Source organism: Oncorhynchus clarkii, chromosome 23, assembly GCF_045791955.1.
Source record: "Oncorhynchus clarkii lewisi isolate Uvic-CL-2024 chromosome 23, UVic_Ocla_1.0, whole genome shotgun sequence".
Taxonomy (NCBI): domain Eukaryota; kingdom Metazoa; phylum Chordata; class Actinopteri; order Salmoniformes; family Salmonidae; genus Oncorhynchus; species Oncorhynchus clarkii.
In genome coordinates, this window is record NC_092169.1 from 11924177 (window position 1) to 11996265 (window position 72089).

The following is a 72089-nucleotide window of genomic DNA, read 5'->3' on the forward strand; positions in this document are numbered from 1 at the left end:
ATTTTGTCATGGCTTTAGAAGCTTCTGATAGGCTAATTGACATAATTTGAGTCAATTGAAGGTGTACCTGTGGATGTATTTCAAGGCCTACCTTCAAACACAGTGCCTCTTTGCTTGACATCATGGGAGAATCAAAAGAAATCAGCCAAGACCTCAGAAAAAAAATAGCAGACCTCCACAAGACTGGTTAATCCTTGGGAGCAATTTCCAAATGCCACGTTCATCTGTACAAACAGTAGTACGCAAGTAGAAACACCATGGGACCACTCAGCCGTCATACTGCTCAGGAATAAGAGGCGTTCTGTCTCCTTTGGTGCAAAAAGTGCAAATCAATCTCAGAACAACAGCAAAGGACCTTGTGAAGATGCTGGTTGGAAACAGGTACAAAAGTATCGATATCCACAGTAAAACGAGTCCTATATCGACATAACCTGAAAGGCCACTCAGTAAGGAAGAAGCCACTGGTTCAAAACCGCCATAAAAAAGCCAGACTACAGTTTGCAACTGCACATGGGGACAAATATCATACTTTTAGGAGAAATGTCCTCTGGTCTGATGAAAAAAAAACAGAACTGTTTGGCCATAATGACCATCATTATGTTTGGAGGAAAAAAGGGGATGCTTGCAAGCTGAAGAACACCATTCCAACCGTGAAGCACCATGTTGTGGGCGTTATTTTCTGCAGGAGGCACTGGTACACTGGTACACTTCCCAAAATTGATGGCATCATGAGGTAGGACAATTATGAAGCAACTATGAAGCAATTATTGAAGCAACATCTCAAGACATTAGTCAGGAAGTTAAAGCTTGGTCGCAAATGGGTCTTCCAAATGGACAATGACCCAAAGCATACTTACAAAGTTGTGGCAAAATGGCTTAAGGACAACAAAGTCAAGGTATTGGAGTGGCCATCACAAAGACCTGACCTCAATCCCATAGAAAATGTGTAGGCAGAACTGAAAAAGTGTGTGCGGGCAAGGAGGCCTACAAACCTGACTCAGTTACAACAGTCAGGAGGAATGGGCCAAAATTCACCCAACTTATTGTGGGGAGCTTGTGGAAGGCTACCCGAAACGTTTGACCCAAGTTAAACAATTTAAAGGCAATGCTACCAAATGCTAATTGAGTGTATGTAAACTTCCGACCCACTGGGAATGTGATGAAAGAAATAAACTATTATTCTGACATTTCACATTCTTAAAATAAAGTGGTGAACCTAACTGACCTAAGACAGGGAATCTTTACTAGGATTAAATGTCAGGAATTGTGAAAACCTGAGTTTAAATGTATTTGGCTAATGTGTATGTAAACTTCCGACTTCAACTGTAAGTATTTAAATAACAAATGCTAAAATACACATGAATTTGAACCCAGGTCTGGTTAGAATGGAGTTACAGTACACAATGCAACTTTTTAGCATTTTTTTTTGCAGTTTCAGGTTGCAAGTAACATAACTTCAGCTCAGCTCAGCTCAAATAAGCAAAGAGAAAGGACAGTCCATCATTACTTTAAGACATGAAGGTCAGTCAATCCGGAAAATTTCAACAACTTTGAAAGAAGTGCAGTCGCAAAAATCATCAAGCGCTATGATGAAACTAGCTCTAATGAGGACCGCAACAGGAAAGGAAGACCCATAGTTACCTCTGCTGCAGAGGACAAGTTCAATAGAGTTACCTGCACCTCAGATTGCAGCCCAAATAAATGCTTCACAGAATTCAAGAAACACACATCTCAAATCAACTGTTCAGAGGAGACTTCGTAAATCAGGCCTTCATGATCTAATTGCTGCAAAGAAACCACTACTAAAGGACATCAATAAGAAGAAGAGGCTTGTTTGGGCTAAGAAACACAAGCAATGGACATTAGACCGGTGTCCAATTTGAGATTTTTGGTTCCAAGCGCTGTGACTTTGTTAGACAAAGTGTAGGTGAACGGGCAATCAAGAAGCAACTAAAGTGGTGTGAAAGTTGCTTTGTGTAACTCCAGCCTTAGGGCTCCATTCCAAACCAAATAACTTGTTCCCTTCTGCAATATTTTGTCCATCATGACCTGCTTTCTCTGACCACCATTTCTATAGGGAGTCATTTTTACCTGTTTTACCTCTGAGTCATTATATAAAAAACAACGGAAAACAAATAGTTGGACTCTCTTGTAAGTCAATGACTTTGATTGGATAACTGGTCCCAATATTGTACAACATACTTGAGTAATGCATGTTTAAAGGCTAAAGGCTTTGTCCCATAGCCTTTGCTGTAGTGTTGCTAAGATATTAATATGGTGCTGTAGGCTGTGAAATGGGTGATTCATTTCACAAGGCAAAACCTTTCAAGTTTGACGATACAGGAATTATCAGGCTTATATAAAACACTGTACCAACGTACGTAACTCACACACCTTTAAGAGGGAGAGAGAGAGCGAAAGATAGAAAGAAAGATAAATAAATGATGAATGTCATTGAGTAGTTCCTCCTCAGGATAAGTCCAGCCCCTGAAATGGTTTAATCAATAGAGGAATGTTCTTGGTAATGGAGTGTGTCAGCTTTTTAACCGGACTAAACCTTCATCAAGTCAATGAGGAGAGTTCAAACTGATCTGAATAATCTCACAACATATCGACTGGCCACTGAGGAGGAATACCAAACACACACACACACACACACACACACACGCACACACGCACACACTCACACACTCACACACTCACACACTCTGTGTTTGATTATGTGCCTCTAGTAAATACACTTATCTCTCTCCACCTTCTTGGTCTCATATCTCTGTGTTCTCTTTAAGAACCACATAATGAAAATCACATTAAAGCACTCAATCTGTTTATACATCTCTTATACACACTACAGACCTGATCTTCGAACATCTCCTTTGCTGCTAATACAGTTGCCAATCTTCTAGGAAGGCTTTCCATTAGATGTTGGAACATTGCTGCAGGGACTTGCTTCAATTCGGCCACAAGAGCATAAGTGAGGTCGGGAACTGATGTTGGGTGATTAGACCTGGCTCGCAGTCTGCGTTCCAATTCATCCCAAAGGTGTTCAATGGGTTTGAGGTCAGGGCTTTGTGCAGGCCAGTCAAGTTCTTCCACACCGTTCTCGACAAACCATTTCTGTATGGACCTCGCTTTGTACACAGGGGCATTGTCATACTGAAACAGGAAAGGGTCTTCCTCAAACATTTGCCTTCCTCAAACTTTTTCATATAGAATATCATTGTAGACCGAACCATGAAAAAAAGCCGATCTTTTCCTGCATGGAACTCAAAGAGGTAAGGATGATTTTTTTAAGGCGAGAGGCCCGTGGTGCACAGGGGCATGCATATTGCACAAGGGACAGAGGATACAAGTTAGAAGCTTATTATGCATAACCCATCATGAATTAGCTAAATATAAGCATATCACTGCATTTAACTTATTACCTGAAGAGGTAGGCTAGGACATCTATAAAGCACATTCGGAAAGTATTCAGACCCCTTGAATATTTCCACATTTTGTTACAGCGTTATTCTAAAATGAATTTGAAAACTCTGAAATGTACACACAATACCCAATAATGACAAAGCAAAAACATTTTTTTTTAAAAATATTTTTGCTAATTTCTTAAAAGTACTAGAAATTGAGCTCAGGTGCATCCCGTTTCCATTGATCATCCTTGATTTTTCTACAAACTGATTGGAGTCAACCTGTGGTAGATTCAATTGATTGGACATGAAAGGTCTATATAAGGTCCCACAGATGACAGTGTATGTCAGAGGACAAACCAAGCCATGAGGTCGAAGGAATTGTCCGTAGAGGTCCGAGACAGGATTGTGTCGAGGCACAGATCTGGGGAAGGGTACTAAAATATTTCTGCAACATTTAAGGTCCCCAAGACACCAGTGATCTCCACCATTCTTAAATGAAAGAAGTTTGGAACCACCAAGACTCTTCCTAGATCTGGTCGCCCGGCCAAGTTGAGAAATCGGAGGAGAAGGTTCTTGGTCAGCGAGGTGACCAAGAACCCGATGGTCACTCTGACAGAGCTTTAGAGTTCCTCTGTGGAGATGGGAGAACCTTCCATAAGGATAACCATCTCTGCAGTACTTCACCAATCAGGCCTTCATAGTAGAACGGTCAGACATAAGCCACTCCTTAGTTAAAAGCACATGACAGCCCGCTTGGAGCTTGCCAAAGGGCACCCAAAGACTCTCAGACTATGAGAAACAAGGTTCTCTGGGCTGATGAAACAAAGATCGAACTCTTTGGCCTCAATGCCAAGTGTCATGGCTGGAGGAAACCTGGCACCATCCCTACGGTGAAGCATGGTGGTGGATGTTTATCAGCTGCAGATGACATTAATGCTACGCTACAGGACTGTTTTGCTAGCACAGACTGGTATATGTTCTGTGGTAGATTCGATTGATTGGACATGATTTGGAAAGGTACACACCTGTCTATATAAGGTCCCACAGTTGACAGTGTATGTCAGTGCAAAAACCAAGCCATAAGGTCGAAGGAATTGTCCGTAGAGGTCCGAGACAGGATTGTGTCGAGGCACAGATCTGGGGAAGGGTACTAAAATATTTCTGCAGCATTGAAGGTCCCCAAGAACACAGTGGCCTCCACCATTCTTAAATTAAAGAAGTTTGGAACAACCAAGACTCTTCCTAGATCTGGCCGCCCGGCCAAGCTGAGAAATCAGAGGAGAAGGTTCTTGGTCAGCGAGGTGAACAAGATCCACAGAGGACGCATTCTCAATCACACTCCACATTACCCTTTCCTAAGACAGTCTTGAAGAGGTAATGAATGACAAAACGTTTTCCGCCTCAAGAGACTGGAAAGATTTGTCATGGGTCCCCAGATTTTCAAAAAGTTATACCGCTGCAACATTGAGAGCATCCTGCCTGACCGGTTGAATCACCGCCTGGTATGGCAACAGCTCGCCATTCATTATAGAGGGTACTGCGTACATCACTGGGGCCAAGTTTCCTACTTGGCCCCAGTGATGTACATTAATTGCCAGAAAATACACTGCCAGTCAAATGTTTGGACACGCTTACTCATTCAAGGGTTTTTCTACACTGTAGAATCACAGTGAAGACATCAAAACTATGAAATAACACATTTGGAATCTTGTAGTAACCAAAAAAGTGTTAAACAACTCAAGATATATTTGGGATTTCAGATTCTTCAAAGTAACCACTCTTTGCCTTGATGTCAGCTTTGCACACTCTTGGCATTCTCTCAACCAGCTTCACCTTTTACGCTTTTCCAACAGCCTTGAAGGAGTTCCCACAAATGCTGAGCACTTGTTGGCTGATTTTCCTTCACTCTGCGGTCCAATTCATCAAAAACAATCTCAATTGGTTTGAGTTGGGTGATTGTGGAGGCCAGGTCATCTGATGCAGCACTCTCCTTCTTGGTCTAATAGCCCTTACACAGCTTGGAGGTGTGTTGGGTCATTATAGTTCCACTAAGTGCAAACCAGATGGGATGGCGTATAGCTGCAGAATGCTGTGGTAGCCATGCTGATTAGGTGTGCCTTGAATTCTAAATAAATCACAGACAGTGTCACTAGCAAAGCACCCCCACACCCTCAAACATTCTCCTCCATGCTTCAAGGTGGGAACCACACATGCGGAGGGGTAGCTCAGGACTAAGGGGTAGCTCAGGACTGAGAGGTAGCTCAGGACTGGGAGGTAGCTCAGAACTGAGAGATAGCTCAGGCTGGTTGACGGCTCTGGCAGCTTCTGGCTGACTGATGGCTCTGGCAGATCCTGGCCGACTGACGGCTCTGGCAGATCCTTGCCGAATTGCGGCTCTGGCCGAGCCTGGCCGAATGGCGGCTCTGGCCGAGCCTGGCTGACTGGCAGGTCTGGCTGATCCTGGCTGACTGGCGGATCCTGGCTGACTGGCGGCTCTGGCGGATCCTGGCTGACTGGCGGCTCTGGCGGATCCTGGCCTAACTGGCGGCTCCTTGCAGACTGGCGGCTCTGGCGGCTTTTTGCAGACTGACGGGGGGAGACTCTAGCAGCTCTGGACAGGTGGGAGACTCTAGCAGCTCTGGACAGGCGGGAGACTCTAGCAGTTCTGGACAGAAGGGAGACTCTAGCAGCTCTGGAGAGGCGGGAGACTCTAGCAGCTCTGGAGAGGCAGGAGACTAGCAGCTCTGGACAGGCGGGAAACTCTAGCAGCTCTGGACAGGCGGGAAACTCTAGCAGCTCTGGACAGGCGGAAGACTAGCAGCTCTGGACAGGCGGGAGTACCTAGCAGCTCTGGACAGGCGAGGCGCATTGTAGGCTTGGTACGTGGTGCCGGCACTGGTAGTACTGGGCCGAGGACACGCACCACAGGGCGAGTGCGGGGAGGAGAAACAGGGAGTACTGGGCTCTGGACACGCACAGGAAGTCTGGTGCGGGGGGCTGCCACCGGAGGGCTGGTACGTGTAGGTGGCACTGGATAGACCAGACCGTGCAGGTGCACTGGAGCTCTGGAGCACCAAGCCTGCCCAACCTTACCTGGCTCGATGCCCTCTCTAGCCCGGCCGATACGAGGAGCTGGTATGTACCGCACCGGGCTATGCACCCGCACTGGAGACACCGTGCACTCCACAGCATATCATGGTGCCTGCCCGGTCCCTCTCGCTCTCCGGTAAGCACAGGAAGTTGGCGCAGGTCTCCTACCTGGCTTCGCCATACTCCCTGTGTGCCCCCCCAAGACATTTTTGGGGCTGAGTCTCGGGCTTCCTACCGCGCCGCCATGCTCGTTTCTCTAACTCCATTCTCCTGTAACCCTCCTCACTGCTCCAGCGAATCCCAGGCGGGCTCCGGCACTCTCCCTGGGTCGACCGCCCACCTGTCTATCTCTTTCCAAGTTGTATAGTCCAGATTCTGCTTCCACGTCCAGAAATCCTGACATCGCTGCCTCTCCTGCTCCTGCCCGTTACCACGCTGTTTGGTCCTGTTGTGGTGGGTGGTTCTGAAAGTTTTTTCTTCTGCTGAAGGAGAGGAGGACGAAAATGCAGCGTTGTTAGTGTTCAACATCTTTAATATAGACGACAAATGAGAACACGACAAAATACAAAACAATAAATGTGAATTTCGAAACAGTCCTGTGAGGTGAAACAAACACAGACACGGAAACAATCACCCACCAACCCCAACACAAAACAAGCTACCTAAATATGGTTCTAAAACAAGGAAAACACAAAAGAACTATGGTCAGAACGTGACATTGCTCTTTTACCAAATAGGGTTATCGTCGTTTTACTACCCCTACCTTGTCACAAAACAACTGATTGGCTCAAACACATTAAGGAAAGAAATTGCACAAATTCACTTTTAACAAGGCACACCTGTTAATTGAAATGCATTCTAGGTGACTACTCGATGAAGCTGGTTGAGAGAATGCCAAGCTTGAGCAACCTGTCATCAAAGCAAATCGTGGCTACTTTGAAGAATCTCAAATATAAAATAATGTCACTGGTGTAGAGAGGAGACGGCAGGAGGCAGTCGCTGGTTTAGATCAACTGAGTTGATTTAAGCACCATCGATCAAAGAGGGACGAAACCCAAACGCTGTTGTGGTCAAAATATAAATAAAACATAAAGTACTCAGGAAATAGTAGGAGAGATTCCTCTCATGAAAACAAGTAACATCTGCAATGACCGACAAAGACAAATATCAGAGGATGTATATATACAGTGATAGAGTGGGGATTGGAACCAAGTGTGTGTAAGGATGATGAGACGAGTCCGAAGTTGATGAGTGAAGGGCGTTTGCCAGCAGTAAGTTCAGCAGAAGCTAGAAGGCCGGCGACACCAAACGCCTGAGCTGGACAGGAGGGAGAGCCAAAGCGAAGGCTGGTGTGACAGTACCCCCCCTGAGGCAATGCTCCAGCAGCGGGGAGCCGCGGACATTGGGGACAACCCCGGAGACGCGGTGCTGGTCGGTTAGGGTCCCTATCACCACCCATATTTCCCTTAAAATTAAAATAATTGTGTTGGTAAGGCTCTCTGTTAACTCTTGGTACTACCCATCCCGGAACCGGGAGAATTGTCATCAACTACACTAAATAGCATAGTGCAACGGTCAAAACATATTACTAGAAAATATTCATATTCATGAAATCACAAGTGAAATATAGCGAAACACAGCTTAGCCTTTTGTTAATCACCCTGTCATCTCAGATTTTGAAATTATGCTTTACAGCCAAAGCAAGACAAGCGTTTATGTAAGTTTATCGATAGCATAGCATAGCATTACATCCACCTAGCAGCAGGAAGCTTGGTCACGAAAATCAGAAAAGCAATCAAATTAACCATTTACCTTTGATGATCTCCGGATGTTTTCACTCACGAGACTCCCAGTTAGACAGCAAATGTTCCTTTTGTTCCATAAAGATTATTTTTTTTCCTCAAAATACCTCCGTTTGTTGGTCACGTTATGTTGAGAAATCCACCGGAAATAGCGGTCACGACAACACAGAAAAAAAATCCAAATTATATCCATAATATCGACAGAAACATGGCAAACGTTTTTTATAATCAATCCTCAAGGTGTTTTCAAGTATCTATTCGATAATATATCAACCAGGACAATTGGCTTTTCAGTAGGAGCGAGAGGAAAAATGACTACCTCTAGAATCACTTACGCAATGTAGTCGTTTACGCTCATTCTTCAACATAAAGGCGTTAAACTACGTCTAAGGCTGTAGACCCCTTAGGGAATATGTAGAAAAAGGAATCTCGTTGATATCCCTTTCAATGGCCAATAGGGATGCATAGGAACACAACGGTTTCAAAATAAGAGGCACATCCTGATTGGATTTTTCTCAGGGTTTCGCCTGCAATATCCGTTCTGTTATACTCACAGACAATATTTTGACAGTTTTGGAAACTTTAGAGTGTTTTCTATCCTAGGCTGTCAATTATATGCATATTCTAGCATCTGGTCCTGAGAAATAGGCCGTTTACTTTGTGAACAATATTTTTCCAAAAATAAAAATAGTGCCCCCTAGTTTCAAGAGGATTACTAAGCATTGTAACAGCAGAACAGAACCTAATCTAAGGCTACATTTGAAGCGGATACCAGACAAGCCGCAATATAGCCAATACATTCAGCACCATGAAGGGGCTCAGAAATTATCCCGTATAAGTTGATCAGCACCACGGAATGCACAAAGCGGTCAAAAAACGATTTTATCTGAAAAAAAATAGAACTGCCATATCGGTATTTCAAATGATCTGCCTCCCGCAGAGGCCTATAGCAAAAACACCAGTGATTCAATCAAGTTGAGCATTTAAACAGATTACTTAAATGGCAGCATGCCTTTAAACGGTATATGATGCGTATGTGCTTACTATAATTCTTATAGCCTAGTTAAACGTATAGGCTATGATGACAATGAAATGGCTCAGCGGCCGTGCACCAGAACATTGTTTCCAAAGACAGATCGAGCATAGTTGTACATTGACAAGCAATGTAAATTAACCTCAATAAATCTTGATTTATATAGGCTGTCTGAGTAGCCTGCCCTGTACAAATATACACTTACTCACTCATTTGATTGGCATTCGACGGGCCTTGCGCTCTGTGAAGCCATTGACTATGGCATTCAATTCCATGGTTCTGGCTCTGGTGTTTTCAATGTTTTCAATGGACAGCCAACCCACTCATGCTCCATGCTGCTCCTCAGGTATGATTTAATTACTTTCAGTTTGGTAAAGGAGCGCTCAGCACTGGCTACCGTTACTGGCAGAGTCATAAAAAGGAGCTTGCTGTAACTACTTCCCCAAATGTAGCAGTGACTGAATTGTAATCCACAATGAGCATCTTGGCCAGGTCTCTCACTGTAGTGCGCTTTGCCATTTCCTTCTTAAAACAGGCCCTGAAAGAGAACAATTGGCCAGGGAAGCTTGCTGATATATCTTTGCTGTAATGTTCAGCCAGCCGACTGGCGGTCTCGTAGAGCGCATCATCATCTGCGTTGGCCAGGGTAGTGGGATGGATGGAGTCAAGCAGACTTGATGTTGCCCGCAGACCTTTAAATCTGTTTGACAGCTGGTGGATACCGATGTCAAGGTTTGCATTAAAGACGTTGACTCTAAAACTACTCTCCCTATCAGACAGTCGATCATCCTCGCATAGCTGATCAAAATGATGCCTTGCCTTCCTTCTCCGAGTGACTTCAAATGCGTGACTTCAAATTCCTCATTTGTCGGCAAGGGTCTTTGCAGTGACGTTGGCCTTCTCAAAATCCTGTCTGAATCCGGACAGGATCTCTATCATGTCCTTGAGTAGGCTGATTGCCCTGTGCAGGTCTGCGTCTTTGGCCTGTAGCATTTTGGAGACGACGTTCACATTTTCTAAAACCTTAGTTGGCAGAACAACAAAAAAAATGTAACAGCATTTTGCCATTTTCTTTTTCAGTGCTGCTGCATCAACCCTCTCGTCCTTCTTGTCACTTTAAAGCACAATCTTGGTGAGAACCTTGATTACGTCCACATATCTGTATCTCAGGGCTGCAAGGGACTCATATCTAGATGTCCAGAGGGTTGGACACAGTCATTTTGGAGTTACATTTTCTTTTTCTGATACAAAATCAAATATACCACTCAACATTGACCATCTCTTTATGCTATGCCCGAAGAAGGTGTATAACAGTTCAACATTATCATAAAACTGTTCAATCTCTGGCACATTTTTGACAGATTCGTTGAGAGCCAGGCTAAGATTGTGCGCTGCACAATGCACATAAACAGCAAGCGGCTCTTTTTCGGATATTCCCCTCCTGCACACCCGAATAGACACCGCTCATGTTATCGTACCCCTGCCAACGACATGTTGTAATATCCAGCCCATTGTCCTATATGCTGCCCAGGATTTTACGTTGAAGCTCAGCTGCTGATGTGTCAGCAATCTCCAGAAATCCCAAAAACGGTCAGATCTGTGGCGACATTATTTGCCTCCCTCATCGCTCTCACATAGCGATACACTTGTGGTGTCCTTAGTAATAGAAAAAAAAATGGGGCTCCCTGCGTCTCTCCCTGAATGTCAATACTTCACTCGCTAAGATATAAATCAGCTCATTTTGGATTGGAGGACTGAGAAAGTTAATGGATCCTGTGGGGCATTCTAAAAGTTCTTTCAGAACTGGGTGGTAAAATGACAGCAGTTCAATTATACTGAGAAAATTCCCACTGTTGGCCTGCCCCAACAGAACACCAAATTACATCATGCAAGTGTGAGAGTTACATTAACTATGCGCTCCAAAACCTCTCGCCAGAAATTTGCTGCATTACGCAGGCACGCCTATCTCCATTTTTGCGTCAATAGTGCCATTGCGCTTCCGAATAGTATAGCCTTGTACGTGGTAATTTGATCCCAGCCTTGGTTGTAGTGGTGTAATACGGCTTGGGAATGGGCCAGTAGGCTTACACAAGCCTAATGCAAAAACATGTAGTTTAACTTCTGCCTCCACATTTGTTGCATAATGCCCCCTGTCAGTTGGATAGGTAAAAAGGCCGTCTGTCCCACTTCCACCTGTTTCCTCAGCCATCACGATACTAGCCTCCCCCTGCTCCTCTTCCTCCCCAACCTGCCCTGCCCAGGGATAGCTTGTCAGGCCTGGCTTGTGCTCAGGGTCGTATCCGCCATACCTGACAACCTGTATCCTCCTCTGTCAAAGTTGCTTCTTCTGGCACGATGGCACAGCTTGACCTTGGCTCACTTGACCTGGTAAAAGCTGCTGTTGGCGATGATAAACCTACATCCTCATTTGGTCCCGCTACATTGCTTGTGCTAGCAATGGCTGCACTTGAACTGCATTTGAAAAAGGAATCTAATTTAACTAATTTTGATACCTCCTTTGCTTTCTCATTTTTGCCCTTCCTCTTTTGGGCTCCACTTTTGTGTTGGTACAATGCTGATTTTTAAATTCGTAATTTTCTATTCTCGACTTTCTCTCTTAATTATTTTTTCAGCAGTTGTCTCTTGATAGCTAGCTCAACTGTTGCTTAACTTTTCGATAGTGGGCAGCATTTGGAATTCTGGATGAAAAGCATGCCCAAATTCAACTGCCTGCTACGCATCCCCAGAAGATAAGATATGCACATTATTAAAACACTCTGAAGTTTCTAAAAACAGTTTGAATCATGTCTGTGAGTATAACAGAACATTAGTAGCAGGCGAAACCCAGAGGACAAACCATTCTGTTTTTTTTTGAGGTCACTCTCTTTTCAATGAAGATTTCCAGATTTCTAAGGAACTTGCTTGCAGTTCCTACCTCTTCCACTGGATGTGACCAGTCTTTAGAAATTGGTTGAGGTTTTTCCTTTGTGTAATGAAGAAGTAGCCCTGTTCAAAACGAGTGTCACTTCATGTGTACTGTTTGATAGAGGCGCATGACAAGAAAGCTAGCGTCAGTTTGTTTTCTTCCTGTATTGAACACAGATCATCCAGTCTTCAATTTTATTGATTATTTACTTTAAAAAATATCTAAAGTTGTATTACAAAAGTAGTTGTGAAGAAAAAGTGAAATGCTTAGGCAAAGTTTACAGGTATCTTTTGAGATGTTTTGTTATCATGTTGCGCCTGTTGGAACCAGTGTTTTTCTGGATCAAACGCGCCAAATACATAGACATTTTGGATATATATGGACACAATTAATCAAACAAAAGGACTATTTGTGATGTTTATGGGACATATTGGAGTGCCAACAGAAGAAGCTTGTCAAAGGTAATGATGATTTATATATTTATTTCTGCGTTTTGTGTCACCCCTGCAGGGTTGAAGTTTTCTCTCTTTTGTTTACGGAGGTGCTATCCTCAGATAATAGCATTGTTTGCTTTCGCCGAAAAGCCTTTTTGAAATCTGACATGTTGGCTGGATTCACAACACGTGTAGCTTTAATTTGGTATCTGTGTGATTTCATGAAAGTTCGATTTTTATAGGAATTTATTTGAATTTGTCGCTCTGCATTTTCTCTGGCTTTTGGCCTAGTTGGACGCTACCGTCCCACATATCCCAGAGGTTAAAAAGATGACAGAAACAACATCGGTTTGGAGAGTAATTGCACTATTGAATAATATGATTTATTTAGAAAAATAATTAGATTTGTTGTCATCAATACACTAAAATATCAATGTGACTTATGTAATGGCAAAAAAAACATCAGTGGGATCATTTATCATATGGCCTATTTTAAAGAAACATCTCATCAAATGGTAGACGTGATGGACTTGCGTCAACAATTAATACTTGGGCATGATGGGGCGGTATTCAAATGCAATAGGGGGCCCGCAGCTCCGCAAATCAGGGCCCATCACCGGGCCCATGTACGTCGAGGGCCCTGTTGTGACCGCATCGGCTGCACTGGCTAAAGCTACACCACTGGTCAGGACGACATGTGTTGAAGTCCCGAATGAGCGAAAGATCCAGGCCTCCCGCACCGGAACCCAGCACCTCTCTTTGGAACCGTAACCCTCCAAGTCGACCTGGTACTGGAGAAGCCCCCCACGACACTGTGTGTCCAACAGGATGAGGATGGGGTACGCCAGGGCTCCCTCGACGTCCAAGGGCTGGGGAGGTGTGTCGTGGAGTCCAGCACTAGTCACGGGACCAGCTGCCACCGGCCTGAGGAGAGATACATGAAATGAGGGTGAGATACGGTAATTGACGGGTAGCTGTAATCTGTAAGTCACCTCATTGAGTCTCCTCAGGACTTTGAACCGCACCACAAAACGCGGCCTCAGCTTCCGGCAGTGCAGGCGGAGGGGCAGGTACGTGGCACGAGTCTCTTGTAGGTCCCAGTACTCCTCCGGGATAGGGACGTGGGTGGCCTGGTCCGGTGTCTCAGACTGACACAGAGAGACACTTCCCCTGACACTCCTGCGACCAACCAACCAAACAACCTCCTCTCTGTCCACGACATACTGGGGTTATTGAACTGTAGCCAGGGGAAACCTAAAACTGTGGGGTGTGCAGGAGAGTCTAAGATGAGGAAAGTGATGTGTTCATGGTGGTTGGGAGTAACTATGAGGAAAACTGACCGATCTAGGAAATTGCCTGCAGCACCTGAGTCCACTAAGATGACAGGGAGGAGGACGGGCTGGATGGACAGAGAGTAGCAAGGCATGTCCACGCCTACCTGGAAAGCTGCAGGGGTGCTCCTCGGCCTGTTGCTTGCTTGCCTGGTTCTCCAGGTGTTCCAGGGGTGGTCTGACTCCCCGTAGGAGGAGCAGAGACCCTGTTGATGGCGGCGTTGACGTTCCTCAGGGGGAAGGTGCGTCGTCCCCACCTCGTCCCAACGGCTCAGTCTCGCTGGAGGTTCCTGAGAGAGCCCCCAACCCCCGGGATGGGTGACAATGGGCACACAGGAGATTATTAGGCGGAAGTCCATGGTGATGAAACTGGTCCAGCATGAGATCCTCATCGTGACAGGCCAGCTCGGTCTGGACGTCCGCCCGTAGCCCTCTGCGGGAAACCATCAACATGGTCTGGTTGTTCCAGCCAGTGGACACAGCCACCGTTCGGAAATCCAAAGCGTACTCTGACGCTGTCCTGGATCCCTGGCGTAGACGGAGGAGATGCTCACCTCCCTCTCGGCCCTCTGTAGGGTGGTCAAAGATGGCATTGAAGAGTTGGGTGAAGCGCTCATAGGACTGCACTTCTGGTCCGTCCCTCTCCCAGATGGCGTACGCCCACTCTAGAGGCCGGCCTGTTAGCACCGAGATCACCAAGGCCACCTTGTCCATCTCGGAGGCCGTCCTGTCATTACGGGATAGGTGGAGGTCACACTGCAGGAGAAACCCCCTACAATGAGCTGGGGTGAAACCGCTCCGGGAGGGGCAAGTGGACGTTGCCAATTTGACCAGGTAATGTAGATGATGATGGGGTGGCTGGAATGACCACGGGGAGCTGGAAAGGTGGTGGTGTAGCCTGCATTTGGCATACGACCAACTCTTAGAATAAAAACCTTAGTGTAACAACAGTTTTAATAAGTAATACTGACGAGTAGACACAAAAAATAAGTATTTTTCAGGGTGTACTCTCGCAGGACAAAGGAATAGCAATTCTTACACTATTGTTCTAAATTCAATCACCTTCTTCCTCCTCATCATTCAGTTAATTGAAATTCAATTTTGAAGTCGTGCACAATTAGCAGTTTCTAATTGATTTATGTTGCCCATTCATTGTCAGTTAGAGACACATTAGCACCTTGGGACCCAAAAGCATAATCAGTGATGTAACTCCCCCATGCAGTGGTTTGGCGCAATGAAGCAGTGACGGAGGGTACCGTACTAAACCGCAAATTACCTTTAAATCCCGCAGCATAATCTCAAACCTTTTAGTTGAGCAACCACTGTATATACAGTGATAGAGTGGGGATTAGAACCAGGTGTGTGTAATGATAACGAGATAAGTCCAGGGTTGATGAGTGAAACGCATTTGCCTGCAGTAGGTTTCGGCAGCAGCTAGAAGGCCGGCGACGCCAAATGCCTGAGCTAGACAGGAGGTGGAGCCAAAGTGAAGGCTGATGTGACAATATATTTGGATTTGTTTTTGGTTACTACATTTCATATGTGTTATTTCTTAGTGTTGATGTCTTCACTATTATTCTACAATGTAGAAAATAGTAAAAATAAAGAAACACCCTGGAATGAGTAGGTGTCAAAGGAAGGCCCAAAAATTGTCAAAGACTGCAGCCACCCAAGTCATAGACTGTTCTCTCTGCTACCACACGGCAAGCCGTACCAGAGCACCAAGTCTAGAACAAAAAGGATCCTTAACAGCTACCCCAAGCCATAAGGCTGCTAAATAATTAAGCAAATGGCTACGCAGACTATTTGCATTGACCCATCTAGAGCGATCAGGACCTCAGACTTGGGCGAAGGTTCCCCTTCCAACAGGACAATGACCCTAAGCACAGAACCAAGATAACGCAGGGGTGGCTTCGGGACAAGCCTCTGAATGTCCTTGAGTGACCCAGCCAGAGCCTGGACTTGAACCCAATCGAACATCTGTGGAGAGACCTGAAAATAGCTGTGCAGCAATGCTCCACATCCAACCTGCGCTAGAGAGGATCTACAGAGAAGAATGGGAGAAACTACACAAATACAGGTGTGCCAAGTTTGTAGCGTCATACCTAAGAAGACTCAAAGCTGTAATCGCTGCCAAAGGTGCTCCAACAATGTAATGAGGAAAGTGTCTGAATATCTATGTAAATGTGATATTTCCGTTTTTTTATATTTAATAAATTAGCAACATTTTCTAAAAACTAGTTTTTTTTTGTAATTATCGGGTATTGTGTGTAGATTTATGGTGGAGAAAAAAACATTTGATACATTTTACAATAAAGCTGTAACGTAACATGAAAAAAGGGAAGGGGTTTGAGTATTTTAATCTAGAATATGTTTTTGGATGCAATTTAATAGCAGTTGTTGGAGAGAGAGAAAGAGAAAGGCAGAGAGTGCTCACGTGTGTACTGATTTAAAGCAATGATATTCAAGTGATAGGTTGTTTTAAAAAATCTGCAGCTGAAATAATGTTTTATTTATTTACAATTAAAAAAGAAGTTGACCCCTGGAAGCCAGATGGAGAGACTAAATTGGATGCACATTCTGTCTTTATATTACTGTAGCATAAACTATGCTGCAGTAAATGCAGGCCTACCTGTCACAAGAAAAAAACGTACTGTGTTGAGATGATAAGTCTACAGTATATGCATTGTGAACTGCGCTCAATACCGAGATGCCTGTCCCCACCCTGAACGTTGATGATTCATAATGCAGAGGCCGTAGAGAAGCCAGATTTAGACATCCCATAAAATGTAACAGATTCATTTCACGCCATGCTGTTCATATAAATAATGTATTATAATTTAGTGGTTTCTCGCAGTTATTTATCCCGGGAAAAGGGAGTGGCTTTGGGTGGTAAATCCCGGTAAATTCCGGTACCTGGGTTCCCAGCATTCAACCCTAATTTCAATCAAAACCAAGAGAACCCTAAACTGTAAGTAAAGCCCATCTCACCCCATGCTCCACCTCTCCTCAAATATCCATCTGTTCTCATTTGTCTCTTTCTTTTTACACCACACACACCCCTCTCTCTCTTTCTTCCCTTATTTTTTCTATCTTTCTGTTAGCCTCTCTCTTCTCTTCATGCCCCCTTTCAACTGCTCTCTCTTCTCTCCCCCTATTAATCTCTCTGCCCCCCTCGCCGCTCCTGTTTCTCTCTCTTTCTCTCTCTCTCCCCCTCCCCTCCTCCGTCTATATGTATTTCTCTCCCCCTCCTCCTCTCTGTCTCTCTCTCTCCCCTCTGTCTTTCGCTCTCCCCTGTTTCTAATTCCGTCCCTCTCCTCTCTCTCCCAAGCAACTGGTCTCGCGGGTCACTCCATATTAGCTTACTTGTTAATACTTGGGGGGCTTGAGATCAATACTTAATCAACAAGTAATGGGATTCTGCAGTCATCCCATATGATCTTTCAATAAAGAATTGAATCTATTGCCCAACCTCTTTCTAAAGGTCTCAGAGAGTGATGGAGGAAGGGGGAGCGGGAGGAGGTCTGAAGGGGAGAGAGAAATAAAATAAAGAGAGGTTGTGTGTGTGTGAGAGAAAGAGAGAAAGAGTGTGAGTGTGAGAGTGTGTGTGGTTCATGGATGGCTTTGGCTTTGCTAGTCAGCTGCATTTCTCTCTGATCTGCATCTGATTAAGGCTGAGCTGAGCTGGGCTCTGTCCTTCACCCCTGTAACCCCTTCACTCTTCCTCTAGCTGGAACACACGGCAGCACACAGTTCCATCACACACACACGCACAACCACATACACTTACAGGAACACAAAAACACACATGCACACACATTCACAAATGTATTCACAGAAACAGTGCATTCGGAAAGTATTCAGACCCCTTGACTTTTTAAGCATTTTGCTATGTTACAGCCTTATTCTAAAATTGATTACATAAAAACTATTCCTCAGAAATCTACACACAATACCCCATAATGACAAAGTAAAAACAGGTTATTAGAATTTTTTGCACATGTATAATAAAAAAAACAGAAATACCTTATTTAAAGAAGTATTCAGACCCTTTGCTTTGAGACTCAAAATGGAGCTCAAGTGCATCCTGTTTCCAAAACATTTCTGCAGCATTGAAGGTCCCCAAGAACACAGTGGCCTCCATCATTCTTAAAATCTCTACAGGATCGGTGTGTCCCCCGTGGGATGGTTGAGCTAATGTAAGCTAATGCAATTAACATGAGGTTGTAAGTAACAAGAACATTTCCCATGACATAGACATATCTGATATTGGGAGAAAGCTTCAATTCTATCCAATTTACAGTAGCTATTACAGTGAAAGTATATAATGTTGTTTGACGAGAGTGTGCAGTTATGAACTTGAAAAGTTATTAATTAACCAATTAGGCACATTTGGGCAGTCTTGATACAACATTTTGAACAGACGTGCAATTGTTCATTGGATCAGTCTAAAACGTTGCACATACACTGATGCCATCTAGGGGACAAAATCTAAATTGCGCCTGGGCTGGAATAATACATCATGGCCTTTCTGTTGCATTTCAAAGATGATGGTACAAAAAAATACAAACAAATGCATGGTTCTTTCTTTGTATTATCTTTTAGCAGATCTAATGTATTAAATTCTCCTACAGTAATTTTACATTTCCACAAACTTCAAACGGTTTCTTTCAAATGGTATCAAGAATATGCATATCCTTGCTTCAGGTCCTGAGCTACAGGCAGTTACATTTGGGTATGTGTCATTTTAGGCAAAAATGTTACAAAAAAAGGTCCGGATCCTTAAAATGTTTTAAATGGAAAAAGTTTGGAACCACCAAGACTCCTCCTTGATCTAACCGCCCAGCCAAACTGAGAAATCGGAGGAGAAGGGCCTTGGTCATGGAGGTGACCAAGAACCCGATGGTCACTCTGACAGAGCTCCAGAGTTACTCCATGGAGATGGGAGAACCTTCTAGAAGGACAACCATCTCGGCAGGAAACCGTCAGGACCTCAGACTGGGGCGAAGGTTCACCTTCCAACAGAAGAACGGTCTTAAGCACACAGTCAAGACAACGCAGGAGTTGCTTTGGGACAAGCCTATGAATGTCCTTGAGTGGCCCAGCCAGAGCCCGGACTTAAACCTGATTAAACATCTCTAAAAATAGCTGTGATCTACAGAGAAGAATGGGAGAAACTCCCCAAATACAGGTTTGCCAAGCTTGTAGCGTCATATCCAAGAAGACTCAAATCTGTAATCTCTGCCAAAGGTGCTTCAACAAAGTACTGAGTAAAGATTCTGAACTTATGTAAATGTGATATTTATTAATTTATTTTGTATTTATATTATTTTATTTAAAAAACATATTTCTACTTTGTCATTATGGGGTATTGTGTGTAGATTAACGAGGTGGAAAAAAGCTATTTAATCCATTTTAGAATAAGGCTGTAACCTAACAAAATGTGGAAAAAGTCAAGTGTACTGAATACTTTTCGAAGGCACTGTACACACAAACTGGCCAAGCCTAATGTTATTGTATTGTTTATGATACACATATGGTAGGTAGACTTGAGAAATGGAAAAAAAGAGAAAGAGGGAGGGGGTAATAAGAGAAGGAAGGAGGAGTCAAACGCAGCATGCCTATCACCCAGTGGAGGAAAACTACAAAGCGCCCAAACATGCACAAACGTACACACACTCACTCACACACACACACCAACACACACTCCTTCCATCTTCAAAATAACAAGTTCCCTTGGGACACCATATGGTATCAAAAGTCAGCTCTTTACAGTTGGTGAAATATTGAAATAAACCATATTCGGTTGTTTGGGTTCTGAAGAAATAGATTTGGTTTAAAGTACTAAACATATGGAGGGAGAACAGTGCATTTTTAAAAAATCACTGTTTCTCAGTACAACTGAAATGCTGTAGGCCTACGCTAGACGTTATGCATATAATATATTTACTTCTCATAAGATACTATATAATTACATAGAATGGATCTATAATGCTTTATAAAACATTTTTACTGCTGTTTTACTATTTTTTATTTATTTAATCAAGGCCTCCGTGACCATGGTCATGCATGGCTGAACCAATGACATACGTACACATTGTAGTGACTGACGTACTCTAGGACAAGGAACCACCAGGCTAGGGCAGATGGCACCCTTTTACCGTTTTACTGTCATACAAGTGTGACAGTGTCAAAACAAGGCTGAAATGTATATGTGTTTGTTCACAGAGATTGTGCATATGTGAAAGGGGTCAGAGGTGCAATTTCAATGTGTGTCTATGTCTGTGTGTCTCTGTGTGTGCGTGCGTGCATGCATTTGTCTAGGAGTCTTACCATGGCTGCGTATGTATGTGTATGTATGTGCACTGCTACAGTATGTCTGAGTATATCTGTATGTAAATGTAAAGCAGAGCATCCGACAGTGTTGTCTTACAGACTTGCTGGATGTGATGTGTGCTTCTAGGGATGCATGCTAAACAGTAGATCCAGTCCCTAGTATACCACACTCCCTGGTTGTAAACAGGCTTTGTGCAGACATTGTCATTTTTCAACAACATTAATATGCATGAGAATCTTAGTGGTTTAAACGCTTCAGGAGTGTAGTGGCTTCTGTCGCCTCGCTCCTTCCCTTGTCTTGGCCAGATTTGTAATTTGCATTTCATACACAACTTTACTCAACCCTGAAGTATTTTAAGCCCGGCATTAGCATTTTTCTGTGTGTGTGTGTGTGTGTGTGTGTGTGTGTGTGTGTGTGTGTGTGTGTGTGTGTGTGTGTGTGTGTGTGTGTGTGTGTGTGTGTGTGTGTGTGTGTGTGTGTGTGTGTGTGTGTGTGTGTGTGTGTGTGTGTGTTTGTGAGTAACTGAGAAAGAGAGACAGTGTGTGCGCGTGTGTGTGTACGTACGTCAGACTGTCAGTGTTCACACCTTGATTTCAGCAATTTTACATAACTTTGGATAATGCGTGGAATGGATCATACACTTTCTCTCCACTTCTCCCTGTGTCAGATAGAGCAGTAAAAAGTGTGTAGCTCTCTCCTTATTGCTCTATCCCTTCCTTTATCAGCACCCGTTGGCAGTTTGCACTGTGGTCACACACTCCAGAGGGGAAATATGGTCAGTTGCATCAGGGGTTGGGTGGTAGTGCTTTGGCAATGGTTTCCTAGGTCTCTGCCCTGCTGAGCTGCCGTCACTGGCAAACCTGTGTCCCAATATATCTTGTTTCCTGGAATCTGTCACTCCTATGAGTGATTTAGTGACAGAACACATGCCTGGTTCTCACAGTGGTTATGAAAGCTGTTTGGCCCATCTGTTGTCTTGACAGAACTGGACTTTAAGCTGTGCATTTACTGGAAGAAACGTACACTTTAATCCAATAGACATACTGTCAGAATCAGAGTCAGTCTACTGTTAGAGAGGAACACTGCCCAGGTAGCACTTACCGTTCAGAGAACAATATGCTTCTTGGTGAGAGCATGGATGTTCTATGGTTATTTTGCATACAACCATCCCACTACTTTCTGGGAATGGTGCAGGATAGTTTATTGGCTTTGGAACATTCTCAATACATACAAGGAACTTGACAAAAAAGCATTACTTTAACAGAATGTTTTCTAAAAGTTCAAGTATGGTTACACTAATTTTCTATTTTGGTAATGTTCTCTAACTGGTTTGACATTGTGAATGTTTTCAAATAGTTCATAATGTCAAGGACCAGGAGAAGACCCGGATGCAGACAGTTTCAAAGTAACAAAAGTTTATTACAAAACAGGGCAAATGACAGATCAAGGCAGATTTCAGTCGTCCAGAGCAGAGTCCGAAAGGTACAGAACGGCAGGCAGGCTCAGGGTCAGGGCAGGCAGAGGTCAGTAATCTAGGGTAGTATAACAAGGTACAGTACGACAGACAGGCTAAGGGCCAAAGCAGGCAGAATGGTCAAAAGCCGGGAAAGCTAGACAACAGGATCTAGAGACAGACAGGAGTTTGGGAAAAACCACTGGTAGGCTTGACGAAACAAAACGAAATGGCAACAGACAAACAGAGAACACAGGTATAAGTACACTGGGGATAATTTGGAAGATGGGCAACACCTGAAGGGGGGTGGAGACAAGCACAAAGACAGGTGAAAACGATCAGTGTGTGACACATAGAACGTTAAAAAAATAAAACATTTCTGTGAGAAATTCGGTACCACAGCATAACGTTTCCCACAGGTTTCCTCATGGTTGTATTTAAAGTTATAGTCTCTATTTGTTCTGAGAATGTTGAGATAACTTTCCATAAAAACCACAAGAAAATTTACAGAACATTCTAAGAGTGTCATTTAAAAACACACATTCCATTTTCAGTATAAACAAAACTCTCTCACCTCTATCTTGTTACAGTTTTTTAATCACTTTGGTACTATTTTCACACCTCACAACTGAAAACAGATAATCAAAAAGTATATATTTTTTCAAAACTTTAGGCACATTTTTAATTGACTATGTAGAACACACAGAATCACACAGTAACTTTTTCACCAAACTTAATCAGTGTTTCAACTAGAAATACATTTCATATAAAATAATAAGACTTTTCATATGATTCTCTTCTCATTTGATTAAATACATTTGACCATCACTTAATCTAACTGTGCTTAATGGTTTATCACTTAACCATTTGGTAAACCTATAGATATGTATTACTGTTACTATTTGATGCACATGCTACTTCAGAATACCATATTGTAAATGTACTGTAAAAATAACTCAGAAAAATATATGTTTAAAGGGTGATGGTGCTTGATGCTGCTATGAACCATCACAATTATATATTTGTTGATGTAGCGGCTTCAACCTAGCCAAAACTCTGCTCCGTGGGTGTAACCTCATCGGCCAAAGGGTGACCATCCAAGTGCCTGGAAAATGTGGGGGAAACATCTCCATGTGTGCAGCTATCTTCAACCTCAGGAGACTGAAGAAATGTGGCTTGTCACCTAAAACCCTCACAAACTTTTACCAATGCACAATTGAGAACATCTTGTAAGGTTTTATCATGGCCTGGTATGGCAACTGCACCACCCACAATCGCAGGGCTCTCCAGAGGGTGGTGTGGTCTGCACAACCCATCATCGGGGGCAAACTACCTGCCCTCCAGGACACCTACAGCACCTGATGTCACAGGAAGGCCAAAAAGATCATTAAGGACAACAACCACCCGAGCCACTGCCTGTTCACCCCACTACCATCCAGAAGGCGAGGCCAGAACAGGTGCATCAAGCTGGGACCAAGAGACTGAAAAACAGCTTTGTCATGGCCATCAGACAGTTAAACTGCCATCACTAGCACAGAGTGGTTGCTGCCTACATACAGACTTGAAATCATTGTCCACTTTAATAAATGGAAGACTAATCACTTTAATAATGCCACTTTAATAATGTTTACATATCTTGCATTACTCATCTCATATTTATATACTGTGTTCTATACTACGTATTGCATCTTAGCCTATGCCGCTCTAACATTGCTCATCCATATATTTATATATTCTTACTCCATTCCTTGACTTAGATTTGTGTGTATTAGGTATTTTTTTGTGGAATTGTTAGATATTACTTGTTAGTTATTGCTGAACTGTCGGAACTAGATGCATAAGTATTCCGCTACACTCGCAATAACATCTGCTAACCATGTGTATGTGACCAATACAATTTAATTTGATTTGATTTATCTCTGAAGATGGTATGGTAGGACGTAGGCCATTCCTTCGATCCTGCAATGCTGCACACATCATTGCGTTTCTCAATTAAATTGAGCAGGTCTGTCAAGGTGAAGGGGTCACCTATGTCATTGTGGTGGGACAATGTCAGGTTACACCATACAGATGTGGTTCAGGCATGGTTTTGGGCCCATCCCTGATTCAGGACCCTATACCTTCCCCTATACTCTCCTTTACTCAACCTTATTGAGGATACATTTTTTCAGCATGGAGGTGGAAGGTGTACGATCGCCATCCCCATGTGCGTGCCACCCTCCTTCTGGCCATGGATGAGGCATGCAACGACATAAATGCAGACCAATGTTAAGCTTGGATTCACAGAGCCAAAAGGTTTTACCCGCGGTGCATGAACAATGAGGTCCTTCACTGTGAATTTATGGCAAAATGCTCTAGACAGGCTTGATGCTTATGAATGTGTTCTAAACGTTGTGTTTTATTTCATTCATCTACTTTGGTTCATTTAATTTCTTACATTTGATTACAGAAATTACACTTATGTTGCAATTATATCTGAAAAATACATGTATATTATTGCATGAATGGTTGTGGAGGACGCTTTTAGTGATCACACCTTTGATTACACATTGGAGATATTTTGGAAATTATAGATTTTCCGTCAATTTCGTTGGGTAATGTAAGTGTATTGCCTAATGTGAAGTCTATATAATCCATTGTAATGTATAGTACTGTAACATATTACTTTCAGTACTTTTAAGGGTTATTTGAAATAAGTATCTTGCATTGTTTGCTATTGGATTAACTGGTAGGTAAAACGAATACAGTGAAAAGATATCATTATGTTGTGTTTTGGTGATTAAACCAATGTTCTCATTACATTTCACAATGGACATATATTTTGAATCAGTGGTTGTGAATGAAAAACTGGCAGCATTACAAGTGTGACCATTTTAGAGTATTGTACTATTGTGAAAATGTAACACATACTTGTGAATATAGTACCAAAGTGATTAAAAAAACAGTATGTGTGTTTAGGTGAGTTGGCCGCGCTCACTAATTGGCCCCACCTTTTCTTAATGAGTGCTCGTTTCCTTTGAAATTGAGTTTTTTTGAATAGACTAAAATAGTAAAACAAAAAAAAAGGGCATGCTAGTGTCATCCTGGTGGCGCAGTGGACTAATACAATGGATAGAAAAGAGAAGATTATAGGTTGAAATCTTACTGATGCCGTGTAATAATAAAAAAAAATGTATTTGCATGATTCATGCCTAAGGAACTTCCATGTGTCCTTTCAGAGCTTGAAGAAAATAAAGTTCAGCTTAAATAAGTTAGCAGTGTTATTAAAAATTGTGTTGAAACATTCAGTGAAAGTTTCAAAGGAAGTTATTCAAAAATCTCAAAACAACCTAGAATGTCCATTCTCAGTGCGTTAATAAAACCTCCCAGGAAAAACTTGAGGAACCAGAGTAAAACGTCCTCAGAACCACCCTGCAACCTAAAAATAAACGTTCCCAGAAATAATACCTTCTGTTTTCAGAACGTTAAAAAAATTATTTCGTTTTACATACATTCCCACAACTTCCAAGGAACCAAATGTACTAGCTGGGTGGTGTGTTTGTGTGTGTTTTTGTTCAGAGATACCCTGAGTGAAAGCAGTAAAGATTCCCCTTGTGTTGACGTTTCTCTCAGAGGACCTTGGCACTATTTGAGCTCAGGTACCTCCCTTTGGGCTCCTGTACGCTTCTGCTGTAACCATGACAGCTAGGCACCATGGCAATGAGTCCATTTAAGATTCTCCTTTTCCTACTCAGACATGTCTTTAGGGATGGATGGTCTCTAATGGCAGTGGGAATTTACTTCCCCGGGAGAGAGGAATAGAGGAACAGTGTGTGCCTAGAGTGTTTGTGTAGTGATGACTAGAGGGGATTCGCTTGTCTCTGGCGGGACAGTGTCCATGGACCGCTGAGGGCTCAGTTTAACCAGTAATACTCTCCAATCTTTAGACCTCTGGAAATGAATATGGATGTGTGTGTGTGGGAGAATGGTGGTTATGCAGATTACAGTTGATGCATGCCTATTGTTTGGGTACGAGTGTAGATGTGGAAGGGCAACACCTGAAGCAAAGGGATGGGGTCCACTGCTGTTTGCTTGTGTATGTGGGCATGTGTGCAATGCATAAACTAATATGTCAACAGACATATATTTGTTTGTCTGTATCTTTGTAAATGTATGTGTGCTTGCAGAAACACAATATTATTGTGATCGTGAATGTGGTCTGGGTGTGTGTGTGTGCGTGAGTGTGTGTCTATACTGTGTGTGTGTCCATAATGTATGTGTGGGAGCCAGGTTCTCTTCCCTCTGGGCCTGTGCTCTACCTCCTTCTCCCTAATGTTCTCTAATTAAGTAAATGCACTTGAAAGACCACACAGGTCACATGGGTCATATCTGAGAGAGAATGATGTCATTGAATCAGCCCCCAGCCTGTGTGACCAGGGCTGGAGGTCAGGGGTCATGTGTGAGAGAGCGGAGAGGAGGAAAGGAGTGCGGGTGTCAATATCAAACACAGTTAGACTTTTCATGTTCATTGCTGTGTGAGAGAGTGTCTTCAATGCTAGATGGTGGGCTAATTGATCAGAGTGAATGAAAGAGCAAAGAGACCATCACATGACAAATAGAAAGATAGATAGATAGATAGATAGATAGATAGATAGATAGATAGATAGATAGATAGATAGATAGATAGATATATAGATAGATAGATAGATATATAGATAGAGGTAGAAAGAGGAATGGACAGATGCTCAAAAGGGTTCTTACATACTTGCTCTCTGTGTTTGTGTGTTTTATTCCCCCGCTCTTCCTCTCCCTATATCTATATATCCTTCTCCCCTATCTTTCCCTCTCCTTATCTCTATATTTCCCACTTTCTCCCTCCCTCTCTCTCTGTAGTGTAGTATGGTGTCTATAGGGAGAGAGCAGTGTTGTATGAGCATTTAGGTGCTGTCATGCAGAAAGAGCTGTGATTGACTAACTCTGATTATACACAAAGTCATACAGGGGTCAGCACAGTCAATGATCAAATACAAGGGCTACATACTCCCCATGTCCCTTACCCTATTCAGTACATTCACAGTGCACACACACAGAGACTGAAATGTAATGCATGTGTGTGTGTCTGCGTGTGTGTGTGCGTGTGTTTCCAGAGGCAGGTGTCAGATTGCAATGACTCACAACTGTGTATGTGGTTATTTTAGTCTATAACCTGATCTTTTAGGGTCACTCCCATCCTTCCCAGAGCCCATGCTCAGAGCTCTTTGTCTTCATGTAGTAAGTTATGTAGGCCACCAGGGGCAGTGTTAATTCGCTGCCCAGTCAATGAGCTACCAAAAAAGTACTCTTCTATTTTTGCCTTTTTGTGATAAAGTGAAAAAGATGACTCAATAACAACCCCTTTTTGTCTGCCAAAATATTACACAATTCTCTCCAAATGACATTCATTGAATCAGGCCCAACATACAAACATACTTCATACTCAAGTCCATAGACGTTTACCACTCGCTGACATTCCAAATACAGTTCCCACTTTCTCAGCCGATCAACTTCTCCCACTTTCACTCCCTCTACTCTCTCTTCTCCTCTATCCCCTCTCGTTGTCCCCTCTCCCTCTCACTCTCTTTGCCCAGTTGTCCTCTACATTCACTCTCCATTTCCTCTCCTTCTCTCATCCCTCCTCTTCTCTACATTTTCCTCCTCCCCTCCTGAAGTCAGGGGCTATTGCATGACATGTTAATGTAGTCAGGGGCATGTTGAATCTAGTCCGTTGTGACAGGTAGTATTTAATAAAATGGACTCGTAATTGTGCAAGTGTTACAGTGGCTTGCAAAAGTATTCACTCCCATTGGCATTTTTCCTATTTTGTTGCCTTACAACCTGGAATTAAAATATATTTTTTGGTGGTTTGTATCATTTGATTTACACAACACGCCTACCACTTTGAAGATGCAAAATATATATTTTTTTGTGAAACAAACAAGAAATAACACAAAAAAAAACAGAAAACTTGAGAGTGCATAACTATTCACCCCCCCAAAGTCAATATTTTGTAGAGCCACCTTTTGCAGCAATTCCAGCTGCAAGTCTCTTTAGAGTGTTTTCTATCCTAAGCTGTCAATTATATGCATATTCTAGCATCTTGTCCTGACCAAATATCCCGTTTACTACGGGAACGTTATTTTTCCAAAAATGAAAATACTGCCCCCTAGTCACAAAAGGTTAAAATAGTGTCTGTGAGTATAACATAACCTGAGAGAATTCCATTCAGGAAGTTGTTTTGTTTGTTGGTTTTGTAGTTTTCTATTCAATGCCATTACAGTATCCATTGACTTATTACTCAATTACTGCCTTCCACTAGATGTCAACAGTCTTTAGAAATAGTTTCAGGCTTGTATTCTTATGAATAAGGGAGTAAGACCAGTCTGAATGAGTGGACCCTGACGTGTCACAGAGCTTTTTCATGTGCAATCCAGAGAGAGTGCATTTCGTGTTTACCTTTTATATTGACAACGTTATTGTCCGGTTGAAAAATTATAGATCAATTAGGATAAAAACAATCTGAGGATTGAATATGAACATCGTTTGACATGTTTCTATGAACTTTACGGATACAATTTGGATATTTTGTCTGCCTGTTTTGACTGCGTCTGAGCCTGTGGATTACTGAAGAAAACGCGCAAACAAAACTGAGGTTTTTGGATATAAAGAGACTTTATCAAACAAAAGGAACATTTATTGAGAAAATGAATGTCTTTTGAGTGCAACCATATGAAAATCATCAAAGGTAAGGGATTAATTTAATCTCTATTTCTGAGTTTTGTAACGCTTCTGCTTGGCTGATTACTGTTTGTAATAATTTGTCAACTGGGCTATGTTCTCAAATAATTGTAAGGTATGCTTACACCGTAAAGCATTTTTTTAATCTGACACCGTTGTTGGATTCACAAGAAGTTCATCTTTAAACCTATGTAAAATATGTTTTGTTTAATAAATTTTTATAATGAGTATTAGCGTCCCACATACCCTAGAGAGGTCAAGTCATTCCACAGATTCTCAATTGGATTGAGGTCTGGGCTTTGACTAGGCCACTCCAAGACATTTAAATGTTTCCCCTTAAACCATTTGAGTGTTGCTTTAGCAGTATGCTTAGGGTCATTGTCCTGCTGGCAGGTGAACCTTGCTCCCAGTCTCAAATCTCTGAAGACTGAAACAGGTTTCCCCCCATCCATCATTCATTCAATTTTGTACAGTTTTCCAGTCCCTGCCGATTAAAAACATCCCCACAGCATGACGCTACCACCACCATACTTCACTGTGGGGATGTGGTTCTCGGGGTGATGAGGTGTTGGGTTTGCACCAGAAATAGTGTTTTAGTCTCACCTGACCAGAGTACCTTCTTCCATGTGTTTGGGGAGGCTTCCAACAAGCCTTTTGGCGAACAGCAAACTAGTTTGCTTACTTAACTTTTTGAGGCTAGGGGGCAGTATTCGGAAGTTTGGATGACTGAGGTGCCCAAAGTAAACTGCCTGTTACTCATGTCCAGAAGCTAGGACATGCATATGCATGGAAGTATTGGATAAAAAACACTATAAGGTTTCTAAAATTGTTAACATAATGTCTGTGAGTATGACAGAACTGATTTGGCAGGCGAAACCCCGAGGACCATCCATCCGGGATTTGTTTGTTGTTGAGGTCATTGGGGTTTTCAATGCTTTTCTATGGGACGTCTAATAATTAGGACCCAGATTGCAGTCCTTATGGCTTCCACTAGATGTCAACAGTCTTTAGAAATTGTTGCATGCTTATTTTTTGAAAAATTAAGAAGTATTCATATTCTTTCGATGTGTCCCTCAGAAGGACTCTAGTCTTTTGGCGCATGAATGAATGCTCCTCGTTCTTTATCTCCGGTATTGAACACAGTATATTCCGTCTTAAATTTGATTGATTATTTACATATTAGGGTACCTGAGGTTAGATTAGAAACGTTGTTTGAATTGTTTGGACGAAGTTTACAGATAACTTTTTAGATTCCTTTGTAGGCATTTTGGGCGAGTTGGAACAGGTGGATATCTGAATCAAATGCGCCAAATAAATGGACATTCTTGGGACATAAAGGACTTTATCGAACAAAACGACCATTCATTGTGTAACTGAGACCCTTTGGATTGCAAAAAGATTAAGATCTTCAAAGGTAAGTGATTTATTTTATCGCTATTTTTAAAAAAATGACACCTGTGCAGGTTATGAATTCATGTTAATGCAGGAAGTGGGTGAGGTGCTGTCCTCAGACGATCAAATGCTATGCATTCGCCGTAAAGTCTATTGTACATCGGACAAAGCGGTTCAATTATCAAGATTCTAAGCTAAAGAATGATTTATAACACTTGTATTCTTATGAATGTTTAATATTACCACTTTTGTATTATGAATTTCGCTCACTGCAATTTCACCGGATGTTGTCGAGGTGGGACACTAGCGTCAAAATGATCTGAAAGAAGTTTAAAAAACATTCTGGCCACTCTTCCGTAAAGCCCAGCTCTGTGGAGTGTACGGCTTAAAGTGGTCCTATGGACAGATACTCCAATCTCCGCTGTTGAGCTTTGCAGCTCCTTCAGGGTTATCTTTGGTCTCTTTGTTGCCTTTCTGATTAATGCCTTCCTTGCCTGGTCCGTGAGTTTTGGTGGGAGGCCCTCTCTTGGCTGGTTTGTTGTGGAGCCATATTCTTTCCATTTTTTATTAATATATTTAATGGTGCTCTGTGGGATGTTCAAAGATTCTGATATTTTTTTATAACCCAACCTTGATCTGTACTTCTCCACAACTTTCTCCCTGACCTGTTTGGAGATCTCCTTGGTCTTCATGGTGCTGCTTGCTTGGTGGTGCCTCTTGCTTAATGGTGTTGCAGACTCTGGGGCCTTTCAGAACAGCTGTATATGTACTGAGATCATGTGACAGATCATGTGACAGTTAGATTGCACACAGGTAGACTAATTATGTGACTTCTGAAGGCAATTAGTTGCACCAGATCTTAATTAAGAGCTTCATATGAAATACTCACCACTTTTCAGTTTGACATTTTTTTTAATTTTTGAAACAAGTAATCTTTTCCATTTTACTTCACCAATTTAAACTATTTTGTGTATGTCCATTACATTAAATCCAAATAAAAATCCATGTAAATTACAGGTTGTAATGCAACAAAATAGGAAAAATGCCAAGGGGGATACATACTTTTGCAAGGCACTGAAAGTATAATTTCTAACTCGGTAGGCTGTACCCTCTCTCTCCCGCTACCCCTCTCACTCTCAATCTTGCTCCTTTCCCTCTTCTCTACCTCCCAACCTCCTCCCCCTTTTCCACCTCTTCCTGTCTCTTTCATGCAGTCCCTCTCACATTATTTTAGACGTGCAGCATATGCTGATGGTACGGTTAGGGGAGGGAAGTGTGTATGTGACCTCGCTGTTGGCTCTAATTGGTGTTCCTGCTTCTGAGCACCGGCACCAGTAGCACTCTGCCTCTACCTTCTGGGGCTGTCACTAACACACAAACAGTACATACACATACACTGAGTCTACAAAACATTAGGAGCCCCTGCCTAATATTGAGCTGCACCCCCCCGCCCCCATTTTGCCCTCAGAACAGCCTCAATTCGTCGAACCATGGACTCTACAAAGTGACCGAAAGTGTTCCACTGGGATGCTGGCCCATGTTGACCCCAAATCTTCCCACAGTTGTGTCAAGTTGGCTGGATGTCCTTTTGGTGGTGGACCATTCTTGATACACAAAGGATATTGTTGAGCGTGAAAAACCAGCAGCGTTGCAGTTCTTGACACACTCAAACCGGTGCACCTGGCACCTGCTACCCTGTTTAAAGGCACTTGAATATTTTATCTTATCCATTCAACCTCAATGGCACACATACACAATCCATATCTCAATTGTCACAAGGCTTAAAAGTACTTATTTAACAAGTAACATCAATAAGGGATCATAGTTTTCACCTGGATTCAACTGGTCAGTCATGGAAAGATCAGGGGTTCCTAATTTTCTGTGCACTCAGTGTACACATACATACATACAGAGGGGAGAACAAGTATTTGATACACTGCCAATTTTGCAGGTGTTCCTACTTACAAAGCATGTAGAGGTCTGTAATTGTTATCATAGGTACACTTCAACTGTGAGAGACGGAATCTAAAACAAATATCCAGAAAATCACATTGTATTTTATTTTTTTTTTATTTATTTTTTTTCATCTTTATTTAACCAGGTAGGCTAGTTGAGAACAAGTTCTCATTTACAACTGCGACCTGGTCAAGATAAAGCATAGAAGTGTGAACAGACAACAACACATGGAGTAAACAATAAACAAGTCAATAACACAGTAGAAAAAAAGAAAAAAAAGAGTCTATATACATTGTGTGCAAAAGGCATGCGGAGGTAGGCGAATAATTACAATTTAGCAGATTAACACTGGAGTGATAAATTATCAGATGGTCATGTGCACACACACATGTGCGCGCATGCATACACACACCTACACACACCTCATTATACTTCAAAACAATACCACTGTATTGTTTACTGTGATAAGCTTCCAAAAAAAGAGGCCACATTTTCATCTCAATTCAATCAAATGTATTTGTTACTATATCCAGTCTCTGCTTTCCAGTAGCGTTCTTGAGATTCCTTCTGAGCCATTGCTACTTTGCAGCCATTCAGTCAGACGTGTATCTGTTTCAGTCTCATTTCTCACTTCCATTAGAGTAAAACTCAAAACAAAGGTCAACTGGGCTGTTTGTCTACATATCATTATCCGGTATCGTTGCAACATGTTTTAGTTTGGTTGTGTGGCATCTGTTATAATCAGTCATTAATATTTCATAGGGTTTTGATTTAAATGGCTTTACCCTATGGATGTTGACATATATTAGAGAAGTCAAGTGTGGCAGGATGCTCTCTGTGTGCCTTTACAGTTGGCCCATTGATTTATAATTAACGGCAGGGTTACTGCTCCAGCACACACACAGCTGGCCTCTGTCTCTGGGGTCACAACAGTCACTACAGTCGGTTTAGATGTGTGTGTGTGTTTGTGTGTGCATGCGTGCATGCGTGAGTGTGTGTGCTTTGGTCTGTTTGAGTGTATGGTGACCCTGGTAAGGCAACACTAGCTTCCCTATAGACCGTACACCATCCTGTGTATTGATTAATCACAAGTCATTGGCAGTGATGACCACACAGACCTTCAACTACTGACCCTTCAAATAGTTTTCCTTTTGTACCTACTGTATTATAAATGTCCACCCTGTTAACAAGAGATTTGCCAAGAAAGTCAGATTTGATGGAATGTTTTCTGAAGGTACATTCTCGAAACATACAAAAACTGCTTGCTAGAAAGCTGAATCAAGTATCAAGGTATGGCAGAAAGGAATATGCTCTGTTGTCAGTATGTGATGCACATAACATAATTGTGAGTACAGTCTCCCTTCTCCATTCTGCCTATAATACATACAGTCTCCCTTCTCCATTCTGCCTATAATACATACAGTCTCCCTTCTCCATTCTGCCTATAATACATACAGTCTCCCTTCTCCATTCTGCCTATAATACATACAGTCTCCCTTCTCCATTCTGCCTATAATACAAACAGTCTCCCTTCTCCATTCTGCCTATAATACATACAGTCTCCCTTCTCCATTCTACCTATAAGACATACAGTATCCCTTCTCCATTCTATCTATAAGACATTCAGTATCCCTTCTCCATTCTGCCTATTTAAAAAATATATATATTTTACCTTTACTTAACTAGGCAAGTCAGAACAAATTCTTATTTTCAATGTCGGCCTAGGAACAGTGGGTTAACTGCCTTGTTCAGGGGCAGAACGACAGATACGACATACAGTATCCCTTCTCCATCCTGCCTATAAGACATATAGTATCTCCACAATTTTTTTTCTGTACAAAAACTGTTTAGGGGTCAGAGAATGTGGAATCCTCAGTGTACTAGAGGTGCAGTAGCCAGAGCTGGCAGGAAAGTTGAGCAGAGTGGAGCACTGAGGGTAATGGTATTGGACAGGCTGAGGCAGCCTTCACCTGCCTGTGACCTGTGGCTGAGCAGGGAGTCAGAGCCAAGGGAAGTAGGTTGAAGGCGGGTTAGAGAAGCGCAGGACAGGCCAGGGAAGCAGAGCGCAGGAATCCTCTGCCAGTCTAACCGAACAGGCAGGGTTCAATGCAAGCCGAGCTAGGTATGATGATTTAACCAGGCAAGTCAGTTAAGAACAAATTCTTATTTACAATGATGGCCTACCCCGGCCTAACCCGGACGACACTGGGCTAACTGTGTGCCGCCCTATGGGACTCCCAGTCACGGCCAGTTGTGATGCAGCCTGGAATCGAACCAGGGTCTGTAGTGATACCTCTAGCACTGAGATAAAGTGCTTAAGACCACATAATGCATCATTTGGAGTTGATCCAGTTTTAGTGTGGTTGCTCTTTTCATGGTGTGATACCAGGAGGCGATGGGACTGGACCATGGGGAATCTGGCCAATCAGAAGGCATGTCCAGCTGGACCACCAACACACGGCCAATTACAGTGGATAGACAATGTGTGTGTGTGTGTGTGTGTGTGTGTGTGTGTGTGTGTGTGTGTGTGTGTGTGTGTGTGTGTGTGTGTGTGTGTGTGTGTGTGCAGGTGCCCGCTACCAATGCTGTTAGTATAGAGACCCTATAATTTAATTTATATATGTTTATTAGTGTCTGTCTGTGCCTGAATTTTATGCTCCTTCAAATGTACTTAGTATTTAGTCCTGTCAGCCATCACCCCACTCTACCATACTGGTGCTTTGTGTTTATTCTGTACAATCAACACTGTCGTCTGAGGGTGGTCCAGGGCCTCCGGACAAACTTAATCAGGCTATTGTTGCTATATTTACTGTCAAAAGGGATTGTTAACCCTCCTGCTGTGTTCCGGTCGAATTGGACCGATTTATACGTTTTCTTTCTGAAAAATGTAGTTCATTTCATCTGATTGTCATAAGGTTCCATGACTTTGTCCACACAGGGTAGCTGAACGCACAAAATACATTTTGATGTTTGGGTGTTTTATTTAACTTTTGTACACCAGTGGTGTTCCCGGTCAAAAAAATATATTGAACTTGTCTCGTAGCTCTGGTATATAAAGCTTTTTTGATGATGATGTTAAAGTAGATATAAAAGGGCAAATAATAAAATGGGGATGAGATAGTACAGATGGGCTGTGTACAGGTACAGTGATCAGTAAGCTGCTGTGACAGCTGATGCTTAAAGTTCAAATCAAAATCAAATCAAATCTAATTTTATTTGTCACATACACATGGTTAGCAGATGTTAGTGCGAGTGTAGCGAAATGCTTGTGCTTCTAGTTCCGACAATGCAGTAATAACCAACAAGTAATCTAGCTAACAATTCCAAAACTACTACCTTATAGACACAAGTGTAAGGGGATAAAGAATATGTACATAAAGATATATGAATGAGTGATGGTACAGAGCGGCATAGGCAAGATACAGTAGATGGTATTGAGTGCAGTATATACAGTGCCTTGCGAAAGTATTCGGCCCCCTTGAACTTTGCGACCTTTTGCCACATTTCAGGCTTCAAACATAAAGATATAAAACTGTATTTTTTTTGTGAAGAATCAACAACAAGTGGGACACAATCATGAAGTGGAACGGCATTTATTGGATATTTCAAACTTTTTTAACAAATCAAAAACTAAAAAATTGGGCGTGCAAAATGATTCAGCCCCTTTACTTTCAGTGCAGCAAACTCTCTCCAGAAGTTCAGTGCGGATCTCTGAATGATCCAATGTTGACCTAAATGACTAATGATGATAAATACAATCCACCTGTGTGTAATCAAGTCTCCGTATAAATGCACCTGCACTGTGATAGTCTCAGAGGTCTGTTAAAAGCGCAGAGAGCATCATGAAGAACAAGGAACACACCAGGCAGGTCCGAGATACTGTTGTGAAGAAGTTTAAAGCCGGACTTGGATACAAAAAGATTTCCCAAGCTTTAAACATCCCAAGGAGCACTGTGCAAGCGATAATATTGAAATGGAAGGAGTATCAGACCACTGCAAATCTACCAAGACCTGGCCGTCCCTCTAAACTTTCAGCTCATACAAGGAGAAGACTGATCAGAGATGCAGCCAAGAGGCCCATGATCACTCTGGATGAACTGCAGAGATCTACAGCTGAGGTGGGAGACTCTGTCCATAGGACAACAATCAGTCGTATAGGCGGGGCTTTACCTAGTTAAGATTTATAGATGACGAATATGTAGCGAGGGCCAGCCAACCAGAGCATAAAGGTCACAGTGGTGGGTAGTATATTGGTGACAAAACGGATGGCACTGTGATAGACTACATCAAATTTGATGAGTAGAGTGTTGGAGGCTATTTTGTAAATAACATTGCCAAAGTCAAGGATCGGTGGGATAGTCAGTATTACGAGGGTATGTTTGGCAGCATGAGTGAAGGAGGCTTTGTTACGAAATAGGAAGCCAATTGTAGATTTAATTTTCGATTGGAGATGCTTAATGTGAGTCTGGAAGGAGAGTACAGTCTATACAGACACCTAGGTATTTGTAGTTGTTCACATATTCTAAGTTGAACCGTTCAGAGTAGTGATGCTAGACGGGCGGGCAGGTGTGGGCAGCAATCGGTTAAAGAGCATGCATTACGTTTTACTAGCGTTTAAGAGCAGAAGCCACGGAAGGAGTGTTGTGTGGCCTTGAAGCTCATTTGGAGGTTTGTTAACACAGTGTCCAAAAAAGGGCCAGATGTATACAGAATGGTGTCGTCTGCGTAGAGGTATATCAGAGAATCACCAGCAGCAAGAGTGACATCATTGATATATACAGAGAAAAGAGTCGGCCTGAGAATTGAACCATGTGGCACCCCCATAGAGACTACCAGAGGTAAGCACAATAGACCCTCCGATTTGACACAGTGAACTCTGTCTGAGAAGTAGTTGGTGAACCAGACGAGGCAGTCATTTGAGAAACCAAGGCTATTGTGTCTGCCGATAAGAATGCGGTGATTGACAGAGTCGAAAGCATTGGCCAGGTCGATGAAAACGGCTGCACAGTACTGTCTTTTATCTATGGTGTTTATGATACCGTTTAGGACCTCAGCATGGCTAAGGTGCACCCATGACCAGCTCGGAAACCAGATTGCATAGTGGAGAAGGTATGTTGCGATTCAAAATGGTCGGTGATCTGTTTGTTAACTTGGCTTTTGAAGACTTTAGAAAGGCAGGGCAGGATGGATATAGGACTGTAACAGTTTGGGTCTGGAGTGTCTCCCCCTTTAAAGAGGGGGATGACTGTGGCAGCTGTACAATCTTTAGTGTTCTCAGACTATACAAAAGAGAGGTTGAATAGGCTAGTAATAGGGGTTGCAACAATTTCGGCTGATAATTCTAGAAAGAGAGGGTCCAGGTTGTCTAGCCCATCTGATTTTTAGGGATCCAGATTTTGCAGCTCTTTCAGAACATCAGCTATCTGGATATTAGTGAATGAGATGCGGGGGGAGGGGGGGGGGGGCGCTTTTGCAAGTTGCTGCGGGGGTTGCAGTGCTGTTGGCCGGGGTAGGGGTAGCCAAGTGGAAAGCATGGCCAGCCGTAGCAAAGTGCTCTCTGAAATTGTTGATTACAGTAGATTTATCGGTGGTGGCAGTGTTTCCCAGCCTCAGTGCAGTGGGCAGCTGGGAGGACGTGCCCTTATTCTTCATGGACTTTACGGTGTCCCCAAACTTTTTGGAATTAGTGCTACAGTTTGCTAGCCTTAGATTCCCTAACTGACCGTGTATGTTGGTTCTTGACTTCCATGATAAGTTGCATATCGCGGGGGCTATTCGATGCTAATGCAGTACGCCACAGGATGTTTTTGTGGTGTTCAAGAATGGGGCATGCATTGAATGGGGCATGCATATTTAAGATGGTGAGGAAAGCACTTTTAAAAGAACAACCAGGCATCCTCTACTGATGGGATGAGGTCAATATCCATCCATAATACCCGGGCCAGGTCGTTTAGAAAGGCCTGCTCGCTGAAGTGTTTTAGGGAGTGTTTGACTGTGATGAGGGGTGGTCGTTTGACCGCGGGCCCATTACGGATGCAGGCAATGAGGCAGTGATGGCTGAGATCCTGGTTGAAGACAGCAAAGGTGTATTTAGAGGGCAAGTTGGTCAGGATGATATCTATGAGGGTGCCCGTGTTTACGGATTTAGGGTTGTACCCTGTAGGCTCCTTGATCATTTGTGTGAGACCGAGGGCATCATGAAAATAGCAGATCCGTACCACATTGGATGAGGCGGGTTGCAGGAAAGTATATTTAGATCATAGGTGGAAAGTGAGATTAAAATATAGACCAAAAAAAACGATGAAACGGACTACTTACATAGGACAAGACAAACACACGTCCGACTGCAACGCCATCTTGGATTGAAAATGTTTCATTCAATATGTTGAATCTGAGTATTTGTTATAGTCAAAATAATCCATACATTATGCTTTTTTTACTCATAAACAAGTTCTATGAGCTCAGGTCAATGAGGCCCACAGGCCATAAATAGCAAATAGAAGTTCAAAACTTGTAACTTTCACAAGAACTTAAGTTGATAAAAAGATCTAACACATCATTCATTGATAATTAATCAACTATAATCGGGCGGTCATTTTGGACCGTGAACACAGAATTAATTCACATGAAACGAACACAGCAGGAGGGTTAAATACATAATAAATACTCGCACAGCCAAGTAAAAGGGTTGCAAAATGTGACTAAAATGGCATGCTCTGTGTCTGCAATAAAGCAAAGCCCAGTGCTCTATCTAAAATAAAGCAACCCCTATCTGACCTCTCTTCGGACCTCTTCTTTCTCACACAGGAAGTGGCGCAGGTCCTAATCCAGGCCTTCTCCTCTCCCGTCTGGACTACTGCAACTCGCTGTTGGCTGGGCTCCCTGCTTGTGCCAACAAACCCCTGCAATTTATCCAGAACGCAGCAGCCCGCCTGGTTTTCAACCTTCCCAAGTTTTCTCATGTGACCCCACTCTTCCTAACACTCCACTGGCTTCCAGTCGAACTCGCATCCACTACAAGGCCATGGTGCTAACCTACTGAACTGCAAGATGAACTGCCTACCTTCAGGCTATGCTCAAACCCTACATCCCAACCCGAGCACTCCGCCATCCCAGGTCTCTTGGCACTCCCACCCCTATGAGAGAGCAGCTCCCGCTCAGCCCAGTCCAAGCTCTTCTCTGTCCGGGCACCCCAATTAGTGGAACCAGCTTCCCCCTGAAGCTAGGACAGCAGAGTTTCTGCCAATCTTCCAAAAACATCTGAAAACCTACCTCTTCAAACAGTAGCTTAAATAATCCTCCTCTTCACCTTCAGAAATAAATAGCTATCTTAAGATGAATGCACAAACTGTGAGTTGCTCTGGATAAGAGCTTCTGCTAAATGACAAAAATGTAAATGTATTTTCCCCTTCTTGACACAGGAGAGGCCTGACCACGTATTCCTACTCAGAAACCTTTCTCTCTCTATATTTTAAACCTGCAATATTTTACCCTGAAACCTGCCCCTCTTTTTCCTCTCTCTTTGCTCTCTCTTTTGTCTTTTACTTGCTTTCTCTTCACTTCTCTGACCTGTCATTTCATCAGCTGATCCGATCTGCCCCCTCTTATAAGGTCACCCACTTCCTCCCTGTCTTCTCTTGAACGAGTGAGAGGCCCTGTTCTCCTCCTCTCCCCTTTTCATCTGTCCATTCGGAGGTAAGGAGTCCTGTGGTGTGTAGGTGGCAGAGTGAATTAAGGGATGAATTCAGACTCTGTCTGGGGAAGTCCCATGGAGGGAGGTCTCAAGGGTTCTTTAAACTGAACACACCCATTCTCCACTTGGCTACCAACCTCTCACCTCAGCCATATTTCCATTCTTTCACGTTGAGGCTGATTCCTGTTACAGTGCCTTGCAAAAGTATTCATTCCCCTTGGTGTTTTTCCTATTTCGTTGCATTACAACCTGTAATTTAAACAGATTTTTATTTAGATTTCATGTAACGGACATACACAAAATAGTTTAAATTGGTGAAGTGAAATGGAAAAAAAATCTAATTCAAATAAAACATTTAAATGGAAAAGGTATATGTATTCACCCCTTTCCTATGAAGCCCCTAAATAATATCTGGTGCAACCAAATACCTTCAGAAGTCACATAATTAGTTAAATTAGTCTACCTGTGTGCAATCTAACTGTCACATGATCTGTCACATGATCCAAGTATATATCCACCTGTTCTGAAAGGCCCCTACGTCTGCAACACCACTAAGCAAGGGGCACTACTAAAGCAAGCGGCACCATGAAGACCAAGAAGATCTCAAAACAGGTCAGGGACAAAGTTGTGGGGAAGTACAGAACAGGGTTGGGTTATAAAAATAAATCCTAAACGTTGAACATCCCACAGAGCACCTTTAAATCCATTATTAAAAAATGCAAAGAACATGGCACCACAACAAACCTGCCAAGAGATGGACGCCCACCAAAACTCACGAACCAGGCAAGCAGGGCATTAATCAGAGAGGCAAGTTAGAGACCAAAGATAACCCTGAAGGAGCTGCAAAGAGTATCTGTCCAATGGACCACTTTAAGCCGTACACTCCACAGAGCTGGGCTTTACGGAAGAGATGGCCAGAAAAAAAGCCATTGCTTAAAGAAAAAAGAAGCAAACATGTTTGGTGTTCGCCAAAAGGCATGTGGGATACTCCCCAAATATATGGAAGGAGGTACTATGGTCTGATGAGACTAAAATGTAGCTTTTTGGCCATCAAGGAATTCCAGGTTGTAAGGCAAAAAAATATGAAAAATGCCATGGGGCGTGAAAACTTTCGCAAGCCACTGTAGGAGGGTTGGGACCCTCTGGTGGGTCATAGTTCCTCTTGGGTTGCAGCTTATTACTTCAGATAGGTCAAAGCTAGGGCTGGGAGATCAATTGTATTTTAAGGTATAACGGTATGGATCCACATGCCGGTATGGATTTTTAAAATAATGTATATAACGATATTTGGATAAAGTGCTAAATAAATGAAAAGTTGGATTTTTCCACTGTCAGTTTTGTCCTAGTTTTGTTCATTTTAAAACAACCAGAGAAAGCTCATTAAAACCACTTATTGTCACGTCCTGGCCATAGAGAGGCTTTTATTCTCTATTTTGGGAAGGGATCCTACACATGGGAGGAGATCCTGGCTGGAAGGGATCGCCTCCCATGGGAACAGGTGGAGGCAGCCAGGAGAGTGGAGGCAGCAGGAGAAGGGAACCAGCGGTACGAGGGAACAGGGCTGGCAAGGAAGCCCGAGAGGCAGCCCCAAAACATTTTGGGGTGGCACACGGGGAATGTGGCGGAGTCAGGTTGGAGACCCCGTGCTATGGGGTGATGCGCACTGTGTCTCGGCCGAGTATTCACAAGCCGGTGTGCTCGGTGCCAGCGTCCCGCATTTGCCGGGTGGAAGCTGGCATCCAGCCAGAACGGGGGGGGGGGCAGCTATGCAGTCGAGACCGCCAGTGCCCCTCCACGGCAACCTGTATGTCTCCCCAGGCTGGTGAGTCCTGTGCCTGTTCCCAGAACCAAGTCACTCTCCAGTCCGGATCTGCCAGAGCCGCCCTCCTGTCCAGAGCTGCCAGAGCCGCCCTCCTGTCCGGAGCTGCCAGAGCCAGTCCTCCTGTCCGGAGCTGACAGCCTCCCTCCTGTCCAGGGCTGCCAGAGCCGCCCTTCACTCCGGAGCTGCCAGAGTCGCCCTTCACTCCGGAGCTGCCAGAATTGCAGCACCTCAGCCCAGAGGCGCCCCTCAGTCCAGAGGTGCCCATCAGTCCAGTGGCGCCGTCTACGAGGGTCTTCAGCCCACTGCGAGGGTCCCAGCTCCAGGACTGAGGTGGAGCGGGGTCCACGTCCCGCACCCGAGCCGGGTGAGACTGAGGTGACTGAGGTGACTGCCAAGACTGAGGTGGGGCGGGGTCCACGTCCCGCACCCGAGCCGCCGCCGTAAAGAAGGCCCACCCGGACCCTCCCCTTTAGAGTCAGGTTTTGCAACCGGAGTCCGCACCTTTGGGGGGGGGTACTGTCACGCCCTGGCCATAGAGAGGCTTTTATTCTCTATTTTGGTTAGGCCAGGGTGTGACTAGGGTGGGCATTCTATGTTCCTTTTTCTATGTTTTTGTATTTCATTGTTTCTGGCCGGGTATGGTTCTCAACAAATCCTTTTATTAGAACTAGATGACATGAGTACTGTAGTCAACGAGTAATTTTTTGTTTTGTGCGGATGAAGGGATCGCGACAGAATGAACTGACACCCAGGTCTATCGTTGTCTCTGATTGAGAACCATACTTATGTAGCTCTTGCCCATATGGGTTTTGTGGGTAGTTATTTTCTGTTTAGTGTTTGTTGCTCTTGTCAGAACTGTTCCGGCTATTCTTTTGGTTATTTTGTATTCAGTGTTCAGTTAGAATAAATAATATGAACACGTACCACGCTGTACCTTGGTCTTCATCTTTTTCCTCTGAATGCCGTGACACTTAGATTTCATTTGTTGCTATCATAGGGTCATGTACTACTCATAAAACATGTTTGGAACTTTTATTCTTCAGAAACATAAAATACAGTCAAACAACACCATATTGTCAAAGATGAGAACATTATTGTGATATTATATTTTAGCCATATCTCCCAGCTGTAGTCACAGCTATATAGACTTTGGTAGCCAGCCACTTCACTACACAACCACTCTGCCTATCTCCATCAGCTCAGTCCTTTTCAACTAAATAGCTAGCCTTTCTCCACTCCCGTATCCAAGTATATTCTGGTGAGCATCTATCCAAGCTATCAGCAATCCCAATTAAAATCCCATTAAATGTGAGGGCTAAAAGGATGTGTTTAGATTATATACAGGGCCACTGACAATGTGATGTACTGAATACCTCCTCAAGACGTCATGGTAACCAAGGAGATAAACGCCTTCTCTAAACTTTCCAGGGTCACTTCCCTCTCTCCACTTTATTTTTTGTTGTCTCTTTTTTTTACTCCCCAATCCTGTTCCATTTGAATGAGAGTGCAGAAAAAGTGCACACCCTTCTCCACCTCTCCACACTCCCTCCTTCACTCCATTCTCTCTACCTCTTCATCCTTCCATCCCTGAATCATTGCGTGCTCTGGAAGCCGGTGTCCAGGCAAGTGAGGGACAGAGGGAGATGTTCAAAAGGTTTGGCATTATATTTAGCCTTCTGAGAGGGCTCTCTGTGTGTGTGTGTCTGTGTCTATCTCTGTGTGTAGACGTGACCCCGCTCTGGCTTAAAAGGCCCTGCGTACTTAAAGGTGCATTACAGGTCTCACACTAATCCGCAGTGATAGCTAAAGTGCTCTGTGCCGACCAGAGGCCCTGGAGGAGACAGCAAAGGGAGCGCAGGAGGACGTGGCCAGTTCGCATTATTCAGCATCAATTTTGTATTGGGCCACAACCCTCAAGTCTTTGCATGAGCGAGAGATGGATAAAGGGAGAGAGGGCAGGAGGGATGGAGGGAGGAAGGGGGAGGTAACTATTTGCATATCGTATTAAGTGCTAAAAAAAATCTATTTGCCGGGGTTTGTATACTGCATTTATTTTGTAGATTCCTCTTTCTTGCTTCTCAACCCTTGTTCATTTCGGTGTGTGCCCTAACTGCAGGCAGTAATCAAAGTTACGGTTTGGGTAAACAGCCGTGTGTGTGTGTGTGTGTGTGTGTGTGTGTGTTTGTGTGTCTGCTTGTGTGCATGTGTGCATGCGTGCATGAGTGTGTATGCTTTTTGTGCAGAGGAACAGTGGTCTAGGGCAGACCAGGCAGCAGTGGTAGAGACCTATTTTAATTCTTAACTAGATGGCCATGATTTATTAATCTGCATTTGAAATAACAATTATGTCAAGAGGGATCAGACCAGAACCTTAATTGCAATGGAAAACATACTTCTTATGGAACCTGCCCCAGACCAAAGTACAAGCACAGTATCCCACAGTGTCTCATCAGAACAGCAGACTACCAGTATGTGTGTGTGTGTGGGGCATGGAAGGGAGTAGTGCTGTCCCTCTCTTACGGAAACACTGTGTGATGTTTCACAAGTGATGACCTGTACAGACAAATGTAAAGACAAATGTGTCATTAGGATATCCCCAGAATGTCATGCAGTTGCAGTGTTTTCAACTTACATATTTGACACAACATTATATTGTCAATCAACGTGTCCTCACCGGGGACTTGAACTCACAACCTCTTGGCATTCAGATCTTCCTGGTATGCCACCAATAGCTAATTTCACCTGTATTCATACACTTTGGACTTCAAAGTAAATCTCAGCTTTGTAAAAATGACACTCAAGAAAAACAATTTTATTAATTATAGTGATTCATGAGAAACATAATCAACAAGCACTCACAGTCTTATGTTCATCCATGTTTCTCTGTCACTGGAGTAGAGAGGAGTAGGCAGGAGGCAGTCGCAGGTTTAGAACTACAGAGTTGATTTAAGCACCATGGATTAAAGCGGGATGAAAACCAAACACTGTTGTGCGCAAAATATATCTTCATTAACAAAAAGGCACAGGGCAAACCCAAAGTGCAAAATATAAAGTATTCAGGAAATAGTAGACAAGATTCCTCTCAGGAAAACACCATGACAGACAAAGACAAATGGCAGAGGAGGTATATATACAGTGAAAGATTGGGGATTGGAACCAGGTGTGTATAATGATGACGAGACAAGTCCGGGGTTGATGAGTGAAGGGCGTTTGCCAGCAGTAGGTTCAGCAGCAGCTAGAAGGCCGGCGACACCGAACGCCTGAGCTGGACAGGAGGGACAGCCAAAGAGAAGGCTGGTGTGACGTTCTCAAATGTCAAACTTTGAAGTTGTTTCAAACGTCAAATATCGAAGTGTTTAACCTCTCTAGGGTATGTGCGTCCCATCTGGCCAACATCCAGTGAGATTGCAGAGCGCCAAATTCAAATACAGAAATACTAATTATAAATATTCAGAAAACAAAACATATTTTACATAGGTTTAAAGATTAACTTCTTGTGAATCCAACCACAGATTTAAAAAATGCTTTACGGCGAAAACCTAACCTACGATTATTTCAGAACATAGCCCAGTTGACAAATTATTAGAAACAGTAACCAGCCAAGCAGAAGCATTACAAAACTCAGAAATAGAGATAAAATGAATCGCTTACCTTTGATGATCTTCATATGGTTGCACTCAGAAGACATGAATTTACTCAATAAATGTTCCTTTTGTTCGATAAAGTCTCTTTATATCCAAAAACCTCAGTTACTTCAGTAATCCACAGGCTCAACCGCAGTCAAAACAGGCAGACAAAATATCCAAATTGTATCCGTAAAGTTCATAGAAAAATGTCAAATGATGTTCATATTCAAGCCTCAGGTTGTATTTAGCCTAAATGATCTATAATATTTCAACCGGACAATAACGTCGTCAATATAAAAGGTAAACAAGAAATGCACTTTCTCGGGATTGCTCATGAAAAAGCTCTGTGACACGTCAGGGTCCACTCATTCCGACTGGTCTTACTCCCTCATTTATTAGAATACAAGCCTGAAACAATTTCTAATGACTGTTGACATCTAGTGGAAGGCATAGGAACAGCAAATTGAGTCCTAAGTCAATGGATACTGTAATGGCAGTAAAATGAAACCTACAAAAACAAAAACAAAAGCACTTCCTGAAAGGATTTTTCTCAGGTTTTCGCCTGCCAAATCAGTTCTGTTATACTCACAGACACTATTTTAACAGTTTTGGAAACCTTAGAGTGTTTTCGATCCATATCTATCAGTTATATCATATCTTCTGGGCCCGAGTAGCAGGCCGTTTAATTTGGACATGCTTTTCATCCAAAATTCCGAATGCTGCCCCCTACCCTAGAGAAGTTAAGGTTAAGTTTAGGCAATACTCCAACATGTTGAGGTTAGGCATTAACTCTGAATGGTTAAGGTAAAGGTTATGTTTGGGATAGGCTTAATAAGACAAAAATCTCAAAAACAACTCTCTATCACTGGATTTCAACATTCAACCTTCGGCACCAGAGGCATATGTTTATGCTTAGACCCTTCCATTATCCCCTGTCTAGATTGAAACCCATTTTAAGAAAACAGTGCTCACTGTTGCCTCCTAGTGACCGGTTTCCACATCTCCCAATGTCCTCAAACATGGATGGACTCGAATCCTGACTTGTATCACGGTTGACCTGGCTTGAATAATATGCCCCTCCAACATTAGACAGCCATACAGAAAATCCTCACATTTCTCAAATAAGTTAATTATTTTAATGATAAGAGAATAGTCAGATTAATTTAGAACTGAAATAGCAGTGCAGATGGCACACTTTTGCTAAGTGCAGAGATGTATAATAGGTAATTCATCTGTAACTTCGTGGCACAGCAGAAGGTTCAGCATCCCTCAAATCCAGAGGTTGTGAGTTCAGATAGTGCTGACTTTTCAATATTAACCTAAGTGTTTGCATTTGTATTTGTATGTATTAAGGATCCCCATTAGCTGCCGCCAAGGCTACTTAGAAGCTCTTCTTTGTCTACACCCATTCAGCATCATTTACACCCTCTTAAGCCCCACCCATCTCTTTAAGGATTCACATGTGAAGCCATGTGCTAAACAGAGGGAGTAAGGTAGTACAGTAAACAACCAAAGCTTATGACTAAAAGTGGTGAAAGTAGTAGCAAAAAGTAATAGTAAAAGTACGCTTTATCTAGTCATTGGCCAATATCCTAATATGACTTTGGTGAAGGTCATGATGTTCTTCATATTACCGTCTTTACCGTCTATATCAAATCAAATCAACGTTTATTTGTCACATGTACAGAATACAGAAGGTGTAAGCGGTACAGTGAAATGGTTACTTACATAGTGGAGTCTTTTGTTTAGACATGTAGCTAGCTAGCTAAACAATGAACCATAATCCCAACTCATAAAGCTAAATAACTAGGTTCAATGTTAGCTAGCTAGCTAACATTACGCTTAATTAGCAATGCTAATGGATTTTTGATATGAATAATATTACTACACAGACCATACTTGTAATGTTAGCTAGCAATCCAGCCAGCTAACGTTAGCTAGCTAACTATCACTATGCTTAAACTTGCATTGAAAATGACTTTCTGACAAAACGTATAATAAAACATATAATATCTGGAACATGTAGCTAGACCCTTACTTGTATAAGTGGATGAACCATTCTTCCTTTCTGTCATGGATGCTATAGTTAATCTTAGTTTGAAGATGTAGTCCGGAGACAGGTGTTTTATGCAACAGATATCTGTGTTCTCTTTTTGTCTCCCACCGCATTGACAATCAAACACTGCTTCCACCGGGCATTCCACTGATTTCAAAACTTGGTCAACTTCTTCTGTGACAACAACACTGTTGAAAGCTGTTTCTTTCCCATCACTGACATCAGAAGACTCTACAATGTCTGTTTCAATTGAAATGTTTTTACCTTAATCAGGGATATCCTCATCGTCTGATTAATTTTCAGTCAGAGAGAGTCAGCATGGCATAATCGTCCTCCAGAAAGTAGTCCATCACAACTTTTTCCCTCTGAACTTTGTCGATAGCTCCTATTAAATTCAGGCCAGCAATATTGAGAGCAGTGGCAACACTTTTGCAGTTCTTCATGATATCTTTCAAAAAAGCATTTGTAGAAAGGATTTTATACATATGCTGAACAGCTCATGTTATAGACAGAAGCATGCTACATGTCAGACCAATCCAAACTCATCTCTCGACATGTCCAGCCCTTCATTATCTCAACCAATCATGGCTAGTGGGAAGGTTCCTGTATTTTTCCGTGGCTAAACCAACTAGGCTTGTAATTTAACAATTGTATTTATATTTACAGATGGCATACACATTTGTTAAAAAGGCACATGAAAGTCCACACGTTCCAGAAAACATTTCTGCCAAAAAACACATTTTGATATATATATATATTTTTAATGTTCAAATGACTCTCCTGTGAAGTAGTGAAGTGCAACATACACCTAGGTTCCTCGAATGGGTCACATATGTTCACATGTATTAACTTTAGAGTTCATATGTTAACATCACCTTTTTCAGGTGAGGAGAATGACATGTTTTAATGAATTGCAGATTCACATGTGAAATATGCAGTTTCACATGTGAATTTTTTTTACATGTGAACATCGAATTTGCTTTTCCACATTTGGAAAAACTTTGCATATGTGGAATTGCATTATTTATTTATTTTACATTATAATGTTGTCACGTGTAGTCTCATGGTATCACATGTTGCTTTTACATGTTGTCACATGTTTTCACATTAACTTGGTACGTGGAATGCATGTGTTTTTTTTCATAGGGCTATTTGCGACTCTGTTATAACTCAACTCAGTGTTTTTCTCTTTCTGTCAGACTGGGGCCCCACTGGGGCCATCTTGGATCTTTAAGGACCCCCTTCTATCACTTAGTGGTCCTTAAAGTAAATACATTCTTAATGCAAAGCAATTAGACAAATACATACTTACGTTAGCTTCGCTGGTAATGGCGTTGGTAATGAGATTGAACTGCAGCCTTAATTAATGTTAAGGGCCTGATTAAGACTGCCGGAGACCTCAATGGTTGTTTATGTATAATGTAGACTCCATAGGGGAGTTGGCTCCACTGACTGAAGCCATAGGAGTGGTGGAGGTCTGAATTCACATGCATTACAACTATGCTTTACAAAGTCAGAAAGTAGTGTGGTCCTATAGAGAAACAAGGAGATGGCTTATAGTCTTATGATACTGTATATTACAAGTCTAGAATATCCATAGGCTCTCCTGTAAAGTCTCTAATATTTCTCTTACACGGACATGCACACGCGTGCGCACAGACACACATTTCCTCACTCACACACACACACACACACACACACACAAATGTATTTTCCCCCTCTCATAACTCTCTCCACAGTGGTACATCTGAGAGAATCTTCCGTCTTTCTAATTCCCCTCCTGATTCTTCTATATTGAGGCCTGGCCCTGCTCATATTCCATGTCAAAGGCTTTCTCTTTTATTGAACATCAAATCCTCTGTGTCTCGCTTGACGCTCTTTCTCTCACACAGAATATACATATTCAGGAGACAGCGGCGGGCGGCTATATGGCTCTCTCTCCTCCAAATCCCAGATTGTGGGCATTAGTGTTGAAATAACACTACATGAATAGCGTGCACGCTCTATATTTAGGAGTTAAGTCGACCGGGTGAGCTGAGATTGAGGCTCGCTAAAGGAGCAGACTTTCTTTTTTTACTCAGGTCCTTTCACTCTTCTTGGCACTATTTCGGCCGTCTTCGGTGTCTAAAAGTTCTGGCGATTCAGGGATGTTTAGCTATGGAGTTGCTTGCTGTGACACTTCACATAGTGATTAGCTCTTAATTGATGACACGTAGAGAAATAAAGTAGATTGCTGTGTATCCTGAATGTGCCCGTGCCAAAGTGACAAAAAAGTCACATAAATGATATTTCTCATTTGCTCCCAAATTTTCTCTCACCCAATATCTCCATTTCCTATTTTTAGTTAACCTCCTCTTGTTTGCTCCCTTCTCTTCTTATTCTTCTCCCACACCTCTCTTCTCTCTCTCTTCCTATCCTCCCTCGGTTTATCTCTCTCCTCTCTTCTCTCTCCTTTCCTCTCTCCTTGCTCATTCTACTCTGGCTTGTCAAAATATTGTTGCAGTATATCCCCACTGTTTCTGGCCTGCCATCAATTCCCATCCCGTCTAATAAAAAATAGAGAGAGTTCTGCTGGGACTATACTGGAGGGCTCCTGCAGGATGCATGAGGAGGGGAACCAGTTTGGGATGGGGTGCTAATGGCTACACAACACCATCCTTGACTACTAGGTCATCATTTGATCTGGTCTGTCTGTCTCCTTCTGGCCATGGTGACACAGGGAGAAAGAGAGAGGGAGGGGCAAGTGGAGGAGAGGGAAAGAAACAGAGAGAGAGAGAGAGAGAGAGAGGTGGAAACATGGAAAGGTGGACATGTAGAGGTGAGAATGAAAGGTGGGGAGAGAGAGTGGTTGACACAGAGTGAGTGAGAGCAGGAGAAAGGGAGACAGGGAAAGAAAAAGTGAGAAAGTGTTTTACATAATTGTTAATGTACAGATGATGCCAGGTTTAGGCAGTAGGGAGAAAGAGACAGCAAACGTCTGGGTGTGACTGGTGTGTACTGAGGCAGAGAATAATGGAGTGCATGATACAGTATTGTTAATGTAGATGCTGTGTTTGGTCGGGCCTGTTTCCGCTGAGCTAAATCTCTGCCACTGTGTCTGATATTGTGACGGCAGGCAGCCAGCTGACCTGGCATGTCTTTTTAATTCTGCTGAGTAAATAATGTATGCATCCCTGGCAGTCTATAATTTATGTAAGTGGACATGCAATCAGTTCAGATTAAAGTGCATGAGCGCCGGGTTCTGCATGTATGAGAGTGTGTGTGTGGGTGCGTGTGTGCGTGCGTGCGTTCAGAGGTAAAGGATAGAGGAGGCAGGGCAGGTCACTGAACCAGGAAGGGAGGCAATGCTCTCTATCTTATACATTTTCTCTATCCCTCTTTACCTCTGTCTCCATCCACTCTTGCTCTCCTAGAAAGATGCTAACTGATTTACGGACACAATGCCTTCAATAGCAGAACAGACAGCTGGCCGAGCCTCAGTCCAGCCTCGTTCAAAACTCTCTCCAAATGCTCTGGAAACGATCTCCAAACAGCAGTTGATTTATCCATACCAAATGTTAACTGGCCATTTACAGTAATGCCTGGACTGGTGCCTGTGCTGGTGGTCCACTATTACAGGCTGTGCCGAGCTGTGCTGGACTGTGCCAAACTGGACAGGGATAAGCTGCTGAATACCACATTGATATAGAGGACATTCTGTGAGGTCAAAAGAACCACATTGTTCATGCCAATTCAGTTATGCGGTATTCATAAAAAAATATAATACTAATCAGACATGTAAATTAAGAAAAAAACGTACACTAAAAGCTTTTAACTCATACTTTAAGCCTGTCATGGACTTTCTTATTTATTTCATTTGTATTTTACCCCCTTTTTTCTCCCCAATTTCATGATATCCAATTGCTACAGCGCGATGAGCCAAGTAATGAAATAGTGGTGTGCTTGCAGGCCGAAGAACACCATCCCAACCATGAAGCACGGGGGTGGCAGCATCATGTTGTGGCGGTGCTTTGCTACAGGAGGGACTGGTGCACTTCACAAAATAGATGGCATCATGAGGTATGAAAATGATATGGATATATTGAAGACATCAGACATCAGTCAGGAAGTTAAAGCTTGGTCGCAAATGGGTCTTCCAAATGGACAATTTTTTTTATTTTTTTTATTTCACCTTTATTTAACCAGGTAGGCAAGTTGAGAACAAGTTCTCATTTACAATTGTGACCTGGCCAAGATAAAGCAAAGCAGTTCGACACATACAACGACACAGAGTCACACATGGAGTAAAACAAACATACAGTCAATAATACAGTATAAACAAGTCTATATGCGATGTGAGCAAATGAGGTGAGATAAGGGAGGTAAAGGCAAAAACAAAAAATAAAAAAACATACTTCCAAAGTTTTGGCAAAATGGCTTAAGGACAACAAAGTCTTGGTATTGGAGTGGCCATCACAAAACCCTGACCTCAATCCTATAGAACTGAAAAAGCGTATATGCGAGCAAGGAGGCCTACAAACCTAACTCAGTTACACCAGCTCTGTCAGGAGGCATGGGCCAAAATTCACCCTACTTATTTTGGGAAGCTTGTGGAAGGCTACCCGAAATGTTTGACGAAGTTAAACAATTTAAAGGCAATGCTACCAAATACTAATTGAGTGTATGTAAACTTCTGACCCACTGGGAATGTGATGAAAGAAATAAAAGCTGAAATAAATCCTTCTCTCTACTATTAATCTGACATTTCACTATCTTAAAATAAAGTGGTGATCCTAACTGACTTAAGACAGGGAATTTTTACAGGATTAAATGTCAGGAACTGTGAAAAACTGAGTTTAAATGTATTTGGCTAAGGTGTATGTAAACTTCCAACTTCAACTGTATATGAGACACAGAGTAGGTGAATGTATGATCTTTTCATGTATAGTTCTCCTTCAGGATGGAGGAGGAGGAGGGATGGGGTGGGGTTGCTTTGCTGGTGACACTGTCAGTGATTTTTTTTAGAATTCAAGGTACACTTAACCAGCATGGCTACCACAGCATTCTGAAGCGATACGCCATCCCTTCTGGTTTGCGCTTTGTGAGACTATCATTTGTTTTTCAACAGGACAATGACCCAAAGCACACCTCCAGACTATGTAAGGGCTATTTAACCAATAAGGAGAGTGATGGAGTGCTGAAACAGATGACCTGGCCTCCACAATCACCCAACCTCAACCTAATTGTGATGGTTTGGGATGAGTTGGACCACCACAGAGTGAAGGAAAAGCAGCCAACAAGTGCTCAGCATATGTGGGAACTCCTTCAAGACTGTTGGGAAAGCATTCCAGGTGAAGCTGGTTGAGAGAATGCCAAACGTGTGCAAAGCTGTCATCAAGGCAAAGGGTGGCTACTTTGAAGAATCTCAAATATAACATATATTTTGATTTGTTTTACACCTTTCTGATTACTTTATGATTCCATATGTGCTCTTTCATAGTTTTGATGTCTTCACTATTATTATACAATGTAGAAAATAGTACAAATACAGAAAACCCTTGAATGAGTAGGTGTGTCCATACTTTTGACTGGTACTGTATTGTACACTTAGAGTGTAGATCATGTGTCGATTGATTGTAATAATATATGGCTGGACATCAGAGCTCTGGTGTCCTCAGCAGCATTATCATAGCTATCCATTAGAAGCATTGACAGCCAGGGCTAGGGATAGGCACAGTGTCCTGCCACTCATATGAAACATTCTCCCTGACATGCTAATGTGTGAGTGTTTGTGGGTGCATGTGTAAGTGTGTTTGTTCACGCATGTTCACGTGTGTCTGTTTGCATATACGTCTCTACATGTGTGCTTGGACTTTTTTTTCTGTCGTACACACAATGTGTGTGTGCGTGTGTGTGTGTTTGTGACATGTTTATTGATGCTGGCCTCAGTGCTCAGAGCTGCTGGAGTCTTGCTGGTGGCTGTCATGTGGGTGCATTATCTGCCAGGCCTACCTCAGCTGTCATATGAGGAGATGACCTCTAGCATGGGGAGTTCAGCTACCTACTGGATCTCTCTCTTTACCTCTCTATCTCTATCACCTATACCTCTCCCTCTGTCTGTCTCTTAACTCTATTTATCATCTCTCTCATCTCTCTTTTCTATCATTTATCACCATCTCTTTTCTTCTCTTTCTCCCTCCTGTCTCTTACATGCAGGGCAATCATATATTATTATTTGGTATCGAAAAAACATTCCTACTTGTGCACTCTCACTGAAGTGATGCTGTAAACATGCTGTTCAATCTTGTATTCAGATGGGCACTCCCTTCTCATGATTTCCCTTCTCATATTTTCCAAACAGTCTGACCTCCTGATCCAATAACTGCCACTACGGACCATTCACCAACGCTCTGTGGTATGTGTGTATGTGTTAATGTGTGTATAGTTCCTTGTGTGACACACACAAAGAACTATACAATATTTACAGACATGATAATGTGACAGAGCGAACGTAGAGCAATTGTGTGCACTGGATACATCCAACACACACACACACACACACACACACACACACACACACACACACAGTATGACTGCCTGTACAATGTGTGTGCTTAGGTTCATGTTTGTATCTCCTGATGTATGCTTTCGCCTTCTGTGTGTAGGAGGGGGGTTGTGACGCATGTATATGAGGGCAAGCTTTAGCACAAACATCTGCCTTAATTGCTATAAGTGAAAACTATGATAGGACATCATTAACTAAGCCTGTGTGTAAATATCTGCCTTTACAGACACATAATTGAGATATCGTGCTTTGACTGTGCCCTGCCAGTCACATTCAGGTGTCCTTCATGAAGCTACCTTCCATCTCTCTGATGCCCACTTTAGTCAACCTAACCTCTGACCTGGAGGGACAGGATCACACACACAGGTGCTCCACAGGGATCTATATTTGCACCACTTTCTTTCCCCAATTGTGCTGCTAAAAAACAATGAACAATGGATAAATGGAGTTTACAGTAAAACTGGTCACAAGTCTCTGTTGATTTTGCCATGACCTTTATCCAGTGTAGTCTGTGTGGTGTGTTCTACACTTTGACCGATTTAAAGAGAGATTATTATCTTCAGGCTTAAATGCATAATGGGTAGTTCTGGAATTCAAAATGAATTCATATTTTATTTGTCACACGCTTCGTAAGCAGCATGTGTAGAGTAACAATGAAATGCTTACTTTGCGTTGACATTTGCAGCCCTTGCCTAAGCAAACATGAACAACAACACAGACAAATAGTTACACATCATACATGTTTTTGTTAATATTAAACTGTGTATTAATGATAAAACATAAAGAATGTGCTTTATACAGCTAAACTTTGTTTATGCATTGTTCAAAGTAATTAAGACAAGCAAAATGGTTGTCCCAGTAGTGATGAGTAAAGTTCTAGTGACATGTTTTGGGGATTTATTGATATGTCTATTATTTTACTAGAAAGTAAACAAAGTATTTAATCTATCATTCACTGTAGATCAATAAATAGCATTACTCCTAATTGGATGTTCCGTTGTACATGTGTGTGTATATGCTTACACAAGAGCGCATGTAAAGGGAAGAAAACCAATATCTTGGCAGACCACAACTTGTTCAGAATGATTCTGAAGTTATCAGGTCATTTTCAGGTCAATGCCTCGAGGTCAGTCTGAATTGGTGTCGACAGAGTCTGTAGTGGTTTTAGTACAAGTCAATGCATCTTCCACTATTCCACTACTGGTCACCATACTCTAGACCCAAACTGCTACAGCCCTATATCTATCCTACCCTGCCTTTCTAAAGTCTTCGAAAGCCAAGTTAACTTCTTTGGGACTGGGGGGCAGTAATGAGTAGCTTGGATGAATAAGGTGCCCAGAGTAAACTGCCTGCTACTCAGGCTCAGTTGCTAATATATGCATAGTATTAGTATTTGTATAGAAAACACTCAGAAGTTTCTAAAACTGTTTGAATGATGTCTGTGAGTATAACATAACTCATATGGCAGGCAAAAACCTGAGAAAAAAATCCATCCAGGAAGTGGGAAATCTGAGGTTTGTAGTTTTTCAAGTCATTGCTTATCGAATATACAGTGTCTATGGGGTCATATTGCACTTGCTAAGGTTCCACAAGATGTCAACAGTCTTTAGAACCTTGTTTGAGGCTTCTACTGTGAAGGAGGGTGGGTTGCAGCCATAACAAGTTAACAAAAGGCTAAGCTTTGTCTCAATATATTTCATTTGTGATTTTCATGAATAGGAAGATTTTCTAGGAATATTTATGTCCGCTGAGTTATGCTAATTAGTTTGAGGCGATGATTACGCTCCCGGATCCGGGTTTGAGAGTCACAAGAAGTTAAATTAATTAAGGAGAAGTTTATCTAAAGTTCCATGCATAACACTTGAATTTTCATCAACATTTATGAGTATTTCTGTGAATTCATGTGGCTCTCTGCAATATCTTTGCATGTTTGGGAACTACTGAACATAACACGCCAATGTAAAATAAGATTTTTTGGATAAAAATATGAACTTTACCGAACAAAACATACATGTATTGTGTAACATGAAGTCCTATGAGTGTCATCTGATGAAGATCATCAAAGGTTAGTGATGAATTTTATCTCTATTTGTGCTTTTTGTGACTCCTCTCCTTTGCTGGAAAAATGGTTGGGTTTTTCTGTGATTTGGTGGTGAATTAACATAATAGTTTGTGGAGCTTTCACTGTAAAGCATTTTTTAAATCAGACACTGTAGCTGGATTAACGAGAATTGTATCTTTAAAATGGTGCCTAACACTTGTATATTTGAGAAATTTGATTTATGAGATTTTTGTTGATTTGTATTTGGCACCCTGCAATTTCATTGGCTGTTGGCAAGGGGTTCCGCTAGAGGGACGGGGTTAGACAGGTTAAGATGGAGGCTGACGGAAAGAATTGGGAACAGATGCTACCCTACCTTATGTTCTCGATCCGAGAAATGCCCCAAGCTTCAACCGGATTCTCTCCCTTCGAACTCCTTAACGGGAGACGACCCAGAGGACTGTTGGAGGTGGCTAAAGAATCCTGGGAACAGAAACCGTCGCCCCACTGAACCTTGGTGGAACATGTAGGAGACATGAGAGATAGGATGGCAGCCATGTGGCCCTGATACGGGAACACATGCTGGAGGCCCAAGCGGGGGTGTACAACAGAGGGGCACAACGAAGGGACTTTCAGCCCGGAGACAAAGTGTTGGTGTTGGTCCCCACCTCAGAATGTACATTTTTGGACCGATGGAACGAAGTCATTGAGAAGGTGGGTGAAGTTAACTATAGGGTCAGACAGCTGGGATGTAGGCATCTGACCAGATTTACCATGTGAATCTGCTAAAGAAATGGAATGCACGTGATGTGCTCTACTCTATTTGCCCGAAAAAGGCTACCATAGAGACCAAGCTGGCGGAGGTGCCAATGGGGAAGCAGCTTAGCCAAGCCCAGAAGCAGGAGCTGAGGTAGTTGGTCAGCCGAAACCAGGATGTGTTCTCCAGTGAACCAGGACACACCAATCTGGTACAGCACCGCATCATCACCAAACCCGGGAATAAGGTGAAGTTGAGACCCCTACCCCAAACAAGGAGAGAGGCTGTCAGGACCGAGGTAAAAACGATGTTGGAAGCTAATAATCGTGCGTGGTGCAGCCCCATAGTGTTGGTGCCTAAATTAGACAGCACCATTAGTTTCTGTAATGATTTTAGGTAAGCAAATTAAATCTTGAACTTCAATGCCTACCCCATGCCCCGACTTGATGAATTAATCGAATGGTTAGGGACCACCCGATTAAACAGCACGCTCGACCCGACAAAGGGTTATTGGCAGGTGCCCTTAGCTCCCAAGGCATGGGAGAAAAATGCTTTCGCCACCCCGGATGGTCTGTTCCATTATAAGAAGCTGCCCTTTGGACTGCACGGGGCCACGACCACCTTCCAGAGGTTAACCTTTTACGACTAGGGGGCGATATTTTAATTTTTGGATGAAAAACGTTCCCGTTTTAAACAAGATATTTTGTCACGAAAAGATGCTCGACTATGCATATAATTGACAACTTTGGATAGAAAACACTCTGACGTTTCCAAAACTGCAAAGATATTGTCTGTGAGTGCCAAAGAACTGATGTTAAAGGCGAAACCCTGATAAAAATTCAATCAGGAAGTGTCGCATTTTTTGAAACCGCCTCATGCCAATGACTCCTTATATGGTTGTGAATGAGCTACGAATGAGCTTACGTTTTCTACGTATTCCCCAAGGTGTCTACAGCATCGTGACGTCTTTTTAAGCATTTCTGTTGAAGACCATATTTAGCAAGTGGTCACATGGTGTCTCCCGCAGAAAATCTTGCGTAAAATACTGAGGTAGCCATTTTTCCAATCGCTTCTTATGAGAAACCAATTGCCTCGACGGATATATTATCGAATATATATGTTAAAAACACCTTGAGGATTGATCCTAAACAACGTTTGCCGTGTTTCTGACGATATTATGGAGCTAATTTGGAAAAAGGTTTGGCGTTGTAGTGATAGCATTTTCCGGTCGATTTCTCAGCCAAGCATGATGATCAAACGTGAGCTATTTCGCCTACAAAAATAATCTTTTTGGAAAAAAGGAGACAGAGAAAGCTTTTCAGGAACTAAAGGGTGCACTGTGTTCTGAACCCGTGCTGGTGACACCAGACTTCTCCAAACCACTGTTTGTTCAGACCGATGCGTCAGATACAGGGGTAAATGCCATTCTATCACAGCTCCAAGAAGGTGAGGAACACCCAGTCATGTACATTAGCCGGAAGATGTTGCAGCAGGGAACAAAGATATTCCACGGTGGAGAAAGAATGTCTAGCGAACAAGTGGGCACTAGAAACGCTGAAGTATTACTTATTGGGTCGACACTTCAGGAATAAGAAATTAGGACAGTAACACCCGGGTCACCTGATGGTTCCTATCCTTACATCCCTTTGCTTTCTCTGTAATCTACAGCTCAGGTGCAGCCCATGGAACTGCCGATAATCTAGGGAGCTGGACCGCCCCTCCTGACCGGGAGTGGTGATTGAGGGGAGATATCTTCCAGTCTGTTGGCTCCATCCCTGGGCCTTATATGGACTTCCTGTCACAACGAGGCAAGACTGTAACTTATTAAGCCAGGGAGGGTTTGGGGATAAAAGGGGGAAGCAGCCTGCACAACCAATGTTGCAAACTTAGTGACTTTGTCGCTATATTTAGCGAGTATTCAGACCCCTCTAGCGACACAATTTTAAAAAAGTGACTAACGACGGATCTAGCGACTTTTTATGGTGTTAGTGGAGACTTTTGGAGACTCTGACGTGAAAGCACGTACCGTTCTTACTCTTCCCAATGAGCAGCGGGTGCTGCCGTGGGCCCCACCCCATTCCCAAAGCACTTTGCACATGCGGGAAGTCGCCGCTGGCTGATCCCGCCCTGGCTTACATAAAAAAAAAAATTTTAAACTAAATTAGGGCCAGACTAGTTACCATAATTTTCTCACATTGCCATTGACAGTTTTTTCTATAGTCTCTTTTTGGTCCATTTAGATTGTTAATGTAGATTGTATACAAAAAATGTAAAAAAAATGTTATGGTTAAAAATGTTCATGTTTTACTGTGACTTATTGTAGGCTCTAAGTGGACCATAAGGTTAAAAACCAAACCAAATGAAGAAAACTAATCTAAAAAAACTTCAAACAAAAAAGCTAAAAATACATAAAAAATAACTCAGTGTCTCTTTTGGGTCACTTTTGCCAGTCCCAAGCCCGGATAACGGAGGAGGGTTGGAATTGTGACATAAAAAAACAAGAATCGACAAAAGAAAGTTAATTTGTAGTTCTAAACCTATTTAGGGTGTTTTTACTCACTTTTTGTCTCTCCCACGATGTTATTCCTCTCTCCTACAGCGTCCATCACAATTACATGACCAATTATGCAAATTCGGTGATGATGTCATTTAGCAATTTAGAGAAACTTTTAGGACAGCCAATAGCTACTTTCCTTACTGAGGAGTTGGCAACACTGTGCACAACAGGGCAGAGTAGGAGAGAACCAAGCGCGATATGAAGAGTGGGAGAAGAGAGCATAATATCTGTGATTACACGTTGTGACCTGGACTGTCGGACTAACCCCCTTGTGTCCCGGACCGGATTGGCTGAGAACCCAAGTGTGAGGATTACCCCTGGGAAAATGAATTGACAAAGAACGGCTTGTGGACTGAGGTGATTGGTGAATTCCCCCTTCTTTCTCTGTGTACAACAATCCCTAAAACTTTCCCCTGAGCATTCTATTTGTGCTACTAGTGCCTGTTTTGTTATTTAACATGGTGACGTGGAAACCCTACACCCGTGATCCTGCTACAATACACACATGCACAAACAACTGTACAGTGTCTTCAGAAAGTTTAAATTAATCTTGATTTATTCTACAGCCTGAATTCAAAACAGATTAAAACAAATTCTTCACACAATACCCAGTAATTACAAAGTGAAAATATTTATTTATACATTTTTGCAAATGTATTGAAAATGTAATACAGATATCTAATTTAAATACGTATTCACACACCAATATTTGCACATTATTCTTTTAAAAAAATCTTCAAGCTCTGTCAAGATGGTTGTTGATCATTGCTAGACAGCCATTTAAGTAGATTTTTAAGTCAAAACTGTAACTAGGCCGCTCAAGAACATTCAATTTCACCTTGGTAAGCAACTCCAGTGTATATTTGGCTTTGTGTTTTAGTTTATTGTCCTGCTGAAAACTGAATTTGTCTCCCAGTGTCTGGAATGCAGCTTGAACCAGGTTTTCCTCTAGGATTTTGCCTGTGCTTAGCTCCATTACGTTTATTTTTATCCCCCCCCCCCCCCAAAAAAAAAACTACCTAGTCCTTGCTGATGAGAATGTATGCCCATAACATGATACAGCCACCACCACGTTTGAAAATATGAAGAGTAGTGCTCAGTGATGTGTTGTGTTGAATTTGCCCCAGATATAACACTTTGTATTCAGGATATGAAGTTAATTTGAAAATTTTAACATTTGAATTTGAAGTCAATGAAACATGGTGAAGCCCCAAAATTGCCCTTGCTAGAAGCATGTGTTTCAGACATAAGGAAGTGGATGGCCGCAAACGTTCTACTTTTAAACTCGGACAAAACAGAGATGCTTGTTCTAGGTCCCAAGAAACAAAGAGATCTTCTGTTGAATCTGACAATTAATCTTAATGGTTGTACAGTCCTCTCAAATAAAACTGTGAAGGACCTTGACGTTACTCTGGACCCTGATCTCTCTTTTGAAGAACATATCAAGACCATTTCAAGGACAGCTTTTTTCCATCTACGTAACATTGCAAAAATCAGAAACTTTCTGTCCAAAAATGATGCAGAAAAATTAATCCATGCTTTTGTCACTTCTAGGTTAGACTACTGCAATGCTCTACTTTCCGGCTACCCGGATAAAGCACTAAATAAACTTCAGTTAGTGCTAAATACGGCTGCTAGAATCCTGACTAGAACCCAAAAAATTGATCATATTACTCCAGTGCTAGCCTCTCTACACTGGCTTCCTGTCAAAGCAAGGGCTGATTTCAAGGTTTTACTGCTAACCTACAAAGCATTACATGGGCTTGCTCTTACCTATCTCTCTGATTTGGTCCTGCCTACATACCTACACGTACGCTACGGTCACAAGACGCCGGCCTCCTAATTTCTAAGCAAACAGCTGGAGGCAGGGCTTTCTCCTATAGAGCTCCATTTTTATGGAACGGTCTGCCTACCCATGTCAGAGTCGCAAACTCGGTCTCAACCTTTAAGTCTTTACTGAAGACTCATCTCTTCAGTGGGTCATATGATTGAGTGTAGTCTTGCCCAGGAGTGGGAAGGTGAACGGAAAGGCTCTGGAGCAACCAACCGCCCTTGCTGCCTCTGCCTGGCCGGTTCCCCTCTTTCCACTGGGATTCTCTGCCTCTAACCCTATTACAGGGGCTGAGTCACTGGCTTACTGGGGCTCTCTCATGCTGTCCCTGGAGGGGGTGCGTCACCTGAGTGGGTTGATTTACTGATGTGGTCATCCTGTCTGGGTTGCCCCCCCCCCCTTGGGTTGTGCCGTGGCGGAGGTCTTTGTGGGCTATACTCAGCCTTGTCTCAGGATGGTAAGTTGGTGGTTGAAGATATCCCTCTAGTGGTGTGGGGGCTGTGCTTTGGCAAAGTGGGTGGGGTTATATCCTTCCTGTTTGGCCCTGTCCAAGGGTGTCCTCGGATGGGGCCACAGTGTCTCCTGACCCCTCCTGTCTCAGCCTCCAGTATTTATGCTGCAGTAGTTTATGTGTCGGGGGGGCTAGGGTCAGTTTGTTATATCTGGAGTACTTCTCCTGTCCTATTCTGTGTCCTGTGTGAATCTAAGTGTGCGTTCTCTAATTCTCTCCTTCTCTCTTTCTTTCTCTCTCTCGGAGGACCTGAGCCCTAGGACCATGCCCCAGGACTACCTGACATGATGACTCCTTGCTGTCCCCAGTCCACCTGGCCGTGCTGCTGCTCCAGTTTCAACTGACCTGAGCCCTAGGACCATGCCCCAGGACTACCTGACATGATGTTATTATTATTCGACCATGCTGGTCATTCATGAACATTTTAACATCTTGGCCATGTTCTGTTATAATCTCCCCCCGGCACAGCCAGAAGAGGACTGGCCACCCCACATAGCCTGGTTCCTCTCTAGGTTTCTTCCTAGGTTTTGGCCTTTCTAGGGAGTTTTTCCTAGCCACCGTGCTTCTACACCTGCATTGCTTGCTGTTTGGGGTTTTAGGCTGGGTTTCTGTACAGCACTTTGAGATATCAGCTGATGTACGAAGGGCTATATAAATACATTTGATTTGATTTTATTTGAATTTCTTTGACACATTTGTTGCAGTTTTATTTTAGAACATTATTGCAAACAGGATGCATGTTTTGGAATAGTTATATTCTGTACTGGCTTCCGTGTTTTCAGTCTGTCATTTAGGATAGTATTTTGGAGTAACTGCAATGTTTATCCATCCTCAGTTTTCTCTTAACACGGCAATTAAACTCTGTAATTGAGTGGTTTCCCTCCTTTCCGACAACTGAGTTAGGAAGGAGGCCTGTATATTTGGAGTAACTGGGTGTATTGATACTAGTCTGGCTAACATCAGCCTCTCTACGTCCTTGACTTGAGATTCTGGAACGGTTACTTTGTGTTGATACAAGCAACAATAATGAAGGGGCAGTTCAATCAGACTTCAAGGCGGCACCCTATGGTTGTTGAATATCCCTGTTTCCAATTGAACAAATTATTATACTATATTGTTTTTCGGAGTTCGGACATCGATTGCCGTAATCATCATGAATAGGGTGCATAAATCATCACACACATTTTGGAAACATTATAGCAACCCTTCTACGCTAAAACAAGTGATATATATCAAAACTGTAACCTGATAAATGTTACGATCATATGGCTAGCAAGTAGCAGCTAAAATTAGCTTGCATTGTTCAGTCCATAGAAAGACAGCCAGCTAATACGTTTAGCATACTTGCTATCAACTCGCAATCGCCTAGCTAATCAAATGTGTGTTTTAGTTAATTTATAACTAGTTAGCTAACTATAGGCTGAACATTTCCTTACCCCACTGAAGTTATAAATGGTCTTTCTTGGATGTCCTCTGTTTACATAGTGGGGCAATAGTGTAAATCAACTATGCATTCTAGCTAGCTAGCTACTACAGCACTACCCATGTTTACTTCCGGTCAGTTTCATCCCTGCCCCCTAATTTTGGCAATGCATGAACTTCAAATACCCTAAACAAAAAAAAAAGATTAAAAAAATATCAGACTAGAGCAAGTAAAGCCAACAAAACCAAAAGACATGAATCATCGTTCATCAAGTCAACTTAAAATGTTTATCTAATGCAACATTTACAAATAAAAACAATTAAGATAACAGAGAGAAAACAGAGAGCATGTACAACATGCACTTTATTTTACACTGGGTGTCAAGATGCCTGTGCTTCAGGGCAAGTGGGTAGGCATCACCACAGACACCTACATGGGCTTCTGATGTGTCAGATTTCTTTTTTAAATTACGGAAAAAGCATAATCTGAGAACGGCGCTTAGAGCCCAAACCAGTCTAAAGAATTATCTGTCATGTTGCGCAGTCCCCTTTAGTCATAAATAGCATTATAAATAATCACTTACCTTTGATGATCTACATCACAATGCAGTTCCAGGAATCGCAGTTCCACAATAAATGCTTGTTTTGTTCGAAAATGTCTATCATTTATGTCCATTTATGTCCATTTATGTCCAAGTAGCTTCTTTTGTTAGGGCGTTTGGTAAACAAATCCAAAATCGCGGTCAGGTCCAGTCGGACGAGAAGTTCAAAAAGTTATATTACAGGTCGAAGAAACTTGTCAAACTAAGTATAGAATCAATCTTTATGATGTTTTTATCATAAATGTTCAATAATGTTCCAATCGGAGAATTCCATTGTCTGTAGAAAAGCAATGGAACGAGAGATACCTTTCATGTGAAATGCGCAACTGAGAACGAGGCTGCTGGCAGACCCCTTAGTCAAACAGCTCTCATCCAGCCCCCCTTCACAGGAGCAGCCTGAAACAATGTTCTAAAGACGGTTGACATCTAGTGGAAGCCTTAGGAAGTGCAAAATAACCCATATCCCACTGTGAATTCGATAGGGGCTGAGTTCAAAAACGACAAACCTCAGATTTCCCACTTCCTGTTTGGATTTTTTCACAGGTTTTTGCCTGACATGAGTTCTGTTATAATCACAGACATCATTCAAACAGTTTTAGAAACTTCAGAGTGTTTTCTATCCAATACTAATAATAATATGCATATATTAGCATCTGGGACTGAGTAGGAGGCAGTTCACTCTGGGCACGCTATTCATCCAAAAGTGAAAATGCTGTCCCCTATCCCAAAGAAGTTAACATCTGCTTCAGGTTTGATTGAACCTTTCCACCAATCCATCAGTCTGAGGGTGATAGACTGAGTTGCACAACTGGGTTATTCTCATTAGTTTGCATAGATTCTTCCTGATTCGCAACATGAATGGGGTACCCTGGTCAGTCAATATCTCATCAGGAATGCCTACTCGGGAGAACAGCATAACCAACTCACGTGTGATTCCCTTGGTGGCTATGGTGTGCAGGGGAATTGCTTCCGGGTACCTGATGGCGTAATCCAAAATCACCAGTATGTATTGGTGCCTTTGGTTGCTCTTGGGTGGAGGTCCCACAAGGTCCTTTGCAATCCTGCTGAAAGGAACTTAAATAATTTGTAGGGGAATTAAGGGACTGTGGAAATGGGGTTTTGGATCCACTTGCTGGCACTCAGGGTAACTGCTGCAGTATTCTTCCACTGCTTTCTTCACCCCTGGCCATTAAAATTGTGTCTTAATTCTGTCTAAGGTCTTTTCCACCTCTAGGTGAGCCCTAAGAAGGTGAGAGTGTGCCAACTGCAGGACAGAGGGTACAAAGGGACGGGGCACCAACAACAACTCCAGACATTCATCATTCTTCTTCACAACCTGATACAGCAACTTATTTTTTTTATAGAGAAATGGGGGTAGGTTATTTGACTTGCAGTCCACTACAGTCACCTGCTGGAGAGCGCTGGCCAATCCTCTAGTTGGGCCGTGCCAAACCGGCCTGCTAGGGAGGCAGGCTCTGGTGCCACCTCGTGGTCCATTGGGAACATGTCTTCCAGACTCACTACCTCTCCCTCCAGTATGGCTTCAGAGTCCCCCTTCGAGAGGGGTTTGGTTGATGCCTGTGGGTCCACTTCCTGGAATCCACACATCTGGGCTTCACTCCTTCTAATGTCCCTCCCACCACTCCGACTTCCTCCTTCCTTCTGGTTCCCCACATCTCTGGACATACTGGTCCACAGTTGGTGGAACTTTGGGAAATCCTGTCCGATCGGGACCGGCACAGGGAGGTTTGGGACAACGCCCACTGGTCCTGTGTGTTGTCCCTTTGTGGTCTGTATGTGGAGGAGTGTGGTAGGGTAGTCCTTGGTCTCACCGTGTTTGCACGTAATGGCCACGGTGTCAGTCCGGTTTGGAGACTGGGTAAAGTCGGATCAGGGTCACCATACTCCCAGAGTCCAAAAGTGCCGTGGTGTCCTTTCCGTTGGCCCTTACTGGGGTGACAGGGGAAGAACCACTCTCCTCAGCACAGTATGCTCTCAGTAAGCCACAGGGATGACCGGTGGCTACCTCACTGGCTGAGACCGAAGGCATCGAGACTTCGCGGGCTAGACAGTTCCAGGCGATGTGTCCCAGTGTTGGTTGTCAGTGTTCCCCCATCCTTGGCTGGGGTCCCGGCCTGGTTCTCCTTCCTTTTCTGCTCCTTCGTGTGAGTAGAGTGTTCCGCCTTCCGTGGTTGTCCGCTGTGCAGGACCTCCAAAGCCACCTCTTGTCCTTCAACCAGTTCCACCAGCTGATCTGCACTCTGCAGGTTAGCGTGGCTGGCTAACTTGTTAGCTTCGATTGGGAGGGAGCGTATAAATGTATCTATGACCACTTTCAATGCTTGTGAGCATCAGGGAGCAGTTAGCCAGCTCTTGGCCAGCCTAATTATATCATGCATTTGTGATCAAGGAGATGCTGTAGGATCATATGCCAAATCATGGAATCTTTGTTCCCTGCTAATCAGGGTGTAGCCATACAGGCGCAGGATTTCCTTTTTCAGCACCTCATAATGCGTCACCTGGTCAGCCTTCAGATCCTGATATGTCTTCTGTGCCACGCCATACAGGAAGGGTACTAGCAGGCTGGCCCAATGCTCATGGGGCCATTTCTCCCTCGTAGCCATCCTTTCGAAGGCTTGTTTGTAAGCCTTGATGTCGTCAGCCTCTGTCAGCCTCAATAGAAATCACTTGGTTTGGGATGAGAGACTGTTGCACCTGCCGTTATGCTGGCCTGGGCAGTGGTCAGCTGGCTGAGTTCAGCTCACATGAGAGCGGTCTGCTGATGCTGTTCCTCCAGAAACTCCTGATGCAAAGCTTGCTGTGCAATGTTCACCTCCACCAGTTGTCTCACCAATGCTTCCATTATGCTCTGTCGTTTGTTAGGTTATTGAACTTGGTTTGGGTTGCCCGCATTCTCCACCATATGTAGCAGGATCAAAGGTGTGGGGTTTCCACATCATCAAGTTCAATAACAAAACAGGCACTATTAGCACAAAGAGAATGCTAAGGGGAAGTGTATTAGGGATTTTTGTACACACGGAAGGAAGGGGGAATTCACCAATCACCTCAGTCCACAAGTCGTTCTCTTTGTCCTTTCCTTTTCCCAGGGGTAATCCTCACACTCGGGTTCTTAGCCAATCCTGTCCGGTACACAAGGGGGTTAGTCCGACAGTCCAGGTCACAACGTGTAATCTCACAGATAGTATGCTCTCTTCTCCCACTCTTGGTTCTCTCCTACTCTGCCCTGTTGTGCAGGCTGCTTCCCCTTTTTATCCCCACACCCTCCCTGGCTTAATGAGTTACAGTCTTTCCTCGTTGGGTTAGGAAGTCCATATAAGGCCCGGGGATGGAACCAACGGACTGCCATATATCTCACCTCAATCACCACTCCCCTCACCTCTCCCTGCCGGCTGTCACAGTATGTGGCATGCATGCATGTGTGCGTCTGTGTATCTGTGTGAAACGCTCACATGATGACACATGGCAGGCTCCAGTAGCCATGCAGCCCATAACTTTATTTTTTTCTGAACATCAGAGCGTCATACATGAATTGTGTTACGCATTTCACACAAACACTAAGTCAAACAATGTAATGTTTGTTAGATGGTACATAAAAGGCAGTGGCAAGGGAGGGAGGATGTGAGAATGAGTGAATAAAATGAAAGGAAAAAGTATACATTTTCCACGAGGGAGGAGAGAGTGGAGGTACAGCATGTTTGTTATTTCTGCTCATGAAGCAATATATTTAAAAAAGGATGTTAAAACAGAAGAGAGGGAGAAACTCCCATGGTGAGAGAGTGGCGGTGGGATTAGAATTCATTGTATTGGTTGGAAGAGGAGCAGCATGCAGTCATTGTTTACCTCTTAGTTTATTCAGACCCTATTGGCAGAGCTGCACTCTTAACTAGCCATTGATTCTTATTAGAGGTACCCAGTAAAGATTAAGAGGGTCGTAAATGTGGATTTAAAAAAGAGAACCTCTGCGATAACTCCCTCTCTCCATCTACCTATATTTCTCTCTCACCCTTTTCTTTCTCTTTCAATCCCTCTGCTAGTCTTCAGGGACTCTCTTCTTCTGACTCACTATCTCTCTTCTCTATCTCCATCAGTATGTTGATATAATTTCTTGTTCTGAAATGTTACTATCAAACATTACTACTCACACATTGTTCACGTCCTGTCCGTCACCATTCCCACTGTCTCCTGCAGCCTGTCATCATCTTTATAATATACATGAGAAAAGAAGATGTCATGTTAATATTAAGTCACCAACTCATCTGTATACATCAATGAGGCACACTGTATGGTTTGTATGTATAAATGTGTATAATGTGGAAATAAATTATAAAAAGGCATTACAGATCCAAACACTAACAAACACATGATGATACAATCTCAGGTTTGTGGTTTGGTGTTTGAGACTACATCTGAAAGAGCATTCCCTTAGTTAAATTCCAGATCAAGTTGAGGCAGAGTTCTTTGGATGTTAATTACCACTGACTTCATTTTTTTCATTATGAGTTCCAAAAAAGAAAGACCGAATAAATGAAAAGGGATTTGACTGGAAAAAAAATAATTTTCTCTCTATCTCTCCCACTCCCCTCTCTCTCTCTCACCCTGCACTAACTGCCTTTGTGTGCCCTGACTGTGGATGCATATTGAGGAAATGAGAGGTGGCAGTGAGAGAGAATAGATATTAATTAAGCAGGGATTCAGCATTGACTCTGCCTTGTACATAAAACAAAAGGTTAAGTAAATGCCAGGGCTGCAGTGTCACTTCCACCAATGAGTATTAGCTTTGGAATCACTAATGTCTGCAGAGAAAACCCAGTCCAATTGGACTCCTGATTGCCAAGCAGTGTGGGGGCCAGGGCTATTTAATTTCAATCTGTGGCTAAATTAGGTGGCTACGTCAGGTTAAAACACACAATTATCTGAGCTAGGAGGGGCACAGGGGGACTGAGACTTGGAACACAGTGTGGGATTAAGATCGAGCTCGCCAGCAAGGAAGATTAACTTTTTCAGTGGACTGCTGACAAATCAAAGTGGAACATCCCTAGAGCATGGACCCTTCAGCCTCACCCTGCTCTGTTAACCTGCATTGTCTGTAGGTAATATAGGGAAGAACCCCACAAAAATACACATTCTCCTCTGGGTGGGGACTTAGCCAAAAAGGGACAGAAGAGAGACTGGATTGTATTGAGAATAATATTTGATCAATTTGGTGGTGAATGAATATGAACATGTAACAGATGCAGCTGGAATTAGTGTAACAACTATTCAAACAGTGAATTATCCTATCAACTTAAAAACTTCAATATACTAGGTAGGCAGCACTGTTTTTATCATTTGACCAATCATTTGCGTTTTACATTATCAGTCCACAGTTCCTGTCCTAAAAGACATTAAAGCAATGCAGCACAGGGGTGGCAGCATCATGTTGTGGGGGTGCTTTGCTGCAGGAGGGACTGGTGCACTTCACAAAATAGATGGTATTATGAGGTAGGACAATTATGTGGATATATTGAAGCAACATCTTAAGACATAAGTCAGGAAGTTAAAGCTTGGTTGCAAATGGATCTTCCAAATGGACAATGACCCCAAGCATACTTCCAAAGTTGTGTCAAAATGGCTTAAGGACAACAAATTCAAGGTATTGGAGTGGCCATCACAAAGCCCTGACCTCAATCCCATTGAACATCTGTGGGCAGAACTGAAAAAGCGTGTGAGAGCAAGGAGGTCTACAAACCTGACTTAGTTACATCAGCTCTGTCAGGAGGAATGGGCCAAAATTCACCCAATTTATTGTGGGAAGCTTCTGGAAGGCTACCTGAAACGTTTGACCCAAATTAAACAATTTAAAGGCAATCCTACCAAGTACTAATTGAGTGATGTAAACTTCTGACCCACTGGGAATGTGATAAAATAAATAAAAGCTGAAATAAATAATTCTCTCTACTATTATTCTGACATTTCACATTCTTAAAATAAAGTGGTGATCCTAACTGACCTAAGACAGGCAATTTTTACTAGGATTAAATGTCAGGAATTGTGAAAAGCAGAGTTTAAATGTATTTGGATAAGGTGTAAGTAAACTTCCGACTACAACTCTATGTCCATTGATTCTTGAAAAATATCATTTATAAATGCCTCATTAGCTTAGTTCAACGGTCACACTCCATGAGAATCTAAAACGTAAGCTTGTTTTTCTCCAGTGTTTGTAAACATTGTACATGTAAACAAACACTGTATAGGCTCATAACATGCTTAAAACAATAACTTTCATATGATGGATTGTCAGTCCTTACATCCACTGCTCTGTCTATTAATCTGAGAGTGGTTCCATTTCTCCGGGCCCATCCCTCAGCTTTTTACCAAAACAGAAGCGGGATGACCGTTTTGTTATTGTTTCATCTGTGGATTTGCCCTTTAAACAGCTGCATATTATTGAGATATAAAAGTGTCACCAACAAAAAATGTAATAATAGACCTATCGCAAATGCAGCATATGGCTTTAATTTTTCACATGTAAATAGCAATTCAGTAGGGGTAAAAGCATGCCATGCCATGAGCGCAGCATTTATTTTTCAACTTGAATCAATGAGCCCAATCAGTCTTCCATGACAACAAAATAATAAACATGAGAGTAGGGCTGGCTAATAAGTCCTTCATTTTGGGGTTATGCTCAGGTAAAAAAATCTATATTTCCATATTTCCAAGTCCTGTTCTTGAAGATTAACAGGTATAACATTTATTGGAATGACTGGATTTCTGATTGACTTTGGTTTTTAATGTAAAGACAGAATTTAAGCGTGTTATTATATGTATTAGAAAGTGATGGGTTAGAAGAAGCCTACATAACGAACCCATAAACTAAAATGCAATATCCAGCTATGTAAATTTTAACATTGATTTATCCTGCAATAGATGTGGTTCAATTGGTAACATACATTATTGTGTTCTTCTAATGCCTCTTCAGGGGAAAGTAGTCTAAAAGTAACTGAATGTAATCAGGTTACGTTACTGAGTTTGGGTAATCCAAAAGTTACATTATTGATTACAATTTTGGACAGGTAACTAATAACGGTAATGGATTACATTTAGAAAGTAACCCACCCAATCCAGTAAAAAAGCAAGGCGGGGAGACTAATGATATGCCTCTATGTATTGAGATAAATTGCCGAAGCGTTTGAGCTGAGGAGCCATTTGGAACATATGGTGTTTTAATTCCTCTTTGTCTCATCTGGATAACTCCAGCCCTGAGAATCTCACACCCTGCATCAGGGAAATATCGTCAGAACTGAAAACTTAAGAACAAAAGGCTTAAATGTCTACTCTAATGGGTTGTATTCCCAATTTTCCCCCTCCAAAATGTTTAAACCAAGAGCTGCTGCGTTCATTACTGATCGATTTTATTTTCATGAAATGTTATTCTCCCTTTCTCCACTTGTCTTCCCTTATTTTGTGCTGATTTCCCAGTTAGAGACACACTGAGTGGACTCCTCAAGAAGACAGCCCTGTCAACAATCACACACACACCTTGTCTCACATCTTGACACTCAGCCGAACACTGCTATGTGAATAGGTCTGTGACTGTTCATTTTTAATCGTACATGCCTTTTGTACTGGTTGACAGCTAGCAAAAAAATACTAATAAGTCCAGTGCTGCTGCTATCCAGCTGGGCTGAAGGCTTTCTGAAGACAGAAACACACAAACACACACACAATAATACACCCCCCCCCCCCCCCCCCCCCCGCACACTCATACACATACACACAGTCTAATCATCCCCACTGTCTCACACTCCACTGGCAGTCACCAGTACACCACCCAGCCATCATGGACCAATTAACTGGTCATATTTCTGTCTTGTAGTCTAGGCTACTGTAGCTGAATGGACAGCACTGGAGCAGCAGCGTACTGTTCACATATCTCAAGATGGCAGTCAATTTGTTGCATAGACTCCGTACTAGTCAATGTGAAAAATGCACAATTATTGTACGCTTTATACAGCCTTCTTCCTGCATATTTGGCCAGCTTTATTTTGACAATATAATATAAATATTATTACCTTAGATAAAGCATTCACAAAATGACAACATTTTTTAAAATAGTACATTTAGTGATGTGTTTATCTTATTACAATTTGAAAAATGTATCTTGATCTCAATCTGGTATTTATAACAAAATATTCCTTGCGGATATTTCTTTTCAAAATATCGAAAGGTACTGTAATATACACTAAATGACCAAAAGTATATAGACACCTGCTCGTCGAACATCTCATTCCAAAAGCATGGGTATTAATATGGAGTTGGTCCCCGCTTTGCTGCCATAACAGTCTCCACTATTCTGGAAAGACTTTCCACTACATGTTGGAACATTGCTGCGGGGACTTGCTTACATTCAGCCACAAGAGCATTAGTGAGGTCGGGAATTGATGTTGGGCGATTAGGCCTGGCTTACAGTCGGCTTTCCAATTCATCCCAAAGGTGTTTGATGGGGCTCTCAGGGCTCTGTGCAGACCAGTCAAGTTCCTTCACACCAGTCTCAACAAACCATTTCTATATGAAACTCACTTTGTGCACGGGTGCATTGTCATGCTGAAACAGGAAAGGAGCTTCTACAAAGTTGGCAGCATAGAATCGTCTAGAATGTCATTGTATGCTGTAGTGTTAAGATTTCCCTTCACTGGAACTAAGGGGCCTA